Here is a 60,948-nt window from a genome sequence, read left to right as displayed (position 1 = left end):
GAGTAACAGTAACGCTTATAACGATTCCGACCCCAATTTATCAAGCTATTTTCAACAAAAAAAAAAAAAAAAACAAGAATCCGGTGAAAGTGAAAAGTCGCTGTGTAACTCTCACCCCAAGGAAAGGAAAAGGAACTCGGAAACAAAGTTTGAAATATATAAGTATAAAGCACGAGCAATCAAACAATGATGATGCGCAAGAATTCACATTTCCAAAATGGATGGATGGGCAAATGAATGAATTATATGTAAATATGCGTCAAATACCCCAACTCGCAGAACTTGGGCGTACTGTAAGCGAGACGAAATCGAGGGAGAGAAGTGGAGGCTGTGGCAAAGCGCGGTGTGTCAAAAAGTTTCTGACTTCAGGACTTGAGCCCTGTTTGTTATCATTATCATTAGCCCAGCAAAGCAGCACATTTTTCACCATGTCTACGATGGGGATGAGGCGGGGCCGAAGGGTGTGTTGTATATTGCATATCTGTCTGAAAGTGGCCTCCCAGACGGCCATGAGTTATCGCTATCAGTGTTTCTTAAGGTGCTGTTGCGTAGCCGGAAAGAAGCACTTTCATTAGCTTTAATTTTCTGAAAATACTTTACAGCCCCAGCTCTGGGCTGTGACCCTCCTTTTTTGGGGTCGGCCTTTGCTTTTGGTGTTTTTCTCTTGAACGCGCCGTAAGTTCTTTTTAATTTGGTTTACAGATTATTAGCTGCTCATCGTTTAATGCAAATTCGATTAAAGAATCTCTCGAGGTGTTTGAGGGCCGCATTCCTATCATAGCCCTTCATTTTTATTGAATTACTGTTGTTTCATTATCATTTTCGAGCCTCAAGCGACATTCAAATGCCGGACCCAAGCTCATCTACGTGATCTTCTTAGTGAGCAGCTCCTTCAGAAGTGCTGTATGTCATTTTCCCTATGACAAGTCGGGTCCGAACTCAGAGCAAGTCCGCGCGTGCTGGGCTGTTATTCTTGGAACAACAAGTCCAACAGCTACGACATGGAACGTGTTCAGGTCTGGTCTGTTTAAAGTTTGCAACGGGCAACTGAGACGCACTTATGACAAGTTACATGTACATTAAGCGCGCTCCACAAACGACATACACATGCCTAAATATGTATTGAGGTGTATTTTTTATAAGGTACGCGGCACGCCAGCACTTGTACACGCAACATTTTCATAATTTTATCGTTTTTCTTGTAAAAGTCGTTGGGTTTTATATGATGTACGTTCTCGGGCTCAGGTCACCCGCGCGTATGTGAAAATATAATGTGAAATACCTATTAAATTGTTAACCTTATCTGCTCGCTGGATTTGTTTTTATGACCTGAATGCATAAATTTCTTGCTGAAGTACGACCGTATGACCCGACAACTCGACCGTGTTGATAACTCGGCAAGGTGAAACTACGCATAGTTTCAATTGTAAATAGTATAAGTTATGTAAACACTGCTCGTGTTGCATAAGTTAATAACAATTAATTAACATTTTCTTGCCTTGCACTCAGACAGAAAAATTCTTGCATCATCGTTTAACTTAATGTGAAGCACAATTAGGTCGTAAACAAAAACATGAGCTGTTTTTGATAAATCGGCCATTATTGTCATTAGCCATTATTGTTTATGGTTTAATTGCCGATATCCGAAATGGGAAGTATTTACCACTTCCGCTGAGACTGAGTGGCATAGGAATATTAAGACTAAGAAAAGAGTCTTCCATAATTATTAATGTCGTACTTATTAATGCAATTATGTCATAAGTTAAAAGCGACAATGCCTAATTCCAAATCGCTGCAATGAAACTCTTGCGTAATGTTTAGCCGAGGCACCTGGGGTACTGCAATGCCGAAATGAAGTCTTAGCTGGGCAACAATCAGTCGAATATCACGCGCATAATGAAGCATCGTTTGATTAGCCAATTTATGGCACGTTCCTCTTGGCACAGTATAGTCCGGACTGTGTCTTGGCCCGGCCAGCAGCTGGTCGCTAAGAATTTGGAGCGAGTCGGCACAGCACATGACCATAAAGTGAAACTGCAACTGGCGGCAAATTGCGGCAAAAATGCCAGTGCAGGCCAAAAGCAGCGACGCGACAGAGTTAGAAATTATTTCATACTCGTTCCAACTGCAGCCATCCCCTCGTAGCCCCGATGCCCCTCGCCAATGCTTGGCCGCCTGTGCCCGACGCATGTCAACATGGGTTTCATAAATGGCAGCAGCGGGCAGTGTTTTGTCAATGCATTATGTTCTCTTATTGTGGCTACTGTTGTTGTTGTTTTTCTTGTTGTTGTTTTTGTTGCTGTTGTTGTTGCTGTTGTTGTTGCTTTTGTCGCTTATGCCTTTTTGCGTCGTTTCGGTATTCAGTCCAATTTTTTTACTCAATTTTATTTATTTAATTTGTTATTTTTTTCTGCGCCGTTTTTGGCAACTGGTTATGAAGTCTCATTTTCGTATTTCTCTAATTAAAAACTGCACTAATTTTTAATTAGACACATTGATATAATGAAAAGCTGGTTGCCAGGCACTGCCTTTGGCTATCTGCCCGTTATGACTATGATTATTTATAATAACTTACGGGCATGTTAATATTTTGTTTTTAACCAGTTCAACAGCAGCCGGATAAGTTGTCCAAAATGGATTCGACATGAGCTTAATTCAAATACTTGAATACTCTTCATCAAATTGTGGTCTTTTCGTTTAATTATTTGATGAGTTTTTATACATATAATTTGATTTATGATATTATTAGAAGGAAGATAGGTCTGAACTGCATTAACATAGTTTCTGATATCTATTTAAATATATGTGTAAATTGAGACTTACCCAATAAATTCATTGCATCTTCCAGTAGGATTACGAAGAACTTTAATTTATTCACATTGCTGAAAGTAAGAAAAGAATGATGCGTTCAGTACAAGAAAACAAAAATATATAAATACATTGCTAAAGCAACTTGCTATTTCATTTTGTAGTATCTATAATCTGAAGCCGGATTACTTTGAGCCCACATTTCCATCTAGCGGAAAGGATATGGATATTTATAATATGTTTTGTAAACGAGATGTTGAAAGCGATTAAGAGTTGGAATTAATATTTTTCTTAATTTTTTTGTTATTTTATAATTTAATGTATAATATATAATGTATAATGAAAAATCAGGGGATAACCTGAACCTTCCCCACTCCCCAAAAACCGGATTTCGGTGTCGATTTTAACGATTGCTTGGAAATGGGAAAAAGTTATCGATTATCGGAAACAATCTCGTACGCGTAGGCACTAGGGGACCTTCGTTCAAAGCCTTTAGATCTTAAAGGTTCTGAGATCCTTGCGTTCATACATACGGACTAAATCGACTCGGCTAACCCTTCGTGTTATAAAAGTGCAAAATACAATATAAAATAATTGACAACATAATAAATATCCCTAAAGATCTTAAAAAAAAGAAAAATGGCAATAAAAAAACTATTAGTCAATCCTCAAGGACAAATATAGCAAAATCATAATATATCAATAATACAAATATTATTTTTTTTTCTGAAATAATGTGACGAATTGTAGGCTCTCCACGATAATGATGGATAAGAGGAGTGGCAGTGGAGAGGCCGGCGTAAGATTTCAGTCTTAGTCGTAATTATTTTATTTAGACGAATCGGCTGTTAAACGCAATTTTGCCAAATTTGTAGCAATGCTGTGTATGCGCAATGTCGCTGGGGCGACGATATAAATCATGTTTCCATAAATACCGAAACAGCAATGCGATTTCCCTAATAATAGTCAAATGTGCTCAATAAAATGATCACGTACAAAGCGCTTGCTATGCTGTTGTCGCCAATTTCCAACGCTACATTTACCGACCGATTGCCGATCAGAGGTGACACAAATTTTTTTAACTTGTTTTTGATTTACTGCCAAGCTGCCCAAATTGGCCACCCGTTTGCAGCTGACCAATTTATTAATGTCCAATCGGTGCATAAAACTGTGCATCACCAGCAGCTACAGATACACAGCAGATCGAGATACAGACCCATCCGACTCTAAGCGGTTGTAGCTTTCAGTAATCTCAGCTTAGCATCCATGACAGTATTGTCACGCTAGCCGCACCCAGCTCGTTGTCGAAATCATCGCAGGTTTTACTGTATCTGTGGCAGTTGCGGTGCCACTTGCCGTGTCATTTCTATTTCAGAGCGACAGCCGTCAATCAATTTGTAAGCCCCGTCATCGGAAAGCTGGTTGTAGCCTGTCATTAAACAAATGACGGCTGATTTCCAAATTTGTTTGAGTTATTTTGCTTAATTTGTAATATTCATTGTCTAAAGTGTGACTAGTGCTTCGAAATCACAGCTAAACACATACATAATTGTTCTGCTTTTATCAGGATTAAATATTGAATATATTGATTGATCAGTTATTTATATGGTTGTCAATATAATAATGGAATATTCTTTGATATTTGCTATCAATTATGTTTTGTTTTTATGAAATATGCTTGTCAATTTTATGCAAATCCATCCCTCTTCTACTTATTAATGACAAGAGAATCGTAAATGCCTCTCCTGGTTGTATCTACAAGACCGTGTCTATCTCTTTTTTTTTCTCAAAGGTGTCTCTCACAAGGCTGTAAATCTATCTGGTTGAAAGTTTGAAAAAGGCGGCTTACTTGTTCGGCCAAATCGGACTACTATATATATTGTAGCTAAACTAATTATAAAGGGGTTTTCTGAAAGAGCAGTAATCTTCTTGCCCGTGTGCCAGCTTCTTTTAGTTTGCCAAAAGTGATTGCTTTCCCACCTTGTTTTAGATGGCATTGTACTTTGTTTGTTTGTAGCCAGACAATGACGTCTGCGAAAGAAAATTAATTTTAACGTGAACAGAGTAATAATTGTCAAAGGACAAACTAAGGGCTCTCACAAGACAATTGCTTGGGACAAAGAAAGATGACACTTGAGACGCTGTACATAATTTGTAAAAACTTTTGTGAATGATTTTAAAAGTTTTCTGCACTCGCTGCAAAGGCGGCAATCATTACGAGGTGGGGTCAAGGGGGTAGCACATCAAAACAAGTGTCAAAGCGGAACCGGAAACGGTGCCGAGCGCTGACGGGAGAAAGATTTCTATAAGAATTTGATTTGCCTAAAGTCAGGCCACAGTAAAGACATGAGCAAAGGGCCTGAACTGGTTTCTAGAAACTGGCGGCAACTGGGAAATGCAACCACAAGGTTTTTCAAACTTTACTCATTTTCAAAATTACAATGTTGCCACAAGCATGCGCTTACCGCAGCAGCATCAGCAGCAGCAGCAGGAGAAGCTAGAAAAATCTAAACGTAAGCAAAGTCAATCGGAAAAGTTGTCGACGCCACCAACAGTAGCTTTTTGGATGATGAATAAGAGCTGGAGAGGCAAAGAGTAAGGCAGTTAAAAAGGCTGGCAAAGGATGCTGAGGGCAGTATCTTACCCGCAAGACGTTTTTCCAGCTGCTTCGTCTTTAGCAGACATTTTTCTGCTTTACGAAAGTTTGTTGGCCCAACCACTTGACGCTCAGTTATCTACCCATTACCCCCTGGTCCGCCTGCTCCGCCTGCTCCCCTTGCCACCCTTATCGACTAGCTTCAGAAAAATAATGCACGCATCTGGCAGCCACGCAACTTGTGCAAGCGGCGCTGCGGCTTCTGCGGTAAATCAATTTCTGCAAATGAGATTTTTCAATTATAAATCAATTTTCGATTAAAATTACTTTTACTCATTTTGCTGTATGCCCGGATAGATAGATGGAAAGTTTTTGCGGGAATTAAAACTAGCAAAGTATGGGGGCGCCATAGAAACGAAAAGTTTGAAAGTTAAGTCGAAAGTAGAATCGTAAGACAATATATGGTCTTTGTTAACAGATCACAATTGCAGCGTACATAATAAATATAGTTTTCAACCAAGGAAGCATTTAAATTTTTAATTAACAGTCATTTGATAGGACAGGAAACTTTATTTGATACACCAGCAAGGTCGACTGCGATAAACCAATGGAAACATATAGTTCGCTTTATTTACGCCTCTTAATTAAATTGTGAATTATGGCCTTCGATTTGCCAAACGCCATAAAGGCCACAAAAATATGAGTCGCTGCTCAAACGAGTGGAAACTGCAACTCTTGCGGCCCATAAAGCTGCCAACGAGGCAAGCATAAAGTTTTACGATGGACAGTGTCCCAGTGCAGCATCGGCTGCTCCAAACATATCATCCAACTGGCCATGCGGCCATCCATCAGAGCGGAGCAATACGGACACCGGCCGTTATTAAATTATAAATGAATGAATAAAGTATATGACACGGCGTTGTTGGAGTCGAGGCAGTGCTCCATTTATGTTAGCAGGTAGATCTGCAGTCCGACAAGGAGACCGCAATTTAATCGATTCGGCGTGTAATTGCGAGTTTCGTGTTATCTTTGCCTCAAGTTATGGGTATGTCACAAAATATGATACAATACGACAAGACAAGAGAGCTCAGAACATAAATCGATAGATAGAATGAAAAACGCCGCATGTGGCACTGGCGGACGTTCGTCAAAGGTCATAAAGCGCCACAAGTATTTATGGGGCTTGGCAATTAATAAATTCGTGGCTAGTTAAAAATAAATCACAAAAAAAGCCAATCAAAATATTTATGGTCAGAGTCTCAAGGGAAAGGAGGCCAAGTTTTATGGTAACACCGATTGGCCATCGTTTTAAATTGGCAACAAGAATTCGCGCTTGTGTTCTAGGCTGTAAGAGTTGAGCATTGATTGATTCCCCTCAATAAAGCTGAAGGCAATGCAACCGCAAGCTTAACAAAAAGGGTTTCTAGTTGGAGGCCATTAATGCCGCACGTGGGCACAGATTGGCAGGGTGCAAAGGTCAATAGAGCCCTGGAAATGCAATACCGACCGGCACATGCATAATACAAGCCTGTTCTCGCATACATTTGCCAACCGATCAATCACAATTTTGGATTCTAGAGGCTATTTTTTGTGCGTTCCTCTATTTATTTCATGTCTTTTTTTTATTCATTTCTTATTTTCTTTTTGATAAATGTCACACGCCGCGTGTCAAATGTTTTTTTTGGCTCCCCACTAAAGTGAAAACTGTCGCATTTTCTTGGAATTGTATAGTGGCTGCAGGGGCAGCAGTCTCTCAAGGATACGAAATTACACTTAAAGTAAAGAGTCCTGTCTGCCTTGGGGCACTCATTGGCCCAGAGCGATTTTTTGTTCCATTCGCATTTTGATATTCTTTGCTTTCTTTCTGTTACTCGAATCGCTTTGTTTTGAAGCACGTGGCTGGAAACCTAACGATACGACATCGCCTGCAAGTCAAGCCTTTAATTTATGCAGCCCTGGGGAGATTTTGATTTTTTACGATTTGTTTGGGGGAAAATGCTTAACAATTGCCCGCAATTAGTAGCTAGAATATGTCGGAACGTAATAGAGACCGGTGGGAGTTAATTGTTCTCATAAAATTTAGCTCTCCTCCGATTACTTACTTTACTTATATTAAACAAATGCTAAACAACAAATGCTGCCGATGCTTTTTGTACAGAATCAAGAAAAGTTCATTATCAGCAAAGGTGTGCATTTTAAAACAGGCTACAAAAACGCATGATTTCTATTTGAAGTTGGAATCATCAAAAATAACTATAAAGGTAACACGTCTGTGTACTTATGTACATTTTCGTATCTCGAATAAGCTGGGCTGTCAATTTCAACCATTCCGCACATGGAAAGTTACACGTTACACATACGTCCGGAGCGGAGCGTTCGACAGTGGCTGTCACATTAACACATCATTCATAAGGACATCTGCCAATGGCTTTTGAAATATTTGCAGCCACATAGGAACCGGAACGGGAATGAGAACAGAAATAACCTCCCCAGCGATTTGGCGTCTCCTGTCGCTATTTCAGATTTAAATTTGCGTTTGCCAAAATGTCAACAAACTGGGACAGAATATATATTTTTTTTTGTATTTCATTTATTTCTGTTTTGTATTGTGTGTATTATGCTTTACTTTTTTGCACATACAACAAAACTTTCTTGTATTTTATTTTGTTCACTGAATTTGATTTTATTTCTTGTTGACACATGCCGCTGACAAAATTTTATGCGAATCGGTTTCGCATTTTGAAATAGTTTCATAAAAAGAAAATGCCTGTCTCGGCCAGCTCCCCGCCGCCCATTACTTAGCCGGGCGGGTGAGTGCTGCCAATGCGGGTGATTTCCATTTGACATTGATGATGTTTACTTATTTCGGTGAAAATGGAAAATATACAAAATATACATACATACATGTACAGACATGTGTGTGCGTTTGTTTGATACATATTGATACTTGGTAAATTGTTGCTGCCGTGTTTGATTTTCTAGTTATTGTTTTCTTTTTTTGTGTGTTGTTTTGTTCTTTTTTTACAACATTATGTTTTATAGTCAGGAGACATTGATGAAAGCTCATCCAGACAGGCTGATGTGTTTGAAGCCTCATCTTTATATGGGTTTGTCTACCGACTTCCATTTAATTTTTTGCGCTCTGAGCGCAGGACAAGTTTGACTTATATGAAAAAGAGATTGATTACCCACAGAGCTCATCGATCTGTGAGTGGTTTCGCATGTTCAAATGAAATATTTTTTACGAAAGTATTTGTATTTGTGTTCTTTTGTGTTGTGTGTGTTTGTAAAGCCAAAAGCATACAAAGTTGTAGGCGCCTTTGTGGGCTTGTGAAAATATTTAAATTTGAAATTGCAACCAATCAAACAATTTTCCAATCAAAAGCTTCTATTTTGCCAATTTTGAGTCGACGTGTGCAACTTTTAAGTTGCATAATTCAACAAAGAACGTAAAACGCACTCAATAACCCCCCCAAAAACCTCCTAACCCTTCGGTTACAATTTTACCTGTGTGCAAACATTCAGGCGAGTCAGAGCCCTCGTTCGCATCCGCTTGCTCATCATCCTTCCGTTGGCATCGGGGCTACAACCGGCTACGCAATTACCATGAACAACAACGTCCGGCGATGGGCCTTGTTGGAGGGTATCCTAGCTGTGTCTCCGTTCGAAAAGTCGTAAATATTCCAAATGTCATTTTGAAATCCTAATTTACGCTTCGTCGTTCGAAAATGCACATTTGCCTAGCGTACAAACATCCCAAAGACCAAAGCACAACACACGCACTGCAATTTGGAAAGCTCCCTTACCTATTTCCCATTTCGCAGTCAACTCTGGGGCAATCTTCAATGGAGAGCTCGACGGCCTCATCGTCAACGGGATTGGCATGCCTCATCATCATCATCATCATCAGTAAAAGCAGCAGCGGCAATGGTCGCTTTGCATTGCCATTTTGTATCGAAACATGCAATCAAAATTTTCAAATTTTCTCTGTGTGTGTACGGAACAAGGGAGTCAAGAGAGTCAAGGGTAGGACACAGGGTAATGTGTGCACTCTTCAAACAGATACACGCACAGAATGAATTACAATCAGCACACAATTCAACGAAAAATGCCGTCCAATTTCTAAATTGTGTGCAGGTTCAGGCTGCACCCAATGTCCCTGCTCGAGCACTGGCCTCGCAACCAGCCCAATGCAGATCCCATGGGGCGCGTTAGGAAAATGAGTGCATTTTGGAGCCAAAAACAATATGTTTTCCAAACGGCATTTCCATTTATGTTGCATGTTGTGCACACATTTCCGCAAATGCACCTACCGATTCCCTACCCTTTGAAACAACGCCAAAGCCAACGCCAACGCCAACGCCAAAGCCAAAGCCTCGGCCACACTAGTCGCATACACTCACAGTTTAGTTGGGTTTGTGATATTGGATGGGATATTGGAACTGGGAATTGCAATGCGATTTGGACGCAGTCGCGCGACCCCCTCATTACCTATTCCGCTTTTGTGGAACCAGATTGGAACATTTCGTAACTTGATGGCCGCTCAAACCGTGAAACTGATCGAGTCAGAAGCTTATCGGCATTTGTTAGGCATTTTGCAAGTGATTTATGCAATTAAATTTTGTTAAGTTGAGTTTCGTGTTTAAAAAGCCTGCAATAACTCGATATTGGGGCTTAAGCTATATTTAGATCAATAATTTAAGGCAACAAATTAATCTTTTGATTAGATTTGTTTTTTCTAAAGTACCAATTAGTTTGATAAAATGCACGCAAGCCCCACATTATATATATAACTCAGCTCTAAGGTTCATACAAATAATGTTTAACCTAGATTTCCAAGACGCGCTGCAGACAAAAAATATACGAATACTGAAATATAACCATATAAAGAGAAAAACAATTTAAAGGGCTTCCTAAGTTGATTTGATTTTGTAAGAAATTCCTCAGCATCGGGCTGACCGATACGAGCCTATCTAGCACCATTTTAGGTAAATAATTACCAAAGGCAATAAAATTAAAAATACATTTAACAAATATTGAATTTCAAAGTAAATAAATTAAAATTAAACAAATCCCAAGTCCAAAAAGAGACACACAAAATGAACAAAAATTCGCTTGAAATCATAAAAACAAAATTTGATGGCTTCGTTTCTGATGATGGTAAACGACTGTCGAACAGTCAAAAGATGTGGCATCTTCGAGCTGACTGCCGTTGTATCAAAAAGAAAAAATGAAAGAAAAACTCGAATAATGATGAATTAATTGAGTATTAAATGTTGAAAGCAAAAGGCACGACTAATAAAATATAAAACAACACTCACACACAATATCATAAAAATTATACAGTAAGTCATTGAGATACTGTGCTTTCACAATCGGCTTGCCGTAAACTGGTGGAGAATTGGAATTGAGAGAAAAGTGTTGATGGCCACGGTTTCTAAGAATGTTGATAAGAACTGGTATGGTATGGTAATGAGAGAGGCAGAGGCGACGCCGCACAAAATCACGCTAATGGCCAACCCACCTCGATAGGGAGTTAACCCTCAGATCAGCCCATTCCAGGCCACTTTGTTCGTTCCTTTCATTTAACAGATTAAATTGATTAATTCAATGTTGGCAGGTCGTGAGCATATTTCGCTTAATTTCATTTCCGCTTCACAAAATTCGCCCGTCTCCTCCCGTCACGTCCCGTTCCCAGACGCGTATGGCACTTGTTTGTTCCGCTCGCCCTCGAGTGACGCAATTTTTTACGCCGTTTCAAATTCATTTTGCCGAAAGGGTTGCAAAAAAATCTTGTACGCATTATTTCACTTTTTGCTCGAACTGTCACCAATTTAACTTGGGGTTGCAAAGCTACAGCGAACTGAATTTTTGGCAGACCAAGTTATTGATCTGAATAATGCGTTGTCAATCTTGTTTGATGCATCACCGTACAAAAAAGACGGTTAATATTGCTTTGCTGCTTTATTGGATTCGCGAAATAATTTCGCTAAAGGGTTTTCCCATATTCTGGCTCAATATCTACGTACGTTTAACATGATGTGTATACGAGTATCTGTACAATACAAAGTGTTGAATCATCGCGTGCAAAAAGCGAATTTTCATGTCAACTGTCAAAGGATTTGATGCACGCTTTTAGGATGTTTTCTCTACGCCAAAGGGCTCTTTTAAGAGCATTGTCTTCATTGGGATGATATTAAAACCATGCAGCTGCTTTCGAAAATCCGATAGCTTAAGCCCAAAAAGGAAGCTACGTTGCAAATTTTTATATATTTGATATTAATATAACGAACAGATAATTAGGAAAACTAAAATGTTTATCGAGAGTGTACAATTTGTAGTGCAAAAAAGCAATTGACATTGCATCTGTTATAGCTTATTTATTTTATGATATGTATTTGTGTGTTCAAGTCATTTAGTTTGGCGTTTAATTGACTGGCTTCGGGACACCCTCGTCTTTCACAAAGAGCATAAATTGTTGTCATCCACTTGAGGCAGAGCTATGAGGCAGCGTCATTAGTTTCCAGTTGTTTAGAATCAACACATTTGTAACAATATTTGATAACTAATTTTAGAAACGAATCCGACAAAAAGGAGCTGTTCGGTGCGATGCATGGCAACATACATTGATTCGGATGGAAGCGAATTGACAGCTCAAATATTTCAGGACAGATTTTTGACGTGCGCCCATGATTTGTCATTGACATCGTTATGCCTGTACCGAGGGACAGAGAGACAGAGGGGCAGAGGGACGGGCTGTGTATGAATCTGGGCATCTAGGGGCCTCCCCTGAAAGTTGCAGACAATCAGGCTGCAACACTTCAACGGGGACCGAGACGCAGAGCACTTCATTTGTACCGCTTGGATAAACAGAGTGCCGTCAGAAGGAGCCCTGTTGTTGAGGCTGGGTCGGTGCCTGCGCCTACAACAAGCAAATGTGTGTCGATGTGTCGCTGTGTCGCCTAGTCATGCGCCATGCGTCGCCACATTTTCTAATTGATTTCAAAATGTTTCAGTTTGTATAAATAATTGCATTTTTGACGTTTCCATTCTAGGGTATATTCCATAATTTCGGTCTCGCCACCAGACAAGATGCTCGTAAGGCGTATAGCGAGGGCCAGATATTATTTTAGGGGTAGCCATGTCTTTGGGGAATGACCCAAGATTTTATTTAATTGCGCACTAGACGCAGATGACAGTTCGGTTAATTAAGGCGGCTTATTTTAAAGCTTACACCAAATTTCATATTACAATAATTTAATTTATGCTTGCCATTTATTATTTTCCAAATTGTTTTGGAACGTGCCGCTGCCAGTTTAGGCCCCTACTGCCCGCCTCTCATAAATTTCAGAAACTAATGATTGTTTCTATTTTGAGGAGTGCTCTGAAAGTGTATTTTAATCCATGTTAATGATTCTCGGCTACCCAAAAATTATAAAACTAATCCTTTGCTTTAATTTCTAATGCGAAGTTTGGGTGATAGAGCTAATTAATATAACTCCAGCTGCTCTGCTTCTAAAATTATCTTACCATTAGCTTCAAATGATATGTGAGCTGTGTGACTTGTCATCAGATCTAAATGTGAACGCTCGGCATAATAAGCAATAAGAAGTTACCTCACTCTTAAACGTTCAATCCGATAAATATAATAAAAATATATATTTATACTAAATTTAGTCACAACTAAATGACCTTCACTCAAGACGTAAGCAAATCTAAAAGAATGTTTGAATTAAAGCACTTCATACGCACATCTCTATTTCTATTTCTTTCAGTCGCTCTTTAAATACAAATACGTAGCAAAGCATTTGGCAATTTATCTGATAGATATCCTCAAGACACACACACAAACACACCTCTTAGTAGTCGCATATATACACAGACGCTAACAGATGCTTATATTTAAACATTGGCTTGTTTTCATGGGCAGGGAAAATATAGGAAAACGTTGGCATCAACGAAAACATCGATTCGACTTGGACTTACTTTTAGGGGAGGATGCAACGAGTGGGTAGCACACAGTTTGTTGACCCAGCTTCAGCCCAAGTGAAGGCATTTGAGAAGGTTCAATTGGCACCAGCGACATTTTACACCACGCTTCCTTGTTTACATGCCACCGAACTGAGATCGAGGGGGGAGTGGAAAAGGAAAAGAGGAGAGGTGTTCAGGCTGGGGCAGCCAGTCAAGAGCTCGCTGCAGCTGAAGTGAAAGTGAAAACGAAAGCACTCGAATTAAATGAATACGAAATGAAAATGAAATGGCAACAGATGCGTTGCTGGGAGCCACATTAGAAGATGCTTGCCACCAGTTTAGGGGACTCGCATTTCACTTACGCTCAACAATTTGGGCACAGTTTATCTTAAAGTTGTGCATTCTTGAACCTTGGACAACTTTTGCACTCAATTTGATTTGTCGCCGGCGTATGGCAACAACTGATCGGCATCTAAAAATGCTGCAGACTTTTTATTGCTTCCGTTTCGGAGCTATAAATCAATGCTCAAAGGCTGCCCAACTAATAACTGAGAATTAATGCGCATATATGCGTGAGCGAATCCTTTCTAGCAGCAAAGCCAATATTTACATTAGCCACGAAATCATTTTATTAAATCTAAGAACACCCGGCAGGCGCTGCCGGGGCAAGTGCTGAATGTAAACATAACGCCTTCCTGGCACGTGCCACATGCCGAGGCAACGTCGCCCACATCGCCGATGATGGTTGCACTTTCCCTTATCCTTTTTGGTTACATAATGTAGCGTATTAATAATGAAATCGCTCATAAAATTATAGCCACACCAGTAGCTGAAGGCGCAAACCGCTTGCGTGTTGCATGTTGTTCATGCAACGTTGCCGCCTGTCTGGTCTGTTCGCTCATTGTTCAATATTGAGCCGAAGGGTGCCAGCCCCACGAGTTATGAAATTACTTGCCATAATGAGCGTTTGTCCATATCACCCCTCGTCCTTCGTTGTTAACAAGAAGTCAACACTTTGTTCAGTCGCTCTACGATATCAATCGCGTTTTCATTTTCGATTCCGTTCCAAATTTCATATTCATATACCCGCTTGCTGCCGGAAAATGTGCGACGCGTGCCGCTATTTAGCGTCTATTATCCAGTGAACATATTTTTCACGTCCAATTCGGCCGGAGCATGGGGTACAACAGGAGCTGTTTAAGCCCTCGTGCCCTGTTTTTGTGTTATCCTGTCATCGTCAGACTGCTGCGATCCCTGCTTGCTGATGCAAAGACGATTCCTTTTCCGGAACGCTCTCATGATATGGCATGACATTCGAATAGGGAAAAGGAAAAGTTTGACAGATTTTATGCATGCCTTGGGTTCGCCTAATAAAAGCTGCTGCGTTTATATTTATGTGTTAATTTGTTATGATCTTACGGAAATCGTTAGAATTGCTTTTGAAATGGCCCTGAAGAATATATAAATTATAGCTGAACTCAGCCTTGAACGAAATGGCGACTCCTTTGCCTGAGCAGACGTGACGGGCCAGACTCACGCTCAAATATTGGAAAATGATGTCTGTCAATGTTTGCATATCATTCTAGACACAAAAATACCGAAAGGAGCGTGAAAATTTATATTTTCATTGTACGTTTGCAGTTCCGAGAAGAACTGTTCCCGCAGCACAACTAAACGCCTACTGGCAAATCCTTTGGCAACAAAAGGGTAATGGCTGAAAATCCGACGCGCTATCCAAAAACGCTGTATGCAAATTCATCTAAATTCAGCACAGCTTAAGCCGTGCTTAATTAGTACGCAAAATATTTGCCGTAATTGTCGTACAAACAAGCCGGGGTCTAAGAGCGGAAGGAGCGTAGAAGGATCGCCTTCGGCAAGAAATATAATCCCTTCGATCGGATTTTCCGGTCAGCGAGCGGTCAGAGTAAAAGCCCTACCTGCACGACATATACCAAGCCCGAAGAGCCTCTAAATTTGCACTAATTTTTGCCCGTGATCCTGAGGATCACAGTGTTTTTGCTGATTGATCCTGTTTGTGGGATATTCGCCAAGATGCGGTGAGGCGGCTCTAAGAGCAACAAAGGCCACCGCCCGTTTTGTGTAAGTCCTTTCAAACCGGGCTAGATCCAGCTGTGCCTGTGCCTGTGCCTGGGCCAGGGATTAGAAAGGGTATCGGGCCATTGTAGGCGTTACTATTGAGACAGTTTACAGTGCATTTACTTCGGCTTTATTTGTCTCGTCTGTGCGACAGCTCGACGCGCAATTGATTTGTCAAAAGCCGCACTAAATGCCGAAGTTTTTCATTGACCACCTACCTGCCTGCCCGAACTACCGCAGTGCAGAACGGAGCAGCAGTGTACAGACAACTGCTGCATGGCAACTTCTCCAAAATAAATCAATCAATTAAATTTTTAAAAAGCTTCTGCAGTCAAATGCCGCATGAAAAATATTCAATGCCTTCCACAAAAACCTCCAGTCGGTAATTAAAATTTCTGCTAATATATATCCAGGCGAGGGCTGATGTCCTCGTTCACTTTTCTGTCCGCCCAGCCAGCGTGCGACAAGCATATGACAGTTTGACAAACGGCCACTGACAAGTGGCCCCAAGCCGGAGGTAAGGCAAAAGCCAGCTCCAAGCTGCGACTGCATTGAAGAATTAAATGCTGCGTTTTGGAATTTGAGGTATGTCCGCTGGGGACAAAAATCATATTAAGACGGGCACATTATAAAACGGCAGCAAACATGGCACTGCCAGAGGAGGAGGAGGAGGAGGAGGACAGTGCACTGTGGCCAGCAGGCCGCATAACTTATTAAAAATCAGCAAAAAGCGATCAAAAATTGGGTTTGACAAATGCCCGAAATCGTGTGCGCCATCCAACCGTCTAAGCGCCACTTAAATTTAAGCAACGGCTCTTCAGAATGTCTTCGCAAGAAGGGAAAAATGGGGAAAACACGGCGCCATTCATCGTCAATGTCAAGCTTCACGTCGAGGCGCATAATTCTGCTGGCATTGTCATTGAACTTTTGGTCAAATTCTTTTTAAATTGTATTCCTTTTAGTCGACGATTCAGAACCTCATTCATCTAAATTTCAGATGATATTTTGGTGACTATCAGCAAAATGAGACCAAATGTTCGTAAGGATATGGCGTTCTTATTTAAGTAATTTCTTATTACAAGTAAGGAAATTTGGAAAACCTGAACAGTTTTGTTAATTGCAATGCAAATGCGTGTCGGTCTGATGCATCATCACTAGTCTCCAAGAAATTATGAGACCCCAAAACGAAACTGCGAGTGCTTCCACACAAATGCCATAAATATTGCAGCCGATCGGGCAAATGATGTTGACAGGCACACGAGCACATTCTGTGGTCCCGCAGGGATTGGTCATAAAATTTTTTTAAAAATATCATAATTTTTGATTCCAATGAATAGCAGGCCACGTTTGGGCCATTAAAGGGTTCAAATGAAGCCGTTAAATGTATCAATAAATTATGCTAAAACTCACATCAATTACAAGTCGTAAAGCAAGCCAGATCTACTGGAACGGGCCGGGCAAGGTAAACTGCAACTGCAACTGCAACTGCAACTGTATCTGAAGCTGCATTACAGTAGCGAGCGGTGAGGGGTTGGGGGCGGCAATGAACCACAATTGCATAATAAAAATGAAACACGAATACTCGGCATACTAGGGCTCGAAATACATAAATAGTTTGATCGGAAAAGTCGTTAATGGAACGAACTCACACAGAAATAAGCTGGACCGATCCCATCATCACTGTCATTGTTTCAATAGAAAACGCATAAAACTTGAGAAAATTGAAACAAATTTTACAGAAGAATAACAAATGCACGCGCACAGAAAATCTAGAGGAAGAACGCACAATTTTATGGATATTTGTTTTTCGCTGGTAATAATGCCACCAGTTGTCCGACATCTCTGATTCAGGGACAGCGGCGGTGCCCGGGCCGGTGTCATAGGGTTGTATTTTTATTGCTTTTCAAATGTTTCCGTAACTAGTCCCGAAGAAATTTCTCTAACACGATCATAAAGTTTTGATTTTTCCACTGAGCGACAAGAGACGAGCGACGAGAGACGAGAGATCATCCTTGGCCTTGGGACAGGCGGATGAAGTGATGGACGGGTGGGCATGTTTACCAATAATAAAAGATAAATCGTCTGGTTTACATTTAGAGCAGACATCACAATGCGCGATCAGCAACACGGCCATAAGATTTTCGTTTATTGCCCCTTGTCCTTTATCCTTTCGTCGAATGCCAGGACCTAGCACAAATACACATTGGCGTTACCTGGTTGCGCCCATCAAGTGTCTATTTGTTTTAGCCTGCATTGCCCTTCACATAACTCTCCTTCCGTTGAGCTCCGCGACACGCTCTCGCAACATTTTTGAGGCATTTGTGATAGCACATTTTAAACTTTTTATTACTTTGGGCTCAGCATTACACTCTTTCAATTGTTATCTCGTTCAGAGCTCTTAAAAATTGTATCTAATTGCGACTAATTGGGTTTTAATCGAATTTGTAGCCTAATTACTTGAAGACAGGCGTTGCACATTGTTAAACTTCTGTTTAACTAAAGCAAGTATCAAAGTGATACTATGGATATTAAATATAAGTCTTATCACTTTAAGGGGTGCTGAAGAGACTGTTCTACGTTTTCTTTAAAGCCTGTACCAATGAAAATGGGTAAAACAGGTATAAATGTATGTAATAACGACAGAAGGAGCACATAAATTATACATATTCCTGATCAAGACGATGAGCTGATTAAGAACATTTCACTTTTTTGATAAATCCTACATAATTTGAGCCCTGAATATTGCATAGGGACTGTAAACACCAAAGCTATCTATTCAAGACCGAATTTCCTATTGATTGGGGCTGGAGGAAGATATTTACATATATATATTTATATTTAAGGTGGGCATGCCTGTTACTGCAGATCGCCGCCAGACGTAGGGTATCTCCTAGTCGGGCACGCCTGATTGAGCACTCTTGTATATAATTGTGATTGCCTAATGAATAGCCCTTAACTTATAGAATAAGTTCCTCTCCATCATAATAATTTTAAAGTGCACAAATTGCGCACTCAATAGTCAAATACAAAGGGGCGGGATAAATCGCACCCATCCCCATCCCCATCCCCCACTCCCTGCCCCTGCTTTAGCTGGCTGACAACATTTTTGAAGTGATTTGTGCGGTTGGCCACAGAAGAAGCAAACGGAATCGCAGTCACAATGGTTTTTAACAGCACTCGAGAACCGCCTGTTGAAAATTGTGCAAATATAATTTTCATAGCAATTTCAGCAAATAAATAAATTAAACAAACGAATTAAGGGAGTGAGACAGAGAGAGAGAGAGAGAGAGAGAGAGAGCGCGCGCGAGGGAGAGTGTGAGAGAGTGCCAGAAATCGCGCTAAGTGAGTGCAATTGACAAAGGAAATCAACAATGAGAGTTGCGATGAGTTGAGGAGCACTTCAGAAATTATGCGTGATGAGCATACCCTGACACAAGGGGCCGAAAGAAGTCAAAGCGTGTGGCAACATTGCCAAGGCAACTTTGAGGCAGTTGCAAGTTGCGGTCGCAGCCAGTCAAATCGGAGGCTGTCAAATAGTTGAATGCCTAAATAATTGAACTTTATTTCGAGTCAATTGAGCGCAAAAGCACGCAACAGGCTGCAGGCAGCAGTAGGCAGCAGACAGGACATCCGCAGGACGGCGCCAGGGCGGCAACAGAAACTAACGGTTATGAACTCTTGTTCTTATCACAATTGAAAATTGTGAGCTAAGTGGCGCCTCACGACATTTCGGTCTGTTTGTGTGTGTACCTGCGCAGATTGCGCAATTGAAGGACTTGCTGGCCTCGATCAGCACTGATATTATCCTTAACGCACACCTTCATAATTTTGTCAAGTTGTCGCCAATTGTCTGCATTTCATTGAGGTCCGAAAGGAGAGCAGGTACAAAGGTTATTTGTGTTTTCCTTTTGAGCTCGTTTTTTGTTTTGTTTTATTATTTTTTTGTTTTCTTTTCTAGTTTTAATTATTACTGCCCGGCGTTTATGTTTTTCAAAAATGGTCAAAGGCGAAAGGAAATCCTTTTTAAATATCGTTTACTGCATTGGCAGCTGTGGGTTTCTCAAATTTATGGCCTAGCCCTAAAAATTGTTGACATTTTCGTTATCTCTTCTGTAATTTTTGACCTTACCGGCGTATCCTACGCTCTATCAATGAAATATTGATCGACTCGGCTGTGGTGTGAGCCTCTATGAAGATATCTGTATGCATTTTCAGCTCTTGACCCTCGCAACACTGATTTATGCGTAATTACCCCTACCTGGTCCATTTGACAACCATATTTAAATCTCGCTCTATAAAAATGTTTATATCCCGACTTTGGGAATCGAAGCGGTATTAAAATTTCGATTGACTCGGTGCAGTATCTCTGATAGTTAATGTTTCAGTTGCAGTTTATTAAAGGACACTTACAAGCTCAATAGCTCTGATCGATGTGATTGATTGATTGACAGATTACGTAGGTATGTTAAAAGCCTTTAAATGGAAATTTGGATTAGCTACTGATGAGGTTATAAACCTTTTTACCTAATAAAAATCGTATATGCGTGTTCTGATCTTTGATTAATTCATTCCAATTATTTTATTACTAAGTATTTAAATAAAATCTTTCGTTTTTAATAATCCTTCATTAAATTACATTTTTGGTAATGCATAAAATGAACGAAGAAGCTTGGGTGAGGGGTGAAAATAAGCTCAGTTCACAAAGTAAACATTAAACACGTCTCTCAGCGACTTAAATGAGTTCGCGGTTTGATAGACATTTTTGGGCACATTCAGTGAATACTAATAGATCTGGGCCCGTTGGACCCAATAACTATAATAGAAAAGAAGGCGGCTGAAATAGTGAGCATTAAGATCAAATAAAAATTGTTAAATTGTTAAAATTCTGAAACAATAGCAGACTCGACGCGGCCATGAACACGCCTCCACGCAGACGCATTCCCCGACCCAAATACGACCGAGCACTCTGTGGCACGTCTTGATGAAAGGCAAGCATGCGGTGCCTTTTAACATATCTGAACAGTCCCGTGAAAATTACTCGTACAATTTGGCATAATTTTTATGAGGCAAACAAGTGTGAAAAACGGGTAAGGAAAAAGCGGGTCGAACAAACGAATGGAAATTTCAAAATCCTTTAGCGAGGATCGAATTTACTTAAGACTTGCGACTGGCCCCGGACCAGGCCAACATAAAACAACAATTAAAATTCTTAGCGCATGCGTGTTCATAAGAGCTGGTAATAAGTTTTATTTATTTACATTGTGTACCTCAATTGGAGACAGACCAAGCCAAGCTACCAGGTACTCCCGACTAGAGCATTCCTACTTGTTTTTAATTATTTATTTTCTTTTTTTTATTATTGCATTTTCAGCTATGCCCCTTGGCTCCCTCGGGGCTTTGAGATGGGACCGCTACATAAATTGTCAGTCGATCAGGCGGAAGCGATTCCGTTTTTTTATTTTTTATTTTACTTCACTTTCGTTTGCATTTTGTAAATTACATATTTTATTTTCTTTAATTTGTTTTTAAATTTTATTTAGGGCAACAAAGAGACCGCAACAGCATTAAAATTCGATGCTTCCCCGTAGATCCTAAAGCTACGATAAGACTACGTTTGTCCCAGAGAAAAAAAGGGTACTTTAAATGGAGCGACACAATCAAACTGCCAGGCTGCATATTGATAGTTTAGTTTTAGGATTGGATAATGAGAAACGAATGAGAACAGAAGAACGTAATGAATACCAACGGCAGATGAGAAATAAAATGGATGAAGCAAGCTACATGTAAGGAAACAAATCCATAGAAAGTATGAACATATCGATCTGGGGAACTCTGTCTGTGTTGTCCATCTGTTGGTATGTTGGAAATGTTCATTTTTGTATTATTCATGAAAATTGTTAATGGAGTCATTATTGATTAGCTTGATTCTACAATATGTGATACTTTCCGATTTTGATAAGGAATGAATTCAATGAAAATATCTTAATTTGTTGCCGTTTTTGCAGCTTAATAGCAACAGACTCAGTCGTTTAGGATTATGAGCTAACGAAATCAGAAACAAAGTCCATACAATGCATCCTCAGTAATTAAAAATAAAAAAACTTATTCGCCAGTTCACACATTCGCACACACAGATACAAATGCGCATACACACACACAGAAATATATGCCACTTAACATGCTAATGATATCTTAACATTTGGCGGGGCAATCGTTAACAGTGCACAGTTTTCGAAGTTTTTTCGAAGAAAACCCATTAACAGCGTATAAGACTGACTGCTAGCAGCGCATGACAACGAGAGAGCGACAGTGACAGAAATAGCAGGCTTTTACAAAATGAGAGCGGCTGTTGTGCTGCTACTGTTGCGCCACAGCAAAAATAAATGCTCACAGAGAGTGCAAGAGAGAGAGAAAGAGAGAGAGGGAGAGAGAGAGAGGGAGAGAGAGAGAGGGAGAGAGAGAGAGAGGCAAGCAACCTGTAAGAATTCAATGAGCGTGCAACGCACGCTGTTATTCCTGTTGTTGGTGTTGTTTTCGTTATGATTATGAGAGTCTATCAAAACTTACCATCGTATGAGTCCGCCTCGTATCTGTATTGGCGTATCAGTATTGAATATAATGGCAGATATGAAAAGGGCAGCTACATATACACTGCTTTTGATGTCGCTGGCTGCGGCGGTTGGTTGTCGGCGGCGACGCAAAATGAGCGAATATGAGCGTTATGAATTATGTATTGGTCTGGTATATAAACAAACCCTCACTCACACACACACACACACGCAACAGCGCTGAGATATGAGTGGGTAGGAGGCGTACTGTATACATTTGCCTCGTCTTATTTCTTGCTTTTTGTTTCAGTGCGCAGTTTTCTGCTTTCTTACTGGTGCGCAAGGTGGCGATTGGCTTTGGACTCGCGTTTTTTTCTTCGCTTCTACTCGTCTCTTATTGTGTTCCATCTTTTTTTTTCAACACGTTGAATTTCCAACTCCTCGACTTTATGCATTTTATTGGCGGTCTACTCGACTTGTACTCCCTTTTATTTATTAGCTGCTCGTCTCGCATGGTTTTTTTTTTTATTTTTTTTTTTATCAAGTTTGAGTTGCATCTCTTCCAGTACGTTCATTTTATTGTCTTCATTCGCGTACGACTCCTCTCGTTCGCTCCGGGCAAAGTTTATGATAGCCCCCCTTAGGCTAAGCCATCTTCTGGCCATTAATTGCCATTCACCCAATGAACGAATTTGACTTTTAACTTAGGTTTCAGCTGCAACAGAGACTGCGAAAATACGTAAATATTTTCTGTCTATATCGATTATAGTACATAGCCATAACTAAAATACATGAAGGTACTAACTTGGCATTATAAATAGAATACTCATTTCTGTCTATTGTGAGTCAGACAATTCAGCTAGAGAATTCAATTCAAATGAAATTAAAAAATTGATTCATTTGCTTTAATTCCCAATTGACCAACATAGTGTGTAATCAGTTGCTACTCAGCAATTGTTCAAATAATTACTTAAACCTTTTTGAAGTGCTTTAAAGTCTTAACATTTTTTAATTACCAAAAACAAAAGCAATAAAAATAAAAACAAAGAAATTAATGTTTATATCAAAACAGAACCCACAAAGCCAGCCTATCGCCAGATGTGTAGAATTGAGTCACAATACATTAATGCGAATTGCATGTACGTACAAATTTTTAATGATTTTGTAGAACAGTTGCAAGGGGCCTAAAACTCAGCGCTGACAGCTTTACATTTGCTTACAGGTAACTTAAATTATTTGAGTACCTCTGAAATAAATCCATAAAACCATGCCCATTAAAAAAATATGCAATACCGTACGTATATAATGATTGCAAGCTTAGAAAACAAAGCATAAGAATATAATAAAATAAGTGGGAGTTGCCCAAAATAAAGAAAACAACAAAGAAAGAAACAGGAAACCAAACGTTTTGATGAATGGCTCATAATACTCAACGCACACATGCAAACATGCACAGCACACGCACAAAACCAAATTGACGAATAAGCGAAGCACCCAGAGCAGACAGGCGGACGAACGGTCCAATGAGTCGGGGGCGAACAATAGCAAAGAACCGAAAATCTTATAAAACCGAAATTAAAAAAGCAACAACAGAAACGGCGCTCATAACTGCGCGTGAGAAAGAGTCGCAGCGCGAGAGGTGGGAAGAGCTCGCGCAACAAATGGCCGAGGCGCAGGCGTGCGTGCAAGTGAGATGGCAGCTGTAAAAGGGCCGTACACTTATAAGCAGGGGATTCACAACCAGTTGCCGGGGCATATGAATTATGATAAATTATTAACCAAGAGAATGCAAGTGCGAGAGAGAAGGCAGATCGTCAGACAGCGCACCCGAGAGCAGCCGAGTGTATGTATGTATGTAGCTGTAAAAACGGCAAGAGCACGTTTACTACAAGCACAAAAACAATGGCGCAAAAGGTGAGCGAGCCCCAGAGGCGGAAGGAAGCAGTAGCAGGAGCAAGGAAAGCGCAGCCAAGCCGAGTACCAACACCAACTTCGCTGCTTTTTTGAGCGGCGGCGAGCAGCGGCGAGTATCTCTCGGCTTTTTTTTTGTGTGTGAGTGTCTCATAATTTTTCGAACAAGTTTCATAAATGTCCGTTCAGCAAACAGGTAAGCAGAAACACCAGAGACTGAGCATCCTTCGCTCGTGAGCGCGAGAGGGAGAGAGAGAGAGAGACAGAGAGAGCGAGGGTAACAAGCTGAGCAGAGGTGAGAGGTTGATGGCAACAGTAACAGTAACAGCAGCCATAGCTTCCAATGGGTGCAAGTAAGACAACAAAAGGCTGACTGTCGAGCAAAATTTAATAAAAGTTATGATGAGAGGGAAACTACGTTTGTGTGTGTGTGTTGGAGAGGGTGTGTGCGCGAGTGGGAGCGAGAGCGTCTATGTAGGAAAAATTATATGAAATGTGAGCGAGTGCGAGTCTGATACATACATATACATGTGTGTGTGTGTGTGTGTTTGTGTGTGTGTGTGCTTAAGGTGGGTAGGTTGAATGAATGTCAGGATAAGCCAGTTGCCCATGTTGTTGTTGCTGTTGGTGGCAGCATAATAAAAATGTTGCACACACACACACACACAAACACATTCAACATACATAGGTAGAGCGCATGTAAAAATATTGATAGTAAACCGGTCGTGTCGTCGTCGCAGCCCGAAGCAACAACAGCAGAAACGACGACTACGGGCTGCGTTCGTGTAGCTGTATGTGTATGTATGTGTGCCTGAAAATATCTCAAAGATATTGTTTGTGTTTTGTGTCAGTGTTATTTTGACGCGCGTGCTGAACGTTCGTGCCGCAGAGAGAGCAGCGATTCCGCCACTGAGTTAACACCGACTATTATTCCCGTTTCTGCACAAATTTTTAGCGAGTGCGCGTAAAATTTCAAAATTCCAATCAGATGGTGACAGTGTCCATAACAATATATCTTAAAAGCCCTGTCGTTACGTATACATGATCAATGTGATGAGTTTCAATTTAAAATGAAAGATCAAGTCATTTGTTATCGATAAGCGTTGCAAAGCCGACGGAAAAACACATTCGCGCAAACAATTGAAGCGATCAATTTACTGACCCGAGGCAAGGCTTACGGCTAATAACTTTTTTTGCACAGTGCGACAAGGAAAGGGGCCATGGGTCGAGCTCTGAGCACATGACATTGTTAAATTTTCTTTGGCCAAGTGGCGCCGAAAAAAACGAACACATATTTTCTTCATTCCCTAGCATTAGTAATAAATGCATATATATCTAAATAGTGTTCGGTCTGTGCTAAAGGAAAAGAAAAAACAACAACAACAACATAGAATAGAACAAAACGAAAATTCTTCATTCTTGATAAAAATCACTTGCTAATCGTTTTGTGTGCAATGCGTAGTGACTTCAAGGATAATCACCAGGAGACCATAAATAAAATGATACAGTTTGGTACCGTTAAATATGGCATTGTCAAACAGCTGAAGGATCGCGCCAGAAGCGCAGAGAAAGGTAAGTTTCCCGAAGCTGGCGTGAAAGTGTAGTCTATAATGAAAGCTCCAAATTTTCCTGAATTTCAAGTAAATAAGCTGAGTCAATATAACTAAAGGTGTGTTTCATATTGAATGCCGTAGCTAAATATGATATCTTCTGCCAATAACTTGCTGTTCAATTCCATGTTTGTTCTTTGCCTTTTCAAATTTTGTGTGTTGCATTCCTATTGAAGCAAACTTAAATCACACATTGCTGTTTTATGGACAGTTTGAGTTTTGTTTCTATATAGGAGTTTTATTTCTTTATAGTTTCAATAAAATTAGTCAATTCAGCAATTGTATTATTGGATGTGAATGAGTTACAATCACATAATCTAACAAGCTGTGAAAATAACATATAGGTTATAAAATTAATTATTGGTGTTTTACACGAAAAATGTTTATAATACCATAATAACTATTGGACGTAAACAAAAATATTTGTTAACTCGTAAAAAAAAACATTTAAAGTCATACAATACATTGGTAAGATATTAATTTGTGTCCAAGCTATAGTCAAGGCGAACTGTGTGAATGCGTTTCGATTGGATTCGTTTGTGACGTATGTAAATGGCGAAGCTTTCAAACAATTAAAAGTCTTTAAAAGGCCCCCATATTGCTCTCAAATCATTTTCAAGCTTTATGACGTACACTGGCATAAATAAATATGTGCATTTATACATGTGTACACCTAAATCATAGCGAGGAGCGACTCCAAATCGTCGTATTTAAATCGATACTTGATTTGTCATAAAAAATTAGCAGAGTTAGTAAAGGGGTATTCTTGAATAATCATGACAAATACAATACAAATACGGGGAAAGGAGGAAAATTCAAGATAGAGACGAAAAGAGAGAGGAGCGTGAGAAAGCGATAGAGAAAGAGCGAAAGATAAAGAGAGAGAGAGAGAGTGTGTGTATGTGAGAGAAATGTGACGTGAGGCAAAGCGAACAATATGTTGACAAAAGAAGGCTTTCAGGCACTTAAAACTTTTATCGGCTCCAAAAACTGGAAATACAAATTAAAATCTGTAGCCTCAAAATGTTATATATAATTCATAAGAAAACTGATGCAGACAGCCGCATAAATTAAATCGAAATACTTATATTTATTAATTTTGAAGATATTTTTAAAATCTACTGCACATTTTTTCTCCTCTGGCTACCATTTTTATTGGCGACCCTCGCTAAAAGAAAATCTGGTTTTAAGAGGCCCAAATCTAAATTAGAGCCACTTTTATATAACATAATTTTCTTTTGTCTGTTTGGTTGGGCAAAAATGATAAATTTGTTAATTAGCAGAAACTGGCTCAGTTAATTGTTGTTCATTTCAAACTCAGACGTAAATTCTTTTTTGTGATACTAGTATGTCGACTTTCTACTCTAAGTTATATAATATACCATTATGATAATTTAAACGAGATATTGAAAGAAAAGCTGCTTGCTAATAAATTATTTGAATTATTTCTTTTTCATATTTGGATAGGTTATAAGCTGATTACTTTTATATACTTTTATTTTTACTTATTGTTTATATTCATAATATATTTGATTAAGAAACCATTGGGGTTTTTATAAGCGAAGACGTACTGACGAAAGCGGCAGGTAAATTATTATCTTTGAGATTTATCAATTATTTTTCGCGTATTTGGTTTACGTACTAATATATATAGATATATATATATATATATAATAGGGTTAAGCTGAAGCATTTCCGAAAGTTGTGCTCTTGTTGTTGCTACTGGGCATTAATAAATGTACACTCATTAGTGATAGGGTCATAAATAAGTGAAATATCGAGAAATTTGCAGCAGAAAAATACATTTTAAGAAATCAGAAATGAGACTAACATTTGAGCCAATTTCCATATGGTTTATATGGATTAAGTACATGTGAATAGACATATGTGCTAGCTGTGCATATGAATTTCGTCGATATTTGTGGTTGTTTTGTTAGCGCACGAACGCAGAAGTCAATGTGCAAAACTTAATGACATTAATTATTTAATTATTTTCATTTATGCGAGTTTTTGTATTCGTCTGTGTAGCTTCTGATATTTTCAATTTGCGTAGCTTTAAGTGCCGTAGGCAAACTTTGTTGCATTAATTTCTGCCCTGATACTTTGTGTCTCGATTTTGTTTTTCTTTTTACTTCATTTACTTTACTTATGTATGCTTGAAATTCATATACATGAAATTCAATTTGCCCCGAGTGTCAATTTATGCGAAACCCGTGAAATCTATATTGAAATCGGAATCGACAATGGACTTGGATATTATAAAATTATGCGACATGTCCGTTCTGTGTTTCCCCTGTTGTGTTGTTATTATAGTTGTTTTGTATTTTCTACTTTGCTGCACAACATTTTTTGCCTTGACAAAACTGGAAAATCATTGACTTGTTCGCTCGTTGTTAGACCCCCGTCAATTCCCGGCTGATTTCCATACTGAATATGATGATGGGATAATTGAAACGCTCGTTGCGCGCCATCAATAGGTGACCAGAGTCAAATGTATGCACCAAAAATTCTAAAAATAAGGCGTAACAGGAACTGCAAATAATAACAAAAACTGACTTGCACAAGCTGTACGTCATTTTTTGATACGTATTACACGTCATTTTATTAAATGGTGCATATATCGACGGCTCTTTTCGCAAAAATTGTTCATTAATCTCAGGCTTAGCATGATTTTTTACTTCTAGCTGACATTACTAATGTGATTTAAAAATTAGACTGATGAGATCTAATACGTTTCAGTATTTAGTAAGCTTAGATATATAAGAGCTAATAAACCAATTTAGTAGCCAAAAAATTTGACATGTTTGATGTGCATGCGGTTGACAATGACAATTTAAATGCTAAGAATTATTATTTATTGCAGACATAATTTAACATTGGCCGAAGAAACTTCTTAAATTCTCATTTTAGAAACTAGTTTGCTAGAAACTTATTTTTTTGCCTATACAATTGTATTTTATATCAGATTACTGACTTACACCATCTTGAAGCCTTAGAGCTTTTAAAACCCAATTCAATTTATATCATTTATTTTGAGTTGACTTCGTGTGCATTTTTTCAAGTATAGGATAAATAATGTCCCGTCCACAATTTGATATTGTTTTCAGCAAGCTTTTCAGGACAATATTTTGCATATTTTAAAAATAATTCAAAAGCGAATTGCAAACAAATTGATTTGTATGGGTTTATATAAAAATATACACATGTACAAATAAATTTAAACAAACAAAAATATCGAAGCAATATAAAAGAAAAACACAATAGAAGAGCTTAAATCAAAAGCGAAGGATGCATTTGCCCAAAGGATGCATTTGCTAGGAGCTGGGATAATAGGGACGACGCAGCTCTCAGTTTGTGATTTGTTGTTTTGACCAAGACAATAAACAAGATGTGTTTATTCTTATTGTAAATTTAGCAAATTTATTACCAATCGCAAAATGACTTAGCAATGTTCGATTGCTTGACAATTTTATGGGCATCATAATTCGGATTGCTGTTACTTTTTATGGCCGGTTGTCATGCCAACAAAGCGACCGACTCAAATTTTATGGCGCCCATTATACTTAATTTTAATTAATTAAAATAACATTCACTTATCAGTTATAATTATTATTATTTTGTTCACCATTTTCGTTGAACCCGCTAAAAATTTAAAAATCTTATTCAGCAAGTTAACAAGAGTCGACAATCAAATATCGAAATTTGCACGTTGCATTCGGCAGGCGGCAAATCAAATACAAACGAATACAAAGAAATAAAAATACAAATACAAATACAAATACATATACAAATTTCCAAATGAGGAACAACGTTGAGGTCTCGTCGTAATATTCGTTTTAAAAATAATTATTATATTAATGCGATCGATATGCAAATGGCTCCGATACGCAGCCAAAACGTAGCTGCCTAAAGTATCAACAGCCTGTTGTCTGACGCTCTATCCGCGGCTCTGCATTTGTATACTTTATGTATAAAACTCGCTTGACTCGTTTTGATTTGTGCAGAAATATGCTTTATTATACTGGCGAGTGTATCTTTGCCGATCAGCAAGGCAAGTGGGCTACGGATGGAGATTTATCTCGTTTGTTGGCCCTGCTTATCATAAATTATGCTTTATGGGCTCTGCGCATGCGAACCAATTTGGTCATTTTTTATATTCTATATAAGAAACATTTGTTTACCTGCCTTTCGTTAAGTTTGTGGACATGTTGGGACATTTTCCGTCGGTCCAACAAATGTCAGCTGTTTTAGTTTTTTGTTGCGCGGGCAGCAGGTGAGAATCAGCTAATCAACAATTGCTAATTGGGTTTCGAGCAAACAGTGAATTGACAAGGGGGGAGTGGGCTAACTGGTTAAGGCTAACACAAGAAATGCAATTGCATTACCTGCTTCGACAGCAGCATAACACAGCAGCAGCAACTTCCACTACGGTAGCAACATAGCCGCATTGCAATGAACAATTGCCAGCGATTAAGTCATATATGCGACAAGGCAGTGGTCAACAGCAGCGGGGGGTGCGGGAGTCTTACCGGTACCAGGCCAGGCCAGGCAGCAGCTTGCTCCAGACAGTGCGTTCTCTATTTTGGTGGTGCCACAGTCAGACACAACAAGTTATTGTTGTTGTCATTGTCAAGTGTGCACATTGGAGCAAGCGTCTTCGAAATTTTGTTTATAGATTAAATATAAATCGAAAGGGACATATTAGTTGAATTGACATAACAATCAATTCAATAGGAATACAAAACTGAAACTTCCATTAAAAAAATAAAAAACAAACATATTAGCACATACGCCACGAACTGTGCGCTTTAGGCAACGTCAGCGGCAACGCTACATGATTCCTATATTTCAAGTACCTCCTTCTGCCTGCACTGGACAGCGTATGTATTCGTAAATATTTATATATTTATTTGCATTGTAATTTGTCGCTTGTTAATAGGATGTCGCTTTAAGTTGTCAACATTTTTGTAGAGTTTGATGACATTAAGTAAATCTGTGTGTTTTACAAACTGATTTTAATTTCTAGGTTTTTAATTTTGTTTTCTTGGCAGACATAGCAAGTGATCAGGAAGATAATGGCGCCTGCTCGCCTTTGACAACCGCGACGGCTAGCGCCAGCGCTGGCAACAGCCCGTGTCCCAGCCGCAGTCCACAGCAGCACAGCGAGGACGAAAGGGAGCCGGAACAAGTGTCGGAAAAGGAATTGGTACTAGAAGAGAGTGCCCAGTCCGAATCAGAGATTGGTAAAGAAATAGAAAATAATGCCGAAGAGACAATCGCGGATCACAATCATAATAACAACAACAACAACAAATTGGTCATGACAAAGCCACCAGTCGAGCACGAGGTCGAGCAGAACGCGAATTTGAACGCTTCTATGCCGAATTCACCCACAGCCGCGACTTCGTCAATGGAGGAGGCGACTTCCCAGGCTAAATCCCCTAAAAAGGAATTGGACGTGGATGTTGAAATGCAGGATGAGGGAACACCGCGTGGCAAGAACTCGACTACGCCACCAGTTACCAATGCAGTGATTGCTGGCGCAGCAGCACAGCAATTTGGCGCCACACCTGTCACCCTGGAAGCCATACAAAACATGCAGATGGCCATTGCACAGTTTGCGGCTAAGACAATTGCGAATGGCGCATCTGGAACGGACAATGAGGCAGCCATGAAGCAGCTGGCCTTCTTGCAGCAAACGCTCTTCAATTTGCAACAGCAGCAGCTTTTCCAGATTCAGCTTATTCAGCAATTACAATCGCAGCTGGCTCTTAACCAGGTTAAGCAAAATGAAGACGAAGCCGACGAGGAACTCGAGCCGGAGGAACGCGAGGATGGCGAAACAGATACCTACGAAGAGGAGGAGCGCATCGCAGACATGGAGCTGCGACAAAAGGCCGAGGCACGCATGGCCGAGTCCAAGGCGCGTCAGCACCTTATAAATGCTGGTGTGCCTTTACGCGAGCGCTCCAGATCCATCTCACCAGCAGCCACATCGCTTTCGACCTCATCGCTAAAGCGCAAACGCGAAGAAGATGCCAGTACCAAGTCGTCTGGCGCAAGTGCTAAGATTTTCGGTGAGCAGGAGAGCTCACAGGACGCCCTGAATAAGCTTAAAGAGATGGAGAATATGCCGCTGCCCTTTGGTGCGGATTTGTCGTCTAGCATCATTACCAATCATGACGATTTACCAGAGCCTAATTCCTTAGATTTGCTGCAAAAGCGCACCCAGGAGGTGCTCGATTCTGCCTCCCAAGGAATCTTGGCCAATAACATGGCCGATGATTTCGCTTTTGGTGACAAGTCCAGCGACGGTAAGGGTCGCAATGAGCCCTTCTTTAAACACCGCTGCAGATACTGCGGAAAGGTATTTGGCTCTGACTCTGCCCTACAAATTCATATACGGTCCCATACGGGTGAGCGACCCTTTAAATGTAACGTCTGCGGGAGCCGATTTACCACTAAAGGCAACCTTAAGGTGCATTTTCAGAGGCATGCACAAAAGTTCCCGCATGTGCCCATGAATGCAACGCCTATACCAGAGCACATGGATAAGTTTCATCCACCGCTGCTGGATCAAATGTCTCCCGACAGTTCTCCAACGCAGTCACCAGCCCCAGCGACTGGTCTGCCGCCGCCATCAACGTCTACTCTAACACAGATGCAGCCGTCGATGTCCTTTGCCTCGAGTCCAGCGTTCCCTGGACTGCAGGGCATGTACCGCCCACCCATGGAGCTGCTTAAGTCACTAGGTGCTACTGCAGGCAGTACCGCCGGCTTGCCGCATCCCTTCTTCCCACAGATGCCGGGGTTGGGTGCGGCACTGAAGCACACGCACGATCAGAGTCAGGACATGCCCACGGATTTGCGCAAGTCCTCGGGTCCCAGCTCCCCCCACGAGGAGGAAGACAACATTATAGCGGCTAGGTTGCCTGTTAAATCAGAGCTAATGGAAGAGGAAAAGACGGAGCACACGATGGAAGCAGCGACAGCTGAAAGCGCCGAAATGGAGCCATTGCCGCTTGAGGTGCGGATTAAGGAGGAGCGCGTCGATGAAGATCAGATGCATATGCAGGAGAGTATGCAAAAGCCGGAGGCGCCTAACCGGCGTACGCCTACGCCCTCATCCTCAACAGTGCCTCATACGCCACCACTCATGCAGCGGCAAAATCACCACGTTCACTCCCACTCCAGTGTTATGCCCGCCTATCCGCCTGTGGTGCAGCCTATACAACCACCAGCAATCATGCATGCGCAGTGCTCACCTGGATCGCAGACCCATCTGGATCAGTTGCCGACTCCTGGACAACTCCCGCCCACGATGCCCCAACGAGAAGACTTCTTTGCTGAGCGCTTCCCCCTTAATTTCACTTCAAAGACGGACGATCATTCGCCGATACGTTCGCCCGCTGGCCATGCGCATGCTCACATTCCGCGTTCACCCTTCTTCAATCCAATCAAACATGAGATGGCTGCCTTGCTGCCGCGTCCTCATAGCAATGACAACTCGTGGGAGAATTTTATTGAGGTGTCGAACACCTCGGAGACAATGAAGCTCAAAGAGCTTATGAAGAACAAGAAGATCAGCGATCCTAATCAGTGCGTTGTCTGCGATCGCGTCCTCTCCTGCAAGAGCGCTCTTCAAATGCACTACCGTACTCACACGGGCGAGCGACCTTTTAAGTGTCGAATTTGTGGCCGAGCCTTCACGACCAAAGGCAATCTGAAAACCCACATGGCTGTGCACAAGATTCGACCGCCCATGCGTAACTTTCATCAGTGTCCGGTTTGCCACAAGAAGTACTCCAACGCGCTTGTGCTGCAACAGCACATACGTCTGCACACGGGGGAGCCAACCGACCTGACACCCGAGCAAATACAGGCCGCCGAAATACGTGATCCGCCGCCTTCAATGATGCCTGGCCACTTTATCAATCCTTTCGCAGCGGCTGCCTTTCACTTTGGTGCCATGCCTGGCGGCGGTGCTGGTGGTCCGCCTGGAGCATCTGGCATGCCCGGTGGTCCACACAATGGCACTTTGGGCTCGGAGTCATCGCAGGGCGACCTGGATGATAATATGGACTGTGGCGATGGAGATGACTTCGATGATATTTCCTCGGAGCATTTGTCAAATAGTAATGATCCTGCGGGCGATGAGCGACCGCGTTCTAGTGATGATTTTAAGTCGCTCCTGTTTGAGCAGAAGCTGCGTATTGATCCAACTGGTGTAGTCAACATTAACAGTCATCAGCGTCCGCACTCTGCCGCCAGCAATCCCAATTCGATTGGTTCCGCTTCGGCCTCACCCTCGGCTCCAACCAGCCCAAGCTCGCAGCCCAAGCCCAGCTGCTCACCCGTTCGATCCGTGTCAGAGACTTCACAGGGAGCTCTCGACTTGACGCCACGCGCTCTTGCACCGCCGCTGGCATCCTCAAGCTCGCGTTCACCGCTGCCGCCACCTATTGAGCGTAAGGAGAAGACCATTAGCCCGCTTAGTCAGCAGACTTCGGTGCGAAGTCCCAATGGTCCCGCTTCGCTGCTTTCTTCGCAGTTGCCACCCTCAGTGGGCATTGATTGCCTTCCTCCTGGACTACAGCATCATTTGCAGCAACAGCATCAGCATCTTATGCAGCAACAAGCGGCTGTGGCTGCCGCAGCCGCCGCGCAGCACCATCATCATCAGATGCAGCAACATGCGGCTGCACTGCATCAACATCAGGAACACCTCCGTCGCGAGGCGCAGGAAGTTCAACAGAAAGCGGCGGTAGCAGCCGCCGCAGCAGCCGCTGCACAACGCCAGGAATCTCCACAGCCTCCACCTCGGTCCGGCGAATCGTCAGTCGGTCCGCCAGCCCAGCCCAATCCGCTGATTTCTGCGCGACCGCCCTTCGGCATGTTCCCCAATCTACCAATATTTCCGCCAGCCACCACACAAAATATGTGCAATGCCATGAACCAAATCGCGCAATCCGTGATGCCAGCGGCACCATTTAATCCGTTGGCACTAAGTGGAGTGCGGGGCAGCACCACGTGCGGCATCTGTTACAAGACATTCCCCTGTCATTCGGCGCTTGAGATTCACTATAGGAGCCACACCAAAGAACGGCCCTTTAAGTGCAACATCTGCGATCGCGGCTTTACAACTAAGGTATGTATAAGAGAGAATATTTGTGGGAATATATGTATATTATATTAAATGCCTAGATGAAACCCTAACGCCTTCTTTCTGCTCTCTCTTCTTAATTCTGTTGCAGGGTAACCTCAAGCAGCATATGCTGACACACAAAATTCGCGACATGGAGCAAGAGACCTTTAGAAATCGTGCTGTAAAGTATGTAAGTCTTCCAAAATCACACCAAACCAAAACACAAAACTATCATTATTATCAAAATCTGACCAGTTTTTCATAAATACTTTCTTATCCCACAAATATTTTCGGTAATTTAGAACTTTTTATGCCCAATTATTGAACTTTTTACTTTACATTTAAACACTACAAGTATAAAAGGTTTAACACCACCCCCTCATTCTACTGCAATTATCACCTATATTAATACAGTTCTTGTCTTGTTTGATCCTTCTATTTATAGATGAATGAGTGGAGCGATGATCGTGAATAAGTTAATTAGTTATCGATAGTACGATCAAGAACAATCCAAATATTAGCCATTGGCCGTGACAATAGACTCTCGCAACAATATGATCTCACGCTGTGTTGTGAAGCGCGGGTTAAAGCAAAGAGTGGATAATCAAAGACGACTGCAGAGTGTGAACGCTAAAATAAGTGAACACTAAATGCAAGAAGGAAGCAAAGAGAACCGAAAAGTGCTCTGAAATTCTCACAAGGTAGTTCAAGAGAAAATGTACGAAGCCCCATAAAAACAGCTTTGCACATACGCGTATACAAAAAAATTGTTTTTATAAATTGTTGCCCACAAAAATATTTGATTCTTTTTTTAAGTTGCTAACAATAAACCCGGGGCAGAAATTAAGACAGGCAATGCCTGCTCGCCTGTGATTTCTTTTCATGATTTCTCCAATGATTTCTTTCATAAACAATTTTTTATGATCCAAAAGCTAAAGAAATCATTGAAAACCACAACACAAAACTAAACTGGCATGAAACGTATCCAAAGATGCATCAAAAGCAATGTTCCAGTCTAACACAGGCCCTAGAAACGCCGCTGGATTGCTTTGAAATGAGACTGATAGCGTTTCAGGCTGACTCCCTAATGTATAGTATGATATTCGCCACAAAAAATCAGAATCACGAAAAAATTGAAATTTAAGTTGACAACAGCTAAATTGAAGGCGTAGGAAAATCAAAATTCGAATTTAAAGTACATTTAAGGTAATGATAATCTTAAACTAAATAATATATAAATCATATATAGAGTATATACATTTGCATAATGTATATGATACCTTAGTCCACAAATATTAAAAACTATATTTAAAATGTGCAATAATAATATGACACGATATACATTTAGTCTGCCTTTTTCTCCTACGTTCGTAATTTAAATTTTAATTTTTAATCTTTTGTACTTACACGCAATAAATCCAGGTAGACATAATTCAAAATCAATTTGCTTTGCTTCGGTTAATCTTGAAAAGAAAACAAATAAAAAAAGAATATATAAATAAAAAACATAAATTGTGATACTAAATGTAAAATTGTTGGCCAACTGGATAACCAGCCAAAGCCAAGTTGATGTAAATTGCTTTCCATATCACTTATAACAACTGGCAAATAATGTTAAATATTAAACAAAAAAAAAAAAAACAAGGAAAAAACATAATAAATGCATAAAAACTTTTTATTTAACATTCATAGTTAATTTAGTTGGTAAAGCAACATACGGCGATTGTCAAACTAATAAATATATACATAAAAAATTCGAATCTAATTATTTCGAAAATCCATTTTATTCATTTACTTGGTATGTAAGTAAAATTGATAACAGGCTTAAATTACGATAAACCCATAAATCATAAAGATACAAATGTATCTCAATCTGTTTGTAAGCATAGTCTCATAATTTATTACCCATGGAACGAAATACAAAATGAAAAAAAAAAAAACAAAAAAAAAAAAAACAAAGCAAACGAAATACAAATAAAAAGTATACAAAGAAAAATTATGTATTTAAGTTATAAAAATTAATAAACAAACTTGTGTTTTTATTTTGCCCAGTTCAGCAGCGTTTTATACCTGAATGTTGACTTCTACAGCGCTTATCGAGATCGGGGCGGATGTTCTGGGAAAAATATAAGCGTTCAATTTCGTAGTAAAAGGCCATGGACCTCCAATAATGGCCCGTGAATGTTTAGATATTGTAATAAAAATGATTAGTCAAGTTTATTATCGTCATAATCTTTTAATTCGAAATCGAAACGGAATATTGATAGCCAGCAACAGCTGAAAACTGAGTGGTTCAGACTTGGGGACTGGATCTAGAGTCAAATCCGAGTTCAACAAATATTTGCTGCCTACATTTTATATTCTCTTTAGTTTTTGTCACAAATTAATTTATTTCCCTTTCATTTTTCTTTTTTTTTTTATGTTTTTTGTGTTTCAATGCCAATGACTATCCGGCCACCTGATTTGTCCCGCTTGCATTTTAGTCGTTAGTAAATTACTTGTTGACGGTATGTCATATTTTTCAAGACGAACACCCGCTGGTAATTTGTGTGCGCATTCGAGCACGTTGTGGATGCCAGACTAACAGTTTTTGCAGTGAATTAATTAACTGATATTTAGACTGGTTGCATTTAATATCTCGTTGGTGATTAATATAACAGTCTTAATAAGTCGCAACTCCGCAATGCTCTTTGTGTGCGCTTTCAGGTGTGTAGGCTCCCAAATAGAGTTAGTTTAGTTGTGGCAACCCTTTGCCTTTCCGCTGTCTGAGCTCTGGCAACAAAATGCTGTAAGGTTAGTGGCAAAGCTTAAGGTCAGTTGGTGTCCGACTGGCAATTATGACATTTACATGGCGCGTGTCATTACCTAATACAATTTTGAAGTTTTTTATTTTGAGGTTATAACAATTCTGTTGCGTAAAACTCTGGAAAATGTTTTATTTATGTTGCTTATAAAATGACATAAAACTTAACTGGCAAATAAAGCTGGCTGAATACAACAATAACAAGAATTGCCTGATAACTATAAAGACTGAGTTAGGTCACTGGCAAATCCTTGTAAACGTTTGCAATAACTGCAAGAATCCTTACATATAATATATGAGAATTGCTAGGGTAGCCATTCGAGCTTATCACAGGCATAAAAATACACACCCACACACGCAAACTCTAAGCACCAAACAATCAAAACAAGAAAAATTCACAATTTGCGCGGCTTTGCCATCGCTTCTAAACAGCAGCTGTAAGCGGCCGCTCGATCCGACTGATACTCTTCATTGGCCCAAAGTCATCATTGTTGTTGTACAGTGGGCCCGAAACTCTAGGCACGTGTGCAAATTATAAATATGTTTTCAACAGTTAAAAGTTAATGAAGGCTATCGAAAACTATAATAAGCTTTGAATAGTTGGATAAAGTTATTTATCTATCTAGACGTATTTTATAACTGATCCGGATAGTTTTCATTATAGTTCCACTGTGCCACTAGACAGAATGCCAAACAGCAATACACATTCACAACAACTAACATAGATGGCACTTTAATACGAAAATCTAACGATTTGTTTGCACTTTTATTATTTCCTGTTACTGGAATTGTCACAAAATAAAAATAACAAAAATCGCTGCATGGCCGGGCTGTAAAAACAAAACAAAAACCAAGCGCAATATGGTGAGTCCCCAACGTTTCCCTTCTACCTCAATCCGCCTCTTAAGCTCCTTAATGGTTTTTGGGTATCCGTATCTATCTGCCAGTGTCAGTTTGGCACATCATTTGGCCAACATACAATGGTAGCGGCTGCCTCCGTTTGAGCCGCCGCCGTCGCCAGTTGCGCTTGCATTTTGATGACGGCAGATTCCAAAGTACGCTTGGATATGGATAGGGTCACTTATCAGACCGACTGCTGGCTAGTTGCTCCGGTGCCCGCTCGGGCCGTTTTGTCAGCATCGACTCGGCGACGTCTGAGCCGTTGGGCGATTGGCATGCGCTCGCATTTATGCAACATTACGCATAGGATTAGTTGATAGAGTAGAAGCGTCCTGATTGACCATGTCTCGCCCTTAAACTCTCTCATTCTGTTAGCACAAGTTACAGCCTTGTCTTATTGGGCACGTGTGTGGTGCGTGTTGGGTGGGCGTGTAAATTGCTTCTGTTTGTATTTGGGTAATCGACACGATCATATGGCTGTCTTATGTTTGCTGGCATATTTCATTTAGTTTCATTTTGCGGTGGCATATGCAATGTGTTCGTCTGATAGCCACTGAACACTTTACATTCGAAATTCGGATTTAAGCTGGAGATATTTTTTTTGTAGTATTTTCTGACAATTGTCACAGATCTCTTCGATATGAAATGAGATATATATATATATATATATATATATAAATTGGTTCTTTAGTAAAGTAAGCAAAAGGATTCAATGCGTTGCCGATGCAAATGATGCAACACAATTCGTTTGAGCCCTGCCCGGAAGGCGTAGACCAAATGAAAGGACTCGTTGTAACAGATTACTGTTGCTTCAGAGGGCGACCCCAAGGCTGCTCGCGAAGATGCGGTCGACTCATTTTTCGACCAACTTGCACTGGACTTGGTACCGTGTCGTACTCAACGCGATTTGTTGCTTGGCTGCATCGCCTTAACGCCCACGCATTCAAGGGAGGCGATGGCGATGTGATTACATGACAACAAAAAAAAAAAAACGTTCAAGCATTTTTGCCAGGCAGTGCTACAGTGGAGAAAATTACTGCACTTTATGCTCCTATACCATGAGATACAACGCACAGTACAGTTTTAGATAGAGTACAGTTACCAGCTTCAATAATACCCGCAATCCCAGCAGCAATTTTCAAAATTTCATTCCCAAGTCTCCTCCATTCTCCGTTGCCTTCTCAATTACATTTCCAGTGATTTGTTTGCTTCACTCCGTCGGTTGTGGCTGTGTTCGTTCCAACTGCAGCAATGCTGATGATGGGTTTCCCATTGAGTCGATCTAATTTCTCATGGTGGAATCATCGATTCATCGTTTTGTGCTGCACTGTAAATAACTGCAGCGAGCAAAGAAGTGGAGAGCGACTGCAAACCCCGGATGCGAGTATCAGCCGGAGTTAGAGGCAGTTGGAAACCGCCTGCCAGTTGTTGACGTGTCTAGCAGCAGAATCGCCTCTTTTGGCAGCCCCAGCAGCCCAATCAATCCATTTAGAAACCACTTCGCTCCACAGCTACCACCCACCAGTCTTGTTTTGATGCCAAATCTAAGCGGTTCAAATATATTTACCCCTGATTTGGGAGCAAAAACGCGGCATAATTGCCGTTTTGTTCGTTTCGTATGGAGAAAAAATACAAATTTTGAGAGGGAAAGATATACACATAGAGCAAGAGAGGGAAAGGAAAAACAAACAGGGTCGCCAAACGAAAAGGGGGACCACAAAGCAAAAATTGCACAATTTAAATAGCAACACATATTGGTAAGCATTTGTGTATGCGGCTGTGCCTGTGCGTTCCTGCTTTTATACCCTGAACCCATTGAAAATGGGTAAAAAGGGTATAACGTTTTTGTGCAACTGTATGTTACAGCCAGAAGGAAGCATCTCCGATCCCATAAAGTATATATATTCCTGCTAAGCATAAATAGTCGAGTCGATCTAGCCGTGTCCGTCTGTCTGTTCGTCTGCTTGTCGTCCTTTCATCCGTCTGTCTGATAGAATAGGGTTCAAGGTATCCCCTAGTCGGGAACTTCCGACCATGTTTTTTTGAGGAGAGTGTTAGGTCGAATAAAAATTCACCACAAAATTAATTTCCTCGAGCTTTTCTTTTTTGCCATTTACCCATACAAAATAAGCAAAGAATGAGTATATATTACAAAATAATAAGGGCATTGTCAACCTTATCTAGTACAAGTATAAATATGCCTGACCTGGATAATTTGAGCCTATCAAGCCTTATAAGTCCACCTGACTTATTGCTTAGCATGAATTTATCTAGTATACCCATATCAAGATGAGTTTATTTTTGGGAAAAGTGGTAAGCTGCGGCGTGGGTGCAAGTCTTTCGGTGTGTATACATAACTCATTTCGGCTGTTCAGGGTATTTCATTCGTGGTCACTATTAAATATAGGACTCTGGTTTGCTTTTGTTTTGCTATGGACTTGATATTATTGTCTGCCAAGCGTCTTCTGCTCGAATGGATTAAGTGCAAACTGTTCATGTAACATGGAGCTTGGGTATTGCTTTAATTTACGGTCGATGGACAGTAACTGCTTTCTAAAAATTGTAAAAACCTTTTTTTCTTAACATATTCGAACTACCTATAGGAGATTCTCTGAAACTTTGTCTACATCGATAAATCAAATGATGTTTCGCATTGAGCTGAAGTTCAATATGTTCATACACAAATAAATATATATCAACATCAAGCACAACAATAACTTGTTCCACTGTGCGCCGCTTCCATTCAGCGGGTTTTAGGATGTTTGTTAGCTACGAGTTTCGTCTAACTTGAACTGGGCTCGAGTTTGATTTTAAGCCAGAGAAACTCAGAGCTTAAATCTGGGGGAGCACGGTCTACAAAACGATCCCGGGCGGAATATGCAATTATGTATTTTAAAGTTTTTTTGTTTTTGCAATCGCAACTTTTTTACTCCACTGGCCCGTTCCGGTTGTTGTTGCAGTTGTTGTTGTTCTTGTTGTTTTTCGCATTTGTGCCCAATTGCTGTAAATATAAAATTGCAGCAATTTTCAATGGCTCGGCTCGATTGGAGTCGACGACTTGACACCGCTGCCTGACTGCCAGTCTAGGCTGTAACTTGGACAGCAACTTCGGTGGTTTCAGTCTTGGTTGGTATTTGGTTGCGAGAGACTAACAACCGCCCTGTGGGTGGTAACGAGCCCACTTATTATGAATTGCAGCAAATTGCAGCGCAACGGGAATATGGCGGCGGCTTAAATTGTTGTTGAAGTTCTGCGCTGAAAATTGGTAATGTACGGCATTATAGAAGATGTGTATACAGCCACTGAACGTTCGCCGCACGAGTATTTGCTGTTAACTTAATTGAGTTGGCCCCGGCACACCTCTTAATTGATCTCGGTTAAGACAGCAAGGCGACAACCATACAAAATCAACAGATAACCAATGTTAATTTCCAACATCTAACCAAATATAGACAGTAGTCTGCTGTCACAGCTATATTCATAGCCCCATATTCAAGAATTTACTGAGAGTCAAGTTAATATCGGTGCCGATCCCAGCTACAAGTGACGTATGCCTAACTGTGAGGGGTCTGTTTAATTTACGGGTGTCAACTACAAAATAGCAACATGTTTTACACTCATTTCCTTTCTGTTTTTTAAATTGGTGGTAGGTGTTTTTTTGTGCTTACAATAGTTTATGCTAAGATAAAAGCTTATCAGCTTCTACTACGCTATTTCAGAACAGCACGGATGCGCATTGCTACGAAAGTGCAAATCCAAGACTGTGTGGCTGAATATTTATTTGGAATAAAAAGCCATGTTTATAAATAAAAAGCCATCTTTACCAATAAACTCGATTAATGATAATTGCGATAATTAAATGGGAACAGGAATGAGACGACTTCGATGAAAACGAGAAGTTCTGCAGCAACAATAATAAAAACAAACAAAAAGTTGCACGTTGCAATGAATATCGACTCACAGATCAAGATATATATGTATATATACAAATAGAAAAATTCTACATTCTGCAGACTTGGACAATTTAAATTGTATATTTGAGATTTGTGGGCACATACAGTGTAAAATTTTCGTAATCGATTAAAATGGAATGTGCACAGAGTTCGGAGTTTTGTTTGGGTTGATTGCCGGCCCATCAACAATCGAAGGTTTTGTTTGCTAGCGACAGGAGTGGGGCTTTGTATACATATGTATGGGGGAAAATTCCTAGATGTGACCAATGGATGATTTTGCAATTTTTGTGAATGGAACGCACAAGTAGAAAATTTGCTGAATAAAATTCCCGCTTACAAATGCTAGATTTGCATGCCGAATTCCAAGCACTTGTCGAATTCGAATGCAATTGCAACGCTTTTCTGCGAAATTCAAATTAGGCGTAATTCAATACATTGGCCTCCCTAATTCAATGCCTTGTTGCAAACGATAACCCAATGTGCAATTGTAACCTAGCTTCAGCTCTTAAATTTTTAAAAGTGAATCATTACTCACATATGTATATTGGAAACATAACGTTTGCCTTTGAATCGAAATAGACTTAGATTTTTGGCATATACCGACATTCAATAATATTCTTCTTTCTTTCGGAGAACAATCACAGAAGTAAAGCTGCATGGTGCACTTTTACAAGTTTTTTGCTGTACAAGCTTGTATTATTTACAATAAAGTGGACACTTTGAGTCTCTTAGAAATTGGTAAGGCCCAATATTTGTTCGCATGCAGATGCAACCAAATATCAGTACAGAATCGATTATCTATGACGGGAGCCAAGATTAGCTGATGCACATATCCGCTAACTGGCTTCTCTTCTGAGTTAGCTTCGAAAGCTTCGGCAGGTTTAAGTATTGTTATGGTTGTTTGTCTACATCGTCAAATGAAATTAATTTCCGGCTATTGCGGAGTTGTTTAAAGGCGACTGGGTGAGTTTTTGTTATGGACGATAGAGAGGAGACTGCGACTGCGACTGCCGCCGGTACCGATAACAAATCGCAGATACATAATTAAATTACAGCGTTTTAATTTCTGTAATTAGTCACGACTTTTGTCGCAGCGGACTTCGTACGGTGGAAGGAGAAGGGCAGGCGGCTTAATTTAGACCATGGCAGCGCCAAGAAGGTACAAACCAGCGAATTTCAATGAAAGCGCATTTGCATCTAAGCAATCGTATCTGTATCGGCATGGTACAAGACATTGCCTGGCTCGTAGCTAGCTACATTTATTCGATTCCTGTGCGTTGATATAGCTTCAGAAAACTGGATTTCTATCCTTAGTCTTTAGCTACCAATTGACTCACCGAAATGATCTATTTAATACGAGCGTGCGCAATAAATTGTTGCCGTTGAAACCGAAATATACTATTTAGTTTGACTCTTGCTTTGCGTGTTGCAAAAATACTGCATTTTTTCAGGAAGGTAATGAGAGGTGGGTGGGGGCTTGGTGACAGCGCGTGCGCATTCGCATATAAATTAAAGAAATGTCACACAAGCTGCCACTGGCAGCTTGATTCATGAAATATGCGAAATCAGAGGCAGCAACAAGTCTCAATATACCACAGCAAAGTGGCACAGAGCCGGCATCGGACAACACAGCCATCAACAGTAGTCACATGCTTACGAGCATCATCGTCGCCGTGTTAACTTACATTTTCTGTTGCATTTATTGACAAATATCTCACCGGGTTCTCACCATTTCGACTGTATAATGAAATGCTGAAAATTTTCATTCACATGTGAATATATGATGTAAACTACTTCAAAATATTTTCAAAGCTCTTGTATTTTTAAGGAAACGATTCTTTTACTAACATACTTTAAGTAGTGAATATCATGCCTGCTGTATTTTATCATGTACATATTCGTTTAAGGGAGCTGTAGTTAAAGATTTATTGTGGTATACTAGAAAACTCTACATTTTAGATTTTGTTTATGGTCTAGACGTTTATTTTAGGTTGATAAGGAGCTACAACCCCGTTAGCCCAATGTAGAATCTCGCAACCGTAGTAGTGTCTGTTTGCCCATGTGTGCATTACTGTATGAGTTGTTAAAGTTTTTAAATAACAACACGGAGCAACTCACCAGCTTGACATTAGGATATGAAGAAAATACTTTCTATGTAATGTTCATGTATATATCCTCGCACGCACATATGTATATATTATATGCACTAATACATGTGTACGTATGTGCTATATATATTCTTGCACATATAGTATGTGTATTTGTGTTGAACGTAGAAGTTGGAGAACAAAAAAGTCAAAAGTTTCTCGATTGCAGTTGAAACTTTTTATGCAGTTTTTTCTTTATCAAGCGTGTTACTGCACAAAAAGGAATGGTAGATACACATAGTCTCATACTAACGACATACACACATGTGTATTAAGAGCCTTCGTCCTGGTTGCGCCTTGAGTGCGCCGTGTGCGCATAGTTCGCTTGTGCTTCGCACTATAGAACTGATTTTCCTCCCCAAACGAAAATGTAGTTTTCATATTTTTGGCGATAAGCAATGTTTGTGAGTGGTTGATTGTGGCTGTGCATGCTCTGCACTTAACCACTGCCGCGGAGAAGCTACACTAGTCCAGGTGGACCCCAATCGCAATGGAAAACAAAAAAAGAAAAAAAGGGTCGCTGCAGCAAATGGCAAAGCACAAATTTACGTAAAAGAACTGTGATTTATATCAGCTACGGGCGCAAAACTTTTATTTTGGCCCACGATGGAGACGGCTGTGAATCGCTGCTTCCCCCCATACACGCGGGAGAAAAATATTGCTAAAATGAACAAAAATTCAACCCAAAAGGAAAAATCAACCTAAATGCAATTTTTTTTATAAAATTTTAGCTCCTTGTCTTAATGAGGTCCGACCTTCATGTTATATAGCATTTCGAACTCTTTCAGATCACGATTATCTATTTTCCTTAAAATACTCCTCTTGTACATTTTGACTAATCTCCAGCAAACTGCAGTTTTTCTTTCCCAAATCAGACTTCATATATCTGAGCTATAGTTACTAAAGTTACTGATATCTTAATTGAAAATGTTACAAATGAGAGGACTTAAATACCGCCCACAAAAGTATGCAGTCCTTTCTAATAGTAGATAGCCAAGCTAGGCTGTCCGAAGATCGGCGATCGATCAGTCAGGCATATATTCTATACATACATTACGTACACAATTGTTTTCTCTAAGTGTACGTTTAATTTATAGGATTTTAGTTAACGTTCCATTGTTGTTCTAGTCGTCGCTATCCTTGTTGTTGCTTTTTGTACGTGCCAGCCTGATGTGAATGTGTGTGTGCGGCTGGGGATATGTGGAGTGTTGAGTTAGTGAGGATGTGAAGTTGAAACTTCTAAAGCACATAAATCAGATGCACTTCCAGCATTTCGTGGCACTTAACACAAAAAAAAACACAAATATTTCGCTGGGCAAGAGCTCATACAATCCGGCATAAAAAAGCCAACGATTTCATTGGTCAGCGTACCTCCGTAACTTCACTGAGTACGCCAAACCATTGACCGTGGCCTCAAAATGCATCGATTGCAGTTATTTCATCCATTTGTGGATCTGTAAAGGATTTAACTAGACATCAGCTGACAAATTTGAGCCATTTGCTCAAAGTATCATTTTTACAAGCGAAATTGAACCAGCTGTTCCCCGCACAGCCAACGACGAAATTCAATTAGCCGCCTGCATCGGTAGAAGTAAGACTGAGTCCACTTTCACGCGCACTCCCTAGACACTGGCGCTCATAAATGATAATGACGCCAATGGGCGCATGAAATATAAAGCAATTTTGCTAATTGCCATTAGGAATTTTAGCTCCACTCTTTTGGTTGCCCCACCTAATGCGTGCTCTGCTAATTAATAGACGTGCTCATTAGAAGGCATGGAGAAGCACCCGGTGCTGAAGCAGATTGAGGCGCACTGCTAAGGTGGGCTGAGTAACCAGAGCAATGCTATAAATTACGCACATAAGCCAGTGTCAGACTGCACAGTAGGCATGGATACATTCGCTCATATTTTCTGAGGCTAAGCTAAATGAACGATTTGCGATAGTATCAAACAGAAACCAATTTCCCAGCATCGAACTTTTCAAATCCGCTTTGATCCCCATATGAATGTCATAAAAAATTAAGCGACTATCGAAAAACTTCAGCTTGAGCCGCAGGAGTGCCGCATCTGGTCAAATATTTTCCCAGACTTCAGAAATACACTTGGCATAATTTAGTTGCCCACGCTGGGCAAGTTATCCATTTAACGTGTGCATTTAATTTGGTTTAAGTATGTTTAAAAAAAAATATTATAAAAGAGTGCCAAGTGGAGGACTTGCTGACAGCTTTTTGTTTGCCTTTGTCTGTTCGACACGCGACAAGTAAGTTCTGAAGTTCGCACCCCTCGTCATAGGGGTTGCGGTCAGGGTGGATATTGCTGAAGGGGTGTGGCAGTAGCTTATGTTGTTGCAAATCACAGTGACAAGATAATAAATAAATATCAAAATATGTCATAAGGAAATTTTCGACAACGCCTTCCTCACTGACAATGAAGTAGTCCGACCCTGCAACTGGTGGAGTGCCGGTTGTTCGGTGGTGTATTCTTTGAAATTGAACAGAAGGCGCCGCTTGAAGAGTGCGTCGGTTTTTGGTGACTGGTGTGAATAGCCCTCTACTCTAATAGTCCTCTATTTAATAGTGAAAACCATTTTTCAATTTATATATACACAATATATAGAGCAAATAATTATATCGATGGATTGGTGAACTGTGATGTTAATATCCAATTATTTTTATGTTTGAAATTTTGGTTAGTTACTGTTGTTAGTTGAAGTCTTAATTATTGACCATAAGAGAATACCATTTGGTTAAGCATGTAATTTAAGTTCCGTTTCCGAACAAAACTGAATGCTACTTGTCAACGTCTGACTGATGACTAGGTGGCAAATAAAACCCCAATCTGAATGACAGTCAACGAAGTGCGAAACAAACTCAAGTGCCACTCCGTCATACCGGGACGACTATAACACTGTATGAGATAGTGGTTGTCAGCCCTAAAAGGGGTTAAGCGAAGCTGGCAACAAGGAGCGCGAAAAAATTGTAACCAACCCCAAGGACTGCATATCAGCCTCAAATTGGAAATGCTTGTCATATTCTTCATTTATCTGCCTTGATACATGGATTATTCATTTTTTATACACATACACACCGAGTATTTCATAAATTATTTGTCACAATTAATTGAATTGTGTCTCCGGGTATGTGCTACTGCAACAAAAAAAAAAAAAAAACAGGTTACTGCCGAAAAGGTTTATACCTTAAGCCCTCCTTTCTGAAACTTTTGCGGATGCATTTACACACTTTCAGCAATTTTTGTAAAACTTTGTCACCACTAAATGTCCCCCGCGTTGCTGGGTGGGTGCAGTACACGACCCACCGATAGAAGTGTGCGTGGACAGTTGTCTGTACAGTCTAAGGGGACAAAAGGATGGGCCACATACCATTCTGACAAATAATATGATGAGATACGACATATGTGCAAACAAGTTTCCTTGCATTGCTTTATATAATTGAAAATCTTATACGTATATACAAGCAACAAACACACACACACACACACACACACACACACAACATTTTTGCCAATTCGACAGACCCTTCTGGTGGTCGCTATATTTGCGGGGTAATTTAGAGGCCAATATCCTGCTGTGAAATATGCGCTGGTTTCCGGCCAGACAGCGACTGATGCTCACTTGGCCATTGTTCATCGTCCTTGGGTTGCATTAGGCGTTGGATTTAGCGCTCAGAAATGATTTATGATTATGACAAATTGTCGGCAAGTGAAATCAATGCGTGCGTCGTGCAGGGAGTGGATAAGCTAAGCTCATTCTGGCTGGGCTATTATAATCCCCAAGCAGAGAGAGCTTTAAGAGTAAGCGAAATATGTGGCGCTCTTGAGGAGCTGGTGAATTGGAAAGGCATATTTTACGTGTGAATGGAATTGTCCCTGTTAAAGAGACCCATAAATATGAACTCTTAAATCGATAAATTCGCATAACTTTGGCCCTGTTGACGAATTGCTTAGAAATTTAGTACGTATAGAGAGGTATATATATGAAATCCAAATCTTGTGATTTTGTGTACATTGCTACTGAAATATTTACAATTCTTTGTGAGCCCCATAAAAAAAACTCGTATTTCATAACAAGGTAAGTCAAAAGTGATAAGTTATGAGCCGCATAGTTACACAAATAGGGATTGCTAGGCAGCCGAAACTATGTTCAGGTTGAATAAACAACAAATTTACTATTCCTTCTTACAATGTTATATTGGTTACGTTGGAATACCTCAACATTGTTCCCATTGTTCTCAATACTATGGACCTGCACAATTTCCATGTTAAAATCGTACTTAAAACACAGAAATTATTAAAACAAATGCCTAACTGGGCATTTATATATGCAATGTTCGTTTAATTATCAACATTCTATTGTCGTTGTCGGTATATCTGAGGAAATACAGAAACTAATCAGAATATACTCATTAGACACTGAAATCTGAATAACGAATGCTTCAAATGAAAATTAGAAATACGACTAATGCTGATAATAATCAAATAATTAACTTTCTTAATTGAAAACAATGAAAATAGTTTTATGTCTGTGCTCGTGGTTGAGATAGAAATGAGCCGATATGTTTTGGTAACATTAACACTTCACCTAAAGCGACAATAAAGGGGCGGCCGATAATATTCAGGCGAAGGTTTCTCATACCTGAATAGAGTCTATTAAATTGGTGGTTCTTTAAAAATACATTAAAGGAACACAGAAACAATGGCCCAAACAAAAGACCCAGGCGCATGTCCCTAGATGAGCTGCTGTTTATCGCGTTGGGTTTCGGAGCAGAATACTTGACCGGCTGTAATAATAAAAAAAAGAAGAATATATAATTTTATCCAAGAAAAAACTAAAAATTGATGCCATAAGCTATGCCATAAACATGTGGCAGGGTCTAAGACGGACGTGAAAACACAAACGCATACACACGCACCGACGCTCAAACAAATTTAAACCTTGCTACATGAACGACACATGCAACACAGGAAGGCAATGGTAAGTGAAAGGGGACAGTTATAGAACACGTCGAGATGGCAGTAGGACACTGCGGCTCACAAGGAAGCAGACTCAAACAGAAATCCAATAAATTACTTGACGGAAAATATTGATAAGGTGACACACAAACGGCCAACCAGGCTCAGACCCAGACATAAGATGACACCCAGCTGATCACAGTCCATCCTAGTCGGTACATAGAATCTCTGTAGCCTTATTGCTTTTTATAGTCTTTGTCGACTTTGTTGTCGTCTCGCCAGTGTCGCCAAGGATGACGCATGTTCCCGTGACGGTGGCCAAGTGACCGTCAGACCAAAATAAAATGAGTTAAATGACACAGGTAACTCCGGATACATATGTTGATAAGTGTTTATGAACACGAGTTCGGGGTACAGTGAGCCAAGGTGAAATTTTTCATTGAACCACGCCACGAAAAGGTTGCATCCATTGTTAGATAGACATTAGTATGTAATATATGAAATATTCATTGCATATCGACTAAATTAGCTCATAATTGTGTAGAATGATCGAAGAGTTTCAACGATTATAAAACAAACAAGGAATCGGACTGAAAATGGTTGGAGAGCGACAATTGAACGAGTTGTAATAAGCCAATAATTTATAAATTCAAATTGATATTCAACTGGCATAAGGCTGCGAAAATAATTCCCATGATCGAGGCGAGGCACAAATCACTCGGCTTGGGGCCTCGGCCATAGCTGCAAAGCTTTCCAAAGACCGAATTGTACAAGCAATCCGCAGCCCAAAAATGCAAATAAAAAGACAATTTCCCAGCACGTTCGCACAGACGCAAACTCATTAATTAAGTCAGCCGCCAAGTTGTCTAAAGGTATTTGAAGCGAGCAAAACAGCCAAACAAATTTGCCTTATGGGCTTAGAATGAAGAACTACTATTTTGAGTCGGGGCCAGGCGACAATTCTTGCAATTAAGAAATTTATAATTCCCAAACGTTTGCAATGCGCAGCCAATTGGCGACAGAAACGAATTAAAATTACAGACGACACGATGAATAGTTAGATAGACGGGTAGATGGATATACCCCCGACGGTGCGCAGAGGCCTACAAATAAATAAAATTTCAATTTTACATCATAAAAATCGTTAGAAACGTGATTAAAATCTGAGAAATGCTCTAAGGCATCCAGAGTCAATCGGAGGCGCCTCGAGGCGACACATATCACACCACGAACGTGTCCACGTTGCGCATGCGCACCAACATTCACAGCTACAACCAAAATCACAGCCAGCGTATGTATCTTGTATCTCATACACCATTTAAGCTAATTGCCTGTGGAAGACGACGATAGTTGGTCGTGTATGAAAATTGTGTCGTTGCTGTCATTGTTTGCCCACAGTCTTTGAAAGCTGAGCAATAATAAGCGTCAAAGCCCCGACTTAAGTTGACTTATCGCTGGCGACTTTTTAAGGTGCTTCCTCGACCATTTTGACTCAATTAAATTCTCAAAAGTTGCCGCCGCCTGTAAGCTTGTTTATTGCAGTCAGCGGTAATGTTCCCAAGAAACAGTCTTCAATATCAATTAGCGCCACTTGGAAAGCATATTGGTAGTCATAAACAATTTACCTATGCCCCTCCACCTTCCTCAATAAACTTTATAAATTTTCAATTTGACGCCATCCATAAAGTTAACATTAAATGTTAATGGCTACCTAATATGCATTGGCATTTGAAACTACATTATTACAATATGTGCGTTACGAAGATGGCATTCCAAATTACGTTGTAAAATGTTGTAAAAATATATGTGTTTAAAGGAATATGTATAACAGACCAGATGGCAGTGGAGCTGTCCAGCATTTTGTTATCATCTACCGTTGGCTGGCAAGAACAAAGTCTGTGGGTGGAAATGGGCTTCGAATCTGGAGCTGTATTTTAACCGAGCGGTGTTGCGGGGAGAGCAATTGTATTGGCTCCTGGCAGTCGTCGCTGAAAAATGTTTGTATTATCGATTTATATAGCTATAAGCTATGTGCATCGACACTAATTAATTGAGCTTTTCATAAAATGTTGACTAGCAGACGAAGTATCTTGTTTGCTTTCTATCCCAAGTTTACAGATATGCACACATGTCTGTGTAACTGAATGTATCTATATCTGTATCTACGACTGCGTCAGCTACCGAGCTGCTCATGTTTGCTGTTTGCTGTTAGCCCCTGCTGGGGCGCGCCAATGTCTTGCTTGGTGTCGGCCGGTTCGAGCCGTCGATGCTTGATTGCTAATTGCAATTCACGTTGTCCTCCGTCCAGGTCTGTCTAGCTGATTGCCAGCGACATCGGCACAGGTTCAGGATCAGAGTCGTCGCTTTGGGCAGCGAGCCAGTTTTCAGTTTTTAGTTTTCACACTAATGCCGTCCGGTTTCAGGACCGGGACCGGGACTGGGACCGGTGCGAATAGCTAGCAATTGGCAGCAAACAATTCAGTTTTACATCAAGTAGATTTAAAAATTTGTGATACTTCCCGTTGCCGAACAACTTAATAGTAAATATCCATCTATTACTTCGTTCTGTGTGTGTGAGTGTTGGAGTTCGACAGCATACAAAAAATCATGTCAGGCGTCAATTTGAAAATGTTTAAGTGATTTGTTTACACGCGGCAGCGTCTATTAACGAATTTATGGTAAACAAAGGGAAGTCGTTTATTCAGCGTTCAGCCCTGCCAGCCTCCCCCAGCCGACCACTCCGTTGGGCAATGGGCAACATTGTATTTCGAGTATCTCATGCAGCAGCTCCGACAACAGTCAGGTACACAGAAAGATACACTTCATAAAATATTAATCTGCTGATTTATGTTTCTATTTTCCTTTTTTATTGAAGCGCATGTGCCCGCCACAACAGCAACAATAGCAACAATATTATCAGCTATAGGAACACGGCAGCTACTAGATTGCATTCTGTTTATGTTGCCCTGTGAAAAGTGGCGATGCACCTAAACTCGTGTAAACATCTTGGCATGTAGAGAAGACTGGAGTAGAAATGTGCAGCTCGATTTAAAGTTTTCTCAGTTTTATTTTTATTGAATGAAATAGTAAGACCAAGTTTATTGGTTATACTTTCATATTTACAGTCGCAGATAATTAGCTTTGACCCATTGAATGGATAACGAAATTTAGCTGTGAAACATTGCACCATTTAGCGAAGCCCTATCAAATGCAAATTGATTTTCACATAAATCGAACCTTTTTATATTGGCGTACATCCTTTATCCTGATGCCAATAATTCATCTGGCAAATTACCGACGAATTACAAATTAATTTGGAGGCTCAGCTGACGTCCATGAAATTTCGGATTTACCCGCGCAAATCGAGCGAAATTAAATATTCAAAATTCTAACAAAATAATAAATATCGTGGAACTAATTTAACTGCCTCTATTCTGGGCTTCTGTCTGATTCAATATTTGCATAAATTAGCGACGCTTCGTGTGATTCACGTGCACGAGCGACGGAGCATCAAATGCAGCCAGTGACAATTTCAATAGGTTGCCAGCTTCACCCCTCTCAAAAGCATTATTTCTTGTTCGGATACAACCCTTAAGAGTTCTCGGACTTGTTTGTTTGCTTAAGCTATTCGCTGTTGGTGTCGCAGTCCTTGCCAGGATGTAATCCTGTGGCAGCGTGACCAATTAATTTGATTGTAAAATGTGAAATTTGTATTAAAATCAAATACAACAAAAATGACAATGCGTATGACGGGAATATTAAAAAGCTGGCAAGAACCACCACCACTGAAAGTCACCCTAGAGGAAAAACACCCAGTCTTTGTCTCCTCTCATCGTCATCTTTTGCCGACTTTAAAGTCACGCACGGAGTTTGCGCGATTTTTATGATAATTTCTAGCTGCGATTGGGCTGGTGCCGCCATTGCTTTGGATCCCATTCCCAAGCAGAAACTTAGATCGAATGGGAAATGGAAAGGATACTTCTGTACTTCACGTTTTTGTCGCTCGTTTTTAATAACAATTCAAATGCGCGGTGTTTGCTTTTCTTTCAAATCGATTAAATGTGAAAAAAGGTTGCTGTTCATTTTTTTGTCTTTTTTTCCAGCATCGCCTTTTATATGCTTTGTCATCGGCTAGAGATTTCTAGTTAATGAAAAGTTTACAGCTGAACAACTAATTTGCATATTCGTAAGTTTAACGGTTTGAAAAATTGGCAAAATGTACAAAAGGAAATGGAAGGGATTGGTCTTAGTCAGGCCTATTTCGACAATAGATGTGTTGTAGACCGAAAAAAATCTAACCTCTAGAACGGGTCCGTTATGGGCCCCTCTGTTTCCTCTTATTTGTTGGAGCACAAGTCCTCGAACAACAAACGTTGATAAAGGGTAAGTATTTCAAATTATGATTAACAGTCTATGTTTATCCGAAATCAGGCACTTTCAACGTGAGCAGTAACTGGTTTCATATATTTCTTCTGAGAATATCTCAACAGTGTTATTGGTTTGTCTACCAGAAAAAAACTAAAAGAGTAAGACGTGTCTATTACTTATCTGAAAGTTAGCACCAACTTATACTAAGGCCAACACGAACGAGCTACAAATAAAATTCCTTTTTATGCAGTCCAATAATATTTCCATTTGGCTTATTGCCATCAAAATCGCTGCCACGCCTTGTTGCCCACTTTACATGTAGTGTAATACAACGGTTTTATTGTGATGACTTTCAATGGGAAGCGACGAAACGAGCTTGAAAGAAAGTAGACAGCACTGCAAAAAGGAATTGGATTGCATTTATGTGGTTTTCCCGAGTCTAAGCAGCATTTTCAGGGTATACGATTTTATGAATGTGTTATAGGACAGACAAAAAGCAACAATAAAGACAGCTTGTGACCGCCGGTGTGAAGAAATCCATTTTGGCACTTTTCAAGAAAATTGTTCGAGAATTGTTATGGGCCCGTTGTGTGTTTAGGACTTGCTTAAAATACAAATGTAGACAGCCCAAAGCTTTAAGTTTGAGTGACGAGCCCATATTATAAGGTGAAATTCGAGAGGACCTGATGTTGTTGCGCCACACAACCCCTTTGCACGAACCCTTCTCTTGTGGCAGCAATTAAGTCTGTGCATGGTCATTAAATCATTCATTCCGAGCCATTTAATAATTTTTGCAAGCTTTGAGGGGATAGAGAAGGCGTGCAGCCCGAACATAATAATTCATTAGTGCCCAGACCAGGAGCCAGGAACACAGCCCGAGTCTGAACTCATAAATGCTGTGCATCGAAACAATAACTTTAATAAAAGCAGACTGCCTTCAACTTGCCCCCAAGTTGACCCACAATAGCACTTGACGAGGAGTACTTCATTCATACTATCAAGAGGGGCTGGCAAAGAGTTTTTGGATAGATTGCTATGAACGACGAAACTGTGCAGAAGGTCAAAAATGATAAACGGATATGAGGAAAGGATATTTTTTCGTATTTCGTGTCCTTTTCCAATTGTTACGAGAGCTGCCATTGTCGTTAAATAATTGCAAGTCGAAAAGGAAATGCGACTCCGGTTCGGACTCATTCTGATTGCCTTTTAGAGAGGAAGCGTATACAACAATTGCAAGCGAATAGCAAAAGAAAAAGTTTAAGCTGTCAATATTTTGACTTTTTCTGCCTGCTTTTGTGAAGTGGGCGTATAATTAATGGATCGGGCGTTTGCAACCATCAATGGCAAAATATTGTGAATGTGAATGCGAAGGGGCCAAAAAGGGTTCAATGACGACCAACTTGGACGCGATTGCGTTATTTATGGCGAAATGAATTGAAATGTCAACCGGGTGGGTCGAATGCCATATTCCGGCATAAAGCATAAAAGTATGAAAGCACCGCATTGTGTTAAATGGTAATTGCAAATACGACTGGGTGAAGGAGCAAAATACTGGGTCCTCAATTTGATATGCCCATAGACGACAATCTACACAAGTTTATGTTCGTCTCTAATGCAAATTGAAAACTTATCAATGGGGTTCGATTTAGACATTCAAACGTGCGCATATACTAGATTCACTGTCTTGAGGAGATCTAAAAGAGTTCAGCATAATATACAAAAAATGTGTAATTAAATATAATATATACATTTTTTTGGGTAAAACTCTAATCTGTGTGAAGTAAATATTCAATTAGTCAATTAGGGCGCAGCACTTAAGTTATTGCATTAGATATACATATACATGTACATATAAATCCATTTGGGTATACCCCATTAATGTATGCCTTCATAAATTATAGTATTATTACACGCGTTACATGTTCGCGCTGTCATGTATTCACGTACTCAATAACAACCAGCATGAAGGTAAAAAGACATAAAATCGAATTTCATATTTCATATTGGCCGATATCAGCCTTTCGCATCACGTCGTTACGGCAGCGTCGTCGCACCCACATAAAATACTAGCACCACTCCGAAGGGGGGTATTCATAATCACGCACTTAAATCATAAATTCATGATTATTCACCACACTATCGAATTCCAAGCAGAGTCGACCCATCGCTACCTGTAGACATGTTGGTCTGAAATCGAAATGGAATTGGGCTGTGGCCGGGTCCCATAAAGCGCAATCATAACAATTTGATATATTATGCGACAAATAAAACAGCCTGCCTTGCATTACAATTAGCGGACTTTGGCAGTGACTTTCTCCGAACCTAAGAGATGAATTTGGAGAATTGTTTGAAAACCTACTTCAATTCGATTTCGCTGATTCGCTCATAATATTAAAATCAACATTTACTAGATGAGTTCAAAGTACAGATGGATTTAATATTCGGTTTGAAATGTCTGTCGCATTCTATGTCGGTCATGGGATAGCGATGTGTAACATATGCAATAATTGTCAACTGCTTTACATTATAATGGACACAGCCAACAGTGCGGAGTATTTTTTTGCAAAATAGGCACATAAGTGAAAATTGCATCGCATTGTGGTGTTATAATGGCCAACATTATTTGCCACTGGTGAGTGTGGCCAACAGAAGCGTTACAACAATACAGTCGCCTCAGCGATGCATATTTATGAGCTTTGCATGGACAGAAGGGGGCTCAGTATATATTTATGTAGGAGTATGCGGATCACAAATTTGCACTTTGGCCAGTGCCTAGCGTAAGCATAATTTTTCATAACTTCACTAGGCCGTTACGAGGCCGAGCTCTTCAGCGCTCTCCCTTTTAATACCCTGCATCCATGACACTGATAACAGGGTAGAATTTAGCCTTATATAGTTGCAAATGTATTCGAACTAATAATATTCTTGTTCACATTATACATATTAACTTTTTGTTTAGGCATTCCACATCATACAGGGTATCTTCTGACTCGACTATTAGTTGTTTTTTGCTGCTGCAGCGATTGTGGCAGTGTGGCTAGCTTTTGTTGTTGCAGCCACATGTTGCAGCACGTACTAGACGCTTTGCAAAAATGAATCTGAATTGAAAATGAATTACGCTGAAATGAATGCAAAACTTTTATCATAAGGTGAAATCTATAAGCCACAAAAGCACGCATACATATTCCAGATCTACTCTCTCTTTCTCTCTTATGGGGGGAATTACCCCACTGAAATCAATAGCTGAAATCAATCTTTAGAAAAAGAAAACTTTCTGTAGCTCCATTCTCATTCCTTTATATTCTCTTATACGTTCTGTAATGAACAAGTAAATTTACCGCATACAAGAATTTATAACGCCAACTTTTCTCATTAAATTTTATAAAGGCGGCATATTTTAAACTTTTTCGACAATAACGGTATTTTCTCACCTGTCTTGGGTTGACTTCATTGGAAAAGGTGGGATGCGGAGGCTGAGAGCTGTGCCGAAGGCATTGCAGTAGTTTGGAGAAGCGCTCAAGCGGGAACGAAACTTAATTTCTATTCATTTGCTAAAACTCATTCACATACAGATATATGTGGCATATACAAATGAGCAGATGTATGTAGAAGGCTGGGGTTTGATGGGGAGGGCGGCTCCGCTGGCTGCAGTCATATTGGCAGCGGGAATTGAGGCAAAACTTTTGTCTTCACACACGTGAACATAATGCCACGACAGTTGCATAAAATTAAGAAAACTAAAGGTAAGCAGATTAAAGAACCTAGTCATGGAGAAATGGGAGAGTGGCAATGGGCTCCGAACTGAACAGGGCGTGCGGAGCTAGGCAAAAAATAGTTTTCCAATTAAACTTTATCCTTTTGCTTTAATTTACTGGTTTCATGCTTTGTCGCCTCTTTCAACCGCAGCAGCAGTCAGCAGCAGCAACAACAACAAAATCAGTCTACAAAATCCCATTTTAAAGTTTTCCATTTTCCATTTGCCTTTTAATTTTTCTGCAGCCCGCAAGCGATTTCTTTAGGTTGAGCGTTTTCGAAGTTTTAGGCGCAGTCTCTTGACAGCCTCTCAGCTCTTTTAACTGGAATGGGCAGCTGGTAGAATTACTCTGATTTTGAATGCAGCTAAGGATAAGCAAAACTCAGCAAGGCGAACAATCAAACCAAAATGCATTACGCGGAGATACACCAAAACGGAAGAAACAAAAACTTAAAAAGTCTTCTCGAGGACAGCGATGTGAACAACGGCAACGACGACAAAAATGTGAACATTTTTTTCTCCCAGAATTGTTTCATGTATTCCAATATTAATTTGGTCAATTTATATTTTATTTGGAATTTTTAAATTGGTAACGTTTTTAGCCCAAAAACATATCTCGCTAACCCATCGGAAGCAGACTGGCTTTGTCTTTGGATGTGTGTGTCTGAGTGTGTTTGTGTGTGTTTGTGTGTGTGTGTGTATGTGTGTGAGCTTGTGTGTGTATGCCTGAGTGTGTCAGTTAAGTGGTTTAAATGTTCGCAAACGAGGATCGTCATAAGGTTAAGAAGGAAAATGGCAACCGGGAACAGCCATGCACTCAAAAAATTATGATAAAATAAGTAAAACTACATAAAATAAAATAGAAAGACACTTGTCTAAGTGACCCACTTATTTGGACAATTGAATAATAATAAACAATAATCCGGGTTCTCATGTCAGACTAGGAATAACATATTTTTGGTGATGCAAGTTTCTCTCAGTGTCTTGTTGACATTCTCCCACACTGTGCACACACAAACAATACATTATAATATTGTTGCCGACTTGTGGTCAAATTTTGCCAGCTACATTCGCATATTAGTCCATCCATCTAAAATAGCCAGTACACCGCGTCGCCACTGCTCATCCTTACCACAAAACGAGTCTCAAGTTTGAGCCTGGAGCATCGAGCCTGAGGTCTCATCTGTGCTGTGTACAGTAGCATGCCAGATAAATCAAAGTGTCAACACCTCTTTTTGTGCTGTCAGTTTTTTATGGTTTTCGATGATATTTCGCCTATTGTCAGGCCGACATACGCGGCCAGTTGCCCGTTGTCCGTTGCCCGTTGCTGACCACTTTTGGGGCCGTGTGTACCCATTTGGTTAAATCGCACTTGTACGGTTGATGCCGGCAGCGGCAACAGCTGCTGACTTGGCCATCGCTCAGTGCTTTTTGCCAACGCTTGAGCGCTGCTCTTTGGCTTTTTATCACAAGAGTTATGGCTCTCTCCGCCCCCCGACCATTGTTTCAATGATGAAACATTTCGAGCGATGCGAGGCATTCGCAGCCGCTGCAAAACTGCTGCAACTGGATCAATTTCAGTGGCAAACGTGTCGTCATCAACGTCGCAGTTTCCCCCGTTAAACTGGCCAGCAAGGCCAGAGAACCGAAGCACACAGTCCAAAGACCAATGCAACCGAATCCGGCATGTTGCTCGTTTTTTTGTTACCAGGCCTTCTTAAATTTGAATTGCCTGCTTTTTAGTGAAGATTTATGGCAGGCTCGTTAAATTTTAATATTAAATAAAACTTTTTAGAAAATCAAGAGTTGAGCGCAGCCTGAGTCTTCAACTGGAATTCGATGATTCTTTCCCAGTTCGATTGACATGCAAAGCGAATTAGTTGGTCATAAATCTGTTTGAAGCCAAGTTTAAGCTTACGACTCAGATGTATATGCAATTATTACAAATTTATAAGAAGCTAACAACGCCATCCCATAAAATGTAAATGCCTGGCTACTCACTTGAAAAGCTTAACCCGAACGTCCTACGTCCTACAGAAAACAGAAAAGTAAGAACAGTTGTAGCTTTAAATAGGAATTTTATGTGTAGATTCCCAGCTAAGCTGGCAAATTGGCGAATTGAAAGAAAAGCTACATCATTTTATATTTAGTGGGTCGTCAGGTGAGCTGGCTAGGTACAGGTGCATCATACAAAATTATTAGAGATATGTGCCAGCTAATACTAGAACTGGACAGTAAAATAGTTCTACTGTCATTTCGGCAAAGTAAAACAATATATATTATAAATAACTACTTACATATAATGAATTAAAATAGTGAAAATATTTACATAGTATGTCAATTAACTTGAAGACAATTTCTACATTCATAAAATGGGTCCTAAAATTGTACTTCCACAATTAGTATACTTAGCGGAAAGCAGCCCGGCGGCGACTTCCGTTTGTAGTCCGCAGTTGCTGCGAGATATGCGAGAGGCGATTAGCGAGTTGGGCAGCAAGCAGTTGGCTTATAATAATTCAAAATATGTTAACAGAAAGAAGGGAGAAAAACATTAAAAACGAACATGGAAATTATTGTTGGCTCGGGCCATTCGACGCTGATAAAAGTTTTTCGATAGTGGCAGTGAAAATGCCACAAACAGCTCATTACAAGCGTCAAAACAAATTTATGTAAATAGCTGCCAACAGCAGTAACAACAAGCAGTTGAAGAGAGTAACCATAGACCAAGATCTGAGTCTAAAAAACCAGGTCCAAGCTGAAGCTGAAGCTGTAGCCGAAGCCGTAGACGTAGCTTCGAGCTGCCGCCTGTTTGGAGGTTGAAGCTGTGGCAATTAACATTGCGCCGTACGTTGAGCATTAATCATTTTAATCGCAATTTATGTGTCGTCAGCGTCGTCAACACCACTCGACACGATAACGACGCCAACAACAACAACAACTTTAGCATTGCAACGCCATTTTGGCCACAAATGAGCGCTAAACGAGCAACGGCCTCGAGATTGGAATCGAAGTCGGAATCGGACAGAAGAAAGCCAATTTTCGTATTGAGTTTTTCGGGGCACTCTCGGGCGGTCTTTCAAAAGCCAAGACAGCACGCACGTTCTGCCACGCTCATCCCCCTTCCGCCTGAGGGCTTCCGCAGCCATTCATTTATCTGGGCATCGTCTCGTCGCTGTCAACGTCAAAGTCGTCAGTGAGGCATTTGCTCCGATCAAATTATGTTTCATAAATGCTCGCATTTATGGTGTCGGCAACGGCAAAGATTTGTTACATTTGTCAAGATATTTGAACTTTTTTGAGGTAAGCTTTGAGTGGTTGCGGGGCAGTTAAGGCCTTGTTGGCATTTGCTCATGAGTGCTATTAAGAT

General features: G+C 40.3%; 1 protein-coding gene and 1 long non-coding RNA gene across 15 annotated transcripts; both read left to right on the top strand.

Moving 5' to 3' along the window:
- The first annotated feature begins 20,311 nt into the window (after nt 1-20,311).
- Nucleotides 20,312-24,327, top strand: LOC115759072. 11 transcript variants are annotated; one of them, XR_004017495.1, is made up of 6 exons: nt 20,312-20,559; nt 20,611-20,708; nt 21,013-21,327; nt 23,093-23,159; nt 23,243-24,070; nt 24,121-24,327. It is a non-coding gene; the product is annotated as an uncharacterized LOC115759072 (long non-coding RNA). The 11 variants fall into 11 exon arrangements; XR_004017498.1 differs by having other exon boundaries at nt 20,312-20,708; nt 21,013-21,106; nt 21,168-21,327; XR_004017492.1 differs by having other exon boundaries at nt 20,312-20,708; nt 23,243-23,867; nt 23,935-24,070.
- A 992-nt stretch (nt 24,328-25,319) lies between these two features.
- Nucleotides 25,320-36,326, top strand: LOC115758848 (homeotic protein spalt-major). Of its 4 annotated transcripts, XM_030699632.1 has the most exons (5): nt 25,320-25,503; nt 30,593-31,687; nt 31,751-34,689; nt 34,796-34,876; nt 35,132-35,214. In XM_030699632.1, exons 1-5 carry the CDS (start codon nt 25,386-25,388, stop codon nt 35,159-35,161), a joined length of 4,263 nt encoding a protein of 1,420 aa, XP_030555492.1. In that variant the 5' UTR covers nt 25,320-25,385; the 3' UTR covers nt 35,162-35,214. The 4 variants fall into 4 exon arrangements, with proteins under 4 accessions (XP_030555492.1, XP_030555491.1, XP_030555490.1 ...); XM_030699631.1 differs by having other exon boundaries at nt 30,593-34,689; nt 34,796-34,872; nt 35,132-36,326; XM_030699630.1 differs by having other exon boundaries at nt 30,593-34,689; nt 35,132-36,326.
- The last annotated feature ends 24,622 nt before the right edge of the window (nt 36,327-60,948 follow it).

Source organism: Drosophila novamexicana, unplaced genomic scaffold (genome assembly GCF_003285875.2).
Source record: "Drosophila novamexicana strain 15010-1031.04,08,12 unplaced genomic scaffold, DnovRS2.1 tig00000193-arrow-pilon, whole genome shotgun sequence".
NCBI lineage: Eukaryota > Metazoa > Arthropoda > Insecta > Diptera > Drosophilidae > Drosophila > Drosophila novamexicana.
This window is presented reverse-complemented; position numbering and strand designations above follow the sequence as displayed.

Coding starts and splice junctions, on each gene's coding strand:
- LOC115758848 (XM_030699630.1), top strand. CDS start 25,386: ATGCGTAGTGACTTCAAGGATAATCACCAGGAGACCATAAATAAAATG. Junction 34,690..34,795: donor ATCGCGGCTTTACAACTAAG/GTATGTATAAGA, acceptor ATTCTGTTGCAG/GGTAACCTCAAGCAGCATAT. Junction 34,877..35,131: donor GAAATCGTGCTGTAAAGTAT/GTAAGTCTTCCA, acceptor TTCTATTTATAG/ATGAATGAGTGGAGCGATGA.